The sequence below is a fragment of the Ambystoma mexicanum genome, chromosome 12 (genome assembly GCF_040938575.1).
Source record: "Ambystoma mexicanum isolate Mex_15411 chromosome 12, UKY_AmexF1_1, whole genome shotgun sequence".
Classification (NCBI taxonomy): Eukaryota; Metazoa; Chordata; class Amphibia; order Caudata; family Ambystomatidae; genus Ambystoma; species Ambystoma mexicanum.
Window position 1 is genome coordinate 955171734 of NC_090936.1, and position 72089 is coordinate 955243822.

Genomic DNA, 72089 nt, shown 5'->3' on the forward strand with positions numbered 1-72089 from the left:
AGCCACCGTCTTTGCCCTATGTCACAAACAAAACTCTCTGCCAGTTTTGACATTTTTGCCAACACCACTATCCATGTTTGTGCTTGTAGGCCTATTCATGCAGAAGCTAGCCAGTCTCTACAATATGAAAGTCCGAAAATTCACAATATTGATAGTTACATGTGTAAGACTGATTGAAGGTGATTAATTTCTAGGAAACTATAATCCACATGTCTAGATGAAGACTGTTTTTCAATCTATTTTGAAAATGTTCTTTGATCAGATTTATTAACTCACTTTTAGAAGCTGGAGATCCTTGAAAAGTCAAACATTTAGCCTTTCATAATCTTCACAGATAACCTTCAGAAACAAAGCGCTTTACCATCATGGGGAAGAACACAGTGAGGGAAGGAGAGAAAAGGGAGCCTGAGGCTAACAGGAGAGGGTGAAGGTGGGCAACTGGCAGAAAGGGATCTACAAGCAACCAGGGGAGAAGACCGTGTGGAGCAGATGACCAAGTCTCAGGTAGGGCGGGGAGTGCAAGGTCTGTTCGAGAAGCAACAGAGAGCTTTACAATCACAGGGTAACAACATGGTGAGCGGAGCACAGAAACATAAGAGTTAGGTACTAGCAACAGGGGAGGAAAAATGTAGGCAATTTGTCAGCAAGAGATCTATACACAACCATGGAAAGTAATATTGGGGATCAGAACACCAAGTCTCTGGTAGGGTGGGGAGTGCAGGGTGTGTAGACCCAGGTGTTATGGAGGAACTATTACTTGTAGAGGAAAGTCTTGAACTGTTTCCTGTACTGTAGAAATGATGGGGCAAGACTGATATTGAGGTTCTAGAGTCTTGGACCGTACACAGAAAAGGTCTGTCTTCCCTTCCTGCACCATTGAAGTTCAAGTCTGCACATTTCCTTATTTCTGATAGATTGCAGGCCTCCGGAGACGCTGAGTTTCACTGTGAGGTTGCTTGGGGACTTCAGGGTAATAGTCTTGTAGATGATGCAACAGGATTTGAAGATGGTATGTGCTTGCTGCAGGAGCCAGTGCAATTCGATGAGCGTCAGCGTGATGCAGAAATGTCTTTATGGGAGGTCAAAAGGGGCACGTGCCCCGGGCCCCACCTTGGAGGGGGCCCCAAGAAAGAGCCTTATTAAAAAAATCCAGTTTCCCTAAATCAACAAAATTAAGTATCACACATCAGGATTTGTTATGGTGTGCTGCTAAGGCTAAACCTATTCCCTGTCTGTTGTTGACAAGTACATTTTGTTCTGATCTTTTCATCCTGTAATGCTATGTTCACTGTGGTGTACATAGTTTGTATGGCACAACACCTGTAGCATTCTCACCTTTCTGTGGGGATTATATTGATCATGTGCAATAGCCAAAGTTGAAATACATACATGGTTCAGTGGTAGCTCAGTGTGTTAAGCACTCATTGCAGAGATGTGCGTTCACATGCAAGATTACAATACCAAATTCCAGCTAGGCCGACTCAGGGTTTTCAATGTATGAAGTTGTTAAGCCTGCATGTATATGGGCTTGTTCTATAGAACTCCAGGTGTTATCATCACCAATGTACCTGCACTAGATAGCGGTTGCTATAGAAATTAACATAGTGTCAGTCGATTGTTTAGATGGGGAGTTGTAAAACCTAGGCAGGCACCTCCAATGATGACAATAAAGTGTTAGAGGTGTTTATGTATCCAAATTTCAGACTGTGGAACCAAAGCGCTCATTCATGGATCCTGGCTTTGCAGCAGACGATAGAGTGATCCTGGACAAATCTTATATCACCGACAGTACTGTACTGCCTTCTATGAAACGTTTTTTTCTTCTCACATACTGGTGACATTGTTTGGCCAATTACCTAATCTTTCCTATCATGTAGGTCATTTGAGTGGAAGGAGTTCTAGACAGAAGAGAGCAGACCAGATATTGCAGGCTTTTTACCAGCATATTTTAAGGTCTGCTTTTGAGACAACAAAACGGTTTGCTTTTTTGTACAATTCAAAGGTCTTTCTGCATGTTTTTAAATACCATTGCACAAGCCTGTGTTTGGGGTGTATTTAAAGCTTTACAATACAAAAGAAAAACCTATCTGAAATCTTTTAAGATCACATCCATTAGTATGCTGTAATTTATATACTTTCCTTGATGGTGGAGACAATGAAGCTAGAATCATTCCTATTTTGAATAATACGTTTCTATAATGTTTTTTTAAAACTGTTTATATTGGGTTATGTGATTTTCATATTTTCCTAGTCAGTTCTGTAAAATGGCATTATTTTAGTTCAAGGTAAAAATTCAAAAATAAATTGGAAAAGAGCAGAAATGTTGGGTACGAATCCCAGATTCACCTCTTAATCAATGTGTGATCCTGGGTATCCATTTAATTATGTATTTCTTCACCTGTCAAAATTGCAAGTCACTAAACCTTTCAAAATTGTCAGCCCTTCAGAGAGATTTCGTTCTCAGCGTATGATCTTTAAAAAAGACTCATTCATGGTTTCACTGGCTATATATAGTGTTGCGTCCTCTATAATGATAGTGAGCATTGACATATTACACACCACAACCACCTGTTGCTTTGCTTTCGAATGGCAACACTACTTGAAAACCATGTCCCAATTCTAATCTCAGTCAGTCTGGATACAGACACCTTCCTGGTATCTTCAAATTGTAATCCACTCTATATTCTTTGGTATGTGTAGTTTTATCCTTGCTTCCCATTGGCCGTCTGTATCCATGCTTGAGCATTTTTGCTGTCTTTGAGGCAGCTAATCTCAGACTATTCTGGATTATGTGTACCTTTGCATAGAATCTATGTCCTGCAGTTATACTATGTCCAGTATACCTTCCACGTGGCTGCTATTGATGAAATGTTTGCTGTACCTATGCTTGAACACAAGTATCCTCACGTAGACTGCTCATGTTGCTCTTGAAATGCTACTTGTTTATCACTCTGATTACAACATGAATGAAGAGTTGAAGGTATCTGAAAGGAGGTTTGCCATGCTTATTTTGATCTCTGCGAGGTGCATTATCAAGCTATGGGTTGTTATCGTGACACGGTGTATGGTGCACTAGATATTCTTTATCCCTTAATTCCTTTGGTCTGTTGGAGGGGGGCCCCAGAGGTGTCCTTGCTAAGGTCCCCAAAGTGCTTCAGATGGCCCTGGCGTGATGTGCTCCAATTTGCAGAGTCCTTCCAAAACGGCATTCCTACCATCCAGGTGGGAGAGGACCAAATCTTGAAAAGTGTATCTTAAGTTGTTTTCTGGGGTGAAGGGCAGTGGCGGCTGGTGAACATTTAAAGTGGTGGGGCGTCAATGTATTTTTCATGAGGTCGGCAGTGAGCTAGAGAGTGCAGCGAGCAAGCCCAACTTACCAAAGGAAGTTCAAGGGCAGGCTTGATCCTCCCCCCGGGGACAATTCTTTTAAATGAGGACTGGAAATAGTGCCTTTTCAGCACAATTTTCAAGAAAGGTTGTAGGAAAAGACCTAAGATACAAGCAGTTCTTAGAGGAGAACCCCCACAATATTCTACTACCAGAGATGCTAGGTTACTGACAGTAACGGGGCCATTTTGCACAGGAAATCATGTATGTTCCCATATCCTACACAAGCACAAATATGCTTCCATCATTAAGGCAAGTGCTGGATAAAGTGTGCCAATGCCATCCCTTAAACATTTTCATACTTATATAATTTTCCTGCAGTAATTACACCTGTCTTAAATAATGCAGCATAAGATTTCATAATGCAATCTTCCTCGGTTTGGTAGTTAAAAATTGAATCAGAATTTGCTGCAACTCCTCAGGATACCACACAAAGTATACTCAAGTGTTGCTTAAATACTCAGTGAATTGCTAATTGGAGATGCCATGTGCCAGTTGTCTTGGGTGATGCTTAAATACACCACAGTACTCCCAAATGTGTCCACTTAATATGCCAGCTTTGCTGTAAAAGAAATGGCATGCTGCTTTTTACATTGCCAAGCCAGTTTAAGCTTTCCTAGTCCAGTTAATGACAGGTTGTTAATGCCATGCCATTGAAAACAGTGCTCTCATATGTGTCTTATCCCAGTTGAGCATTGCTATGCAATTCCAGCAATACCATTCCTAGCAATGTTGCCCCACGTACCACACTGTCATGTCGGTTTCCACCTTGAGCACAAAAAAGATGTTATCCCAGTATCAACCCCAGTAAAAACACATTGACATGCGTGTACTACCTGTGAAATATTGCTGCTTCTTTTCTGCACCAGTACTCCAACAGCAAAAACAGCAATGCAAGCCTAATGATGTACACAGATAACATAAAATAATTTGTTAGCTGCTATCTAGCAAATTGGTACTTGTGGCATCCAGCCACAATTCTTGAATAAACTCAATATTTCTTATGATATGATATGATATGATATGGCATTTATAATGCGCCTATTCACAAGTGTGTCCAGGAGCGACCAGGCAAGGGAGGGGAAACAGAGGGAAGACAAACAACGATCCTACTAGGCCAGGTGTCATTCAGATTGCTCAAGTGCATGGGAAGGGAGAAGGGGAAAAGTGCAAAAGAGAGGCGGAGAGGAGAGTGCAGTTCATGGGAATAATAGACTAATAACAAAATTAAGTACGGCCAGCTGGTAGCAAGTGCAAGGGTAAGTGCAGACATCCGGTGTCAAGTGCTGGTAGAGAAAATGTAGGGATACAGCGACAGTCCTGAGTGCAGGGCTTGCCAGGAAGGCAGTGCAGGTGTGCGACTGGCGGTGGAGGGGACCTGGGCCTGAGATCAGAGGGTAGCCGGGTAAAACCAGTGCAGTTTCAGCCAGGAGTTCAGCAAGGGAGAGGAGTAGAAAAAGCAGAAATAAAGAGAAAAGTTTTGAGGTGCTTTCGGAACCGGAGATGGTTCTCCTCAAGTTTCAGTGAGGCAGGGAGACTGTTCCAGAGGGCGGCCCCAGCCGAAGAGAGAGATCTACCACCAACTCATTGCTTGGAGAAGCAACTGATCCTGAGGGAGTTCCAACAGGCGGATGCGCAAAGAGCTTGAGAAGGAAGATATTTAGGAAGAGAGAGTTGAAGGTATTGAGGCCCCAAGCCCCAGAAGGCCTTGTGGACAATGCAGAGGGTTTTGAACGTAATCCCGGCTGTATGAAACGTGTTTACTTGTTCCATATCCCGACTAGACTATTAACAGAAAACAAATATCAAAATACAAAATGTCTTATTAAACGTTTTAGTCCAAGGTTTCATGTACTAATTGGAAACATTGATGCAGACCAACAACCAAAAATCTAAATGGAGCATAATAAACTTTCAGATGTTCAAAAGTGAAGTTTCAGTTTACAACCAGTATCAAAGTGCAAAACCTGAGCATAGATACAAAACACAAATCAACACAATTTCCTACTTTACTTTTCTAATTGTAGCAAAGTTTCAGTTTACAGAATACATGTTAAAAAGTGGACCAGTAATGCACACCAACCATCAGAAACTCAACATAGCTTAATAAACCTTTCAGTTCTTCTAAAGTACAGTTTCAGTTTATAAACTGTAACACTAGCACAAAATCTGACTGTAGGTAAAAACTGCAAATACATACTAAAAAACACATCTTATTAAACTTCTTCGTTATTTCAAAGTGCAAAGTCTTGTTTAAAAAAGATAACTGAAACTGGAACACAGACAAAAGCAAACCAAAATTAAAACCAAAAAAACATTCTTTTTAAACATGTAAGATATTTAAAAAAATGCAATATTTTCACATATTACAGGTATGTGAATACAAATGTGCCCATTACAGGGCCTGCGGTAGCGGCACTGTACGTATAGTTAAGTTGCTCCACTCAGACAAAGAGCACTTTTTTGTCAGTTTATAAATTTGCCCCCACTGGACGAATCCTCACTAAACTTTGTAAAAAAACAGTATATGGCCCCCTCTGAATGATTCCAAGAAGTTTGATGTTGGTTTGCCTACAGCCCAAACCGCTGTATGGATTTTCACTAAACTTGCGGCAGGAACAGCAGTGTGGTCCCAAAAGCGTGGTTTTGTAAATTTGGTGTAAATCCGCCCAGTAGATTTTTTTTAAAATGGCCAAAATGTAGGTCAAAATAAAATAGTGATATCTGGGTCTGGTCCACTGACTCATTTCCTGAATTGGGGTCTGTGAATACCTCTAGACCAATATAGACCAATCAGGATCTGGCATGACATCCGTGGACATCATACACATTCACTGATTGGATGTTCAAAAACATGAGCTGCGTCATATTTTTTGAAACTGTCGCCATGTTGGACCCACGGACAGCTGCTGGCGTCAGCAGAAAATGCAGTGAGCAAAAAGTGTGGTAAACACATATGGGGTTATTTGGTGGCAGAAAGAGGGTGTGGGAATGGTGAGGGAGTGTAATAAAGTTGATAAGGAGCTATTCTTATAAGTGAAAAAAAGGTTTGCAGGTGCCGTCGAGTCCGTAGACATCACCGCTCAACGCAGACATTGCAGTGAGAAAAGAGTCTGTAAAACAGATTTTGAGTTATTTGGTGACTAAAAGAGAGATTGCAAAGGGTGTTGGGGTGGAATAAAGTTGATATGGAGCTGTCTTTATAGGTGAACACAAAAAAGGTATGCAGGTGCTACAGTGTCTGCAGATCCCACGGTACTCCGCGGACCCTAACATGCCATCTGGGTCTTTTAAGGATGCCTGACATAGAAAGAGGACATTGGGGGCCTAGCCAATCATGGTTTGTGGTTGTGGAGGAGGAGTTGACGTGTACAGGTGTGCAGGATAGCAAGTCTTTCTTGTGTGTAGTGAATATGGCTAAGGCTATGGCTATGATGAAGCAGTTCTTGGATCCATTCACTGAAGGTTTATACTGAATCTCGTGGCATATCTGCTACTATTGGATTGGAAGAAGTGGAAGTTTCATGTTATGCAGATTGTGGAATAAGTGTGTAATTTTATTGCCATTCTGTAAAGAGTATGGCTAACTTTAAAAGTCCAGATGTTATTATTGTGCATTATGAAGGCAGCAGTTTGGGCTGTGTGACTGCAGGATCTTTGCAGATTTCCATGAAAGACATTTTGAAAAGCCTAATGGAACGGTTTCCAGCTGCTAAGATAATTTTTTCTGAAATCCATGAAAGTCAAATATGGAGACGTCCAAACTTGTTTTGTTCTGAAATGGAAGAAGCGAGACAGCATGTCAATAAAGGTGTATGTGCTTTTTGATTTGGTTTAGGAATGGCATCTTTTGACAATACAAATATTAAGTTGGATGGTGTAATTATTTTTCGAGGTGATGCAATGCATTTGACTGATGTCGGAAATCAGATTTTTCATTTGAATATCCAAAGTGCACTGACATTTTTTTTGTGAACACGTGAAATATGTTGTGAAGTATTTTGTTAGTAGTTGTAGTAAATAAAAAACAAAAACAGAAAAAAAGTGGAAGTCGTTTTTGTGAAAGTCAGAAAAAATTATTAAGTTCAGTAGAACATTTGTTCATACAGCATATAAAACCCTCAAACAAATTTAAAAAAGGTTCTTTTAAGAGCCACCATTTCTGTATGAAAAACAAGTTAATTGATATTTATCCCCCCATTCCACGACTGGAATTTTCCAAATGTCGGAGGACTTTCGTACTGTCCGTGGACTGCACAAGGTCCTGTGATTTTTATTTTTTGTTCTATTTTTTATCTGTGAAATGTGGGTCCTAAAGGAACCTTTTTTTTGTCTTTCTGGCTTTTATATTTTTGAGGGGTTTTGTTTTTTTGTAGTATATGTGACAAGGTAAGATGGGGAGGGAATCCAGGGAAGGAGCACCAACTACAGATACGGAGGAGCAGGTGGGCAGGGGAATATTTTGGGTGTGCCTTAATTTGAAGGTAGGTGGCAGCGTTGCTCGTGCTCCTTGACTGTGGCCTCGAAAGCACTCTGAAACTGCTCCCCCCTGCAGAGTGGTGTGTGACAGTACACACAGAGTATTGTGACTTTCGAAAGGTAAGGGTCAACAGCGTTCTGTATGGTATGAGAGGCAGCCAGTGGGATCCTCTGCCCCTCAGGAATAGGCTGTGTGATGGTAAGAGTGGTTGAGGAAGATGGGGTAGAGGACCATGACCTATCCCTCCCTGAGAAAGGAATAGCCTTTCTTAGAGTACCTGTGGTGTTGCATGGAGGTGCTGACAAAAGAGTGCTGCCCAGGTTGTCCATGACTGAGTATGACCCTGCACTCAATGCATTCAACCTTGGCAGCCCAAGCCTTTGATACACCCCCAAGGGTCTTAAAGAATCACCACACCCATGATTCCCTCTGGTTGCAGGAGGTAGGAACTTCTTCATGTTCCTTGTCATCCTCCTCTGCATAATCATACTGGTTTCCCTGTCCAGGTCCTCCACATGGTAAAGGTGGCGATGGCCTCTGGGAAGGTGGGATGCTGATGACAGATGCTGTTCTTGAACTCCTGGAAGTCTCCTGGAAGTAGCTCTCAAAAGATGCTCCCTCCTGCTGTGCCAGAATAGGAATGACTAAAAGTAATGGGTGGGTCCCTTCAGAGGAACCGTTGCAGATCTTGCAGCTGTCTGCGGAATACCTATATTAGAAGCATCTGTCTGCACAATGAAGGGTTGGTGGTAGTCAGGAGCTCTGAGAACTGGAGCTTGACAAAGGGCTTTCTTCAGGCTTTCAAAGGCCTGATTGCACTCTTCATTCCATTTGACCTTTTTAGGGAATTTTGGAGAGGAGATTACATTCAGAGGAGAAGCTATAGATCCATAGTTCTCAATGAAATTCCTGTAGTACCCAGTGAGGCCTACGAAGGCTCTCACTTGGGTTTGAGTAGAAGGGGTTGTCTAATTTTGCACAGCTTCAATCTTCCTGAGCAAAGGCCTTATTTCACCTCCTCCTACCTCATGCACAGGGCAGACCACTTTACTCTGACCAATTTGACATTTGCTTGCCTTTATGGCCAGATGGGCCTGTTCCGGAGCCTGCAAAACATATCCTAGGTGGTCAACATGTTCTTTCCAATTAGGGCTGAACACTGCAATGTGATCCAAGTATGCTATGAAGAAGTCCTCCATCCCATTCAGAACCTGATTAACCATCCTTTGGAATGTAGCAGGTGCATTCTTTAATCCAAAAGGCATAACCTTAAACTGATATAAGCCAACTGGGGTGGAGAATGCAGTTTTCTCCTTGGCATGGTCAGTCAGGGCTATTTGCCAATAGCCTGACGTGAGATCAAATGTGCTGAGGAACTTGGCTGAACCAAGTCTATCCACCAGCTCATCTGTCCTTGGCAAAGGATGGGCATTAGTCTTGGTGACTGCATTTAGAGCTCTATAGTCCACACAGAATCTGAACTCCTTGGATCCTGCCTTTGGTACTTACACAACTGGGCTAGACCATGGACTAGTAGAGGGCTCTATTACCCCAAGATCAAGCATCTTGTTGACCTCTCCTTTGATGTGGGTTCGTACATTCTCTGACATCCTGTAACCCCAGATTTTGACAGGTAAACAGTCACAAGTATTGATATCATGCTGGCCCCAATGGGTCAAGCCTGGTGCTAGAGAAAACAGAGGAGCAAATTGATTTAACAAAACTTTGCACTCCTCCTGTTGCTCAGGTGTCAGATTAGAAGAGAGATTAACTCCTTCTACTTTCTCATCTAAAGGTTTGCCTCTAAGGAGGTCATGTAGAAGTTCACTCTCCTCCTCCTCTTGAGCTGAAGCTAGAAGCAAAGCTCCCAGTACTGGTCTCGAGACATAAGCTTTTAGACGGTTGGTGTGTAAGACTCTAGGAGCCTCCTTAGGATTGCCTAAGTCCACCAGATAGTTCACCTCTCCAAGTTTTCCCACAATCTTGAAGGGTCCCATCCATTTGTTCTGCAAGGCCCTCTGCCTTGTGGAAACCATAACAAGAACTAGCTGGTCTTGAGTGAACTCAACCATTTTGGCCTTCTGGTCATGCCAATGCTTCACCAGAGCCTGACCTGCTTTCAAGTTATCACTTGCTTCAGCCATCATGTGTGACATTCTCCTCTGGAGTCCTATCACATAGTCAGTAACTCTGACTGGTGTGGGGGAAGGAACACTCTCCAACCCTTCCTGCATCAGGGCCAATGGACCTCTCACCGGATGGCCATAGAGAAGTTCAAAGGGACTGTAACCCACTCCCTCCTGAGGGACTTCTCTATATGCAAAGAGAAGGCATGGTAGTAGGAGATCCCACTTTTTCTTAAGGGGATCCTCTAAAGCTCCTATCATGCTCTTCATGGTTCTGTTAAACCTTTCTACCAATCCATTTGTCTGTGGGTGGTATGCTGTTGAGAACTTGTAGGTAACTCCACAGTTTTTCCACATGACCTTCATGTAGTGGGACATAAAATATGACCCTCTGTCGGATATTACCTCCTTAGGAAACCCAACCCTCGTAAAAATACCAAGGAGGGCCTTAGCTACAGCCTGAGCTGTAACAGTTCTCATAGGGATTGCTTCAGGGTACCTAGTAGCATGGTCTACTACAACAAGTATAAACCTGTTGCCTGAAGATGTTGGAGGATCAAGCGGACCAACAATGTTGATTCCTACCCTCTCAAATGGTACTCCCACCACAGGGAGAGGCACTAAGGGTGCCACGTTCTTGGAGCCACTTTTACTATAGGTTTGGCAAGTGTGGCAACTCTTGCAATACTTTTCTATCTCAGCCCCTATTTTAGGCGAATAAAAGTAGAGAGAGAGACTTTCCTTGGTCTTCTTGAAACTCAAGTGACCAGCCAAAGGTATCTCATGGGCTAGTTGCAAGAATTGAAGTCTGTTTTCTTGGGGCACTACAAATCTTTTGTAGTCTCCAGGGATTGACTCTATCAGTTCACTATAGAAGAGGCCATCTTCCCAGTGTAACTTATACTTCCCAGGCTCTTGCACTTCAAGCTGAGAAGCTGCCTGATGGCGAAAACCTTCCAGAGTTGGACATTCTCTTTGTCCCCTACTGAAGTCTTCCCTGTTGGGGCCACCTTCTGCCAGTAAAGACTGCAGCCCAGGAAGGTCCACAGGGTCAAGATCTCCAATGAGTTCCTGGCCTTCTACTAGATCTGAGTCCTCAGATTCTAGTTCAACCACATAGGGATGTACCTCACTCTCAGCCTCAGCTGGAGGAGGAATCACAGGTGTGATTTTTGACAACCTAGGAGATTTCCTGGTTGGAAGCACTGGAGTGCTTTCTGCTGGTTTCTTCTTTGAAGTCATGGGTTTCCCCTTTGCTTCTGGTTGCTTTGATATAGCAGTTAGTAACTCCAGTGGAGTAGGAGTGATTTCTTGTTCTATCATCTCCTCAGGAGAGCCCCTCAAGGTCCTCTCCCTTGCAGGTCTGATGAGCTCCTGCAATATTTTGCTGGGGGTTCTCAGAGTACTGGACACTACCCCCAGTTCCTTAAGGTCATTCTCTAAAGGAACCCTTCCAGGCACTTCAGATTGCACACTAACAGGTATCCTCACAGTCATTTCATTGCACTGGATGGGAGCTGGTAATTGCAGAAGCATCTGCACAGGCCCTCCAGCTAACTTGGTGAGTCGTTTGGGTGCCCTAGCAACATCCTCCACCTTGAAAAAAGATTCATCAACCACAGTTATGCTGGTCCCAGTGTCTCTAATGGCAAGGGTCTCCTGACCATTTACAAGGACAATGGCCCTCATTACGACCCTGGCGGAGTGGGTTTCCGCCAGCGTTATTCGCGGCGGACCCGTCCGCCCTACTACGAGTTCCCGTAGCGCCATGGAGCCTTTCTCCGCCTGGTTTTACCGGGCGGAGAAATCCATGGCGCTAAGGGACCTCGTTGTTAATTACGCCACCGTACTTTACGGTGGCGTAATTAACGCCTTCCCCACTCCCATTATACCCTATGGGGCAAGAATGGGAATGGGGAAGGGCAAAATGGGGATTGGGGATTTACCGCTCCGCCAGGGTCGGCATGGGATGGTAAATCCGCCAACCCCCATGGCGCTATCGGCGGCTTTCCGCCGTGCTCCGCGGTGCATTTAGCACCGCGAATTCCGCCAGGGTCGTAATGAGGGCCAATGTCTTTATAATACTCTTTAGTATTAGGAGGGATAGAATTATACACATCTAAATTCTGTTGTTCCCACAACCCTAGGGATACTAAAGATACACTAGCTGAGACTCTGATGGGGTCTTCAGCTAGTAGTTGAAAGTTTCCACTGGCCATATGTACTTCCTCCTCTGGAGTGAAGGCTAAGGAGGAGACAGTGTGGACCCCTGAAGGTTTACCCTTACACCTGTGATCCCCTTTCACATGATCAGTACAGCCACAAACATAACATTTCCCAAATGTCTTTATGAATGGTGACTTGTTCTGACCTCCTTCTGGTCTAGGACCAGAAGGTACACTAGCCTGATTAGGTTTGCCTTGGGGCTTACCCTTAGAATTTTGTTTGGGGCCTCTTTGGAATTGGAATTAGTTGAATTCTCTGTGTTGTCTTTCTTAGGCTGCTTTCCCTCATCCTTTTTCTGGGTGACCCATGAATCCTTGTGAGTAGCCCTGTTGGCAACCCACAAGTCAGCAGCCTTAGCCAGTTTCTTAGAATCTAGCTCTTTTGAATCAGCCAAGTGCTGTCTGAGCTCAGGAGAACAGGCATCATAGATAGACTCCAACATTACAAGATTTCTCATTCCTTCATAAGTGTTAACTCTGTAACCCTTAATCCATTCCTCTAAGTTCTTCAAACACTCATTCACTCAAGTAGCCCAAGGGGTACTATCATGCTTTCTGAGGGTCCTAAACCTCTTAAGATACTGGGAAGGAGTCTTCCCAAATCTAGTTATCAAAGCTAGTTTCACACATTCATAATCCATCCTATCCCCTCCCCCAACTCCATTTCCACATCAGATGCAACAGGGGGGAGCCTAGAGAATAACCAGGGGACCAACAGATTCCTGTTATATCCTGGAGCCCATGATTGTATTCAAACATAGCTAACCAACCTAATACATCCAACTTAGGTTCATACATACCCACAATATCTTTAGGCATCCGGGGTCTTTTTGGACTGGAAGATCTAGAGGATTCGGGGAGAGAAACATTTCCCAAAGATAATTTCTTCATCTCAAGCTCATGATTGAGCTCTAATTCTTTGAGCCTTAGTTCTTGATGTCTCTGTTAAGTGTGGGCACTAATTCTTTTGAATTCTTGGTCAAGTCTCATTTTTTCTAGAGTGATAAATTCCGGACTTAATGTGGGACCTGACAATGGTCCAGTAGCCACAGGTTGAGGCCTTTGAGCAGGCAGAGGGCCAGAGGGGGTGACATTGTTATCCTCCTCTTCCTCATCTGCTTCAACAATAACATTTTCAACATTATCATCCTCAATGTTTGCTACATTTGCTGGAGTAGTGGGCACTACAGCACCACTATCCAGACTTTGTTTTTCTAACAGTCTATCAATCATTTCTGATTTCTTGCCTTTGACAGGAAGACCTTTCTGTCTACACAGATCCCTTAAATAATCAGCAGTATTAGTAAGGAGGGTCTCCTGGCTGTAACTTTCAATGCTTTGACTTTGTTTAAAATACACTTTTTGTGATTGTTAGCTTTGTGGGTAATTGAACCAAGGCACTAGCAGCACACTAAAATGTAAATACAATACTTTTATCCCACCACTGCCACCAGTGTTAGGAAGAATCCTGTGCAGTTCCCTTAGGGAGCACTACAGAAGATTAAGACTACAGATATGATCAATAAATCCCCTTTGGTATCAGTCTGTACAACAAAGATTTAGTCGGTAGCTGTGGCTAAGCAGTCAGGCTTATCTCAAGAGGGAGATGAGCAGTATTCTGGTTTAACACAATAGGGCTACAGTACCATGGCACAAGGAAACACTGACCGAAGCTTTGTATTAAAAAGAATATATATATTTATTTTACACACTTCCAGTTCAACACATTAATCACAGTTAATAAAGCAAGTTAAAATCAGTCAAGAAAATAATACACAACTCCCTAGTTAAATTGTAGACAAGTTTGAGCAAGAGTGAACACTGAGCAAAACGTCACAGTGAAAACCAAACACAAATGGCACTGTAGCAATTTCTCACAAGGGAGGGAAAACACAAGTTATACAGAAATATCTTCTTACACATCCTAGCAATATTTCCCAGACGTTTGTGAACAAGTTTAGGCAAGGCAGTACTTTAGCATAGAGAATACTTAAATGAAAACCGAGCAAAATGGCACTTCACAAGTTTTAAAAGTGGGAAGGAAACGGTGGTTATAAGAAGAAGGTGCACCAACACAGTTCTAGTTGAGAAGCAATCTCGAGAAGGCAGTTCTAACAAATTTAGCCAGAGTCAATAGGCCTGTGCCACAGTCAGTGGTACAGGGCAAATGGCCCAGGAGCAAAATGTTCTTGTAGCTGCAGTCAAGTCTTTGGTTAACGATTTCGAAAAGGTGGATGCAGAAGGTGAAAGACAATGTTTAGAAAATAGGGGCAGCCAACCCAACAGGTAGGTAAAGGATTTAAAACACCTTTAGCACTACCACACGGTAAGGGCGGCCTGCCGGAACAATGTACCTTAATATGAAGAAGTGGCTCCTGCGGTGGCGGTTGTTCCTGGTAGTTCTTGAAGTTCGGGTGATCCACGGACATGCATCGTTGTTATTTTTCACATAGGCCTTCTACAGCGCCGCAGAAATGCAAGATGCCTGAAGAGCTGGTGGATATGCTTGCTGATGCTTCCTCGCTACCTATCCCTATGAAGATGCTACCATGTATATCTAATGCTGCCTATGATGCTTCGTCACCCTACGATCCCCATAATATGGATCATGTACTGCCATCTGCGAGGTAGGCCCGAGTAGGCCGCAAGCAAGAGTCCCCTGACCTGAGCCTCGCAAATGAAAACCCTCTCAGAACAAAATACAAGTGCTGAACATGCAGGACGAGCCCCAAACGAGAGCCCCTAGCCAAGGCCACGATGTTGCAACTCGCATGCTGCGTGCCCAGCGCCAAGGTTACACCTCCAGGTGCCAAGCCCTCGGAGACAGAATACAAAATCTAATGCTCATAATTCTGCTCCAGCTACGGTCTCCCCCACACCTGACCAAGCCGAACTGACAAGACGGCAAGCTTACGAGACGAGAATCTGCCAGGGTCCCACGTCTGGGACACAGGTTGCAACAACGAAGCGGCAAAGATGGACACCTACAGCGATGGGAAAGACCTGCTCACCAGCCCATAAGCAGACCTGTCCTTTTTCCGCACTAACACATAGTTGCACATTGTTGCTAATGTCAGTGACACCGTGAGCTGGGAATGGCGGTGGTCCCAAGCTTGGGGGCTCGCGGGGGAACCAATCAGAATACAGGGGGCTTATTACTGACACCATTACTCTTAGCCAATCACCAAGGGTCCCCTTGTAACAATTCCAAAGTAGCAACTGTTAGGAACAGCCCAAGTATACAAACTGACCTATCCTCCACCACTAATATCTCTCCCTACAGGGGACATATACTAACCCTACCACTCGGGGAACCAATCCGAAGTGGCAATAGGTTTTGTGATGATTTTTCCCAGGTGACGCAAGTAGCGCATCATACTGCTGTAAAAAGGGCCTGCGAGCCCCACTAACGATGAGAGCTTCTCCGGATGCATACGGACTAAGCGTATCCCTGCCATAACTCTAATAAACATCAGTAGTTGCCTTGCTCCTTGTGTGCGTGTGTCATACTCCTTCTGGGACAGGGGAGGAGTTGGGGCCTCCCCAAACCAGAGGCCCGCAGACGGCTTTGCCGGCCCCCGGGATAATCACCCCAACACAGGGATGAAACCAGCCGTGGTGCTGCCTGACGAGTAAAAGATACGCTCCTTTAAATCGCGGCCCGGTGGACGGGTGCCTGGCTATCCGGTCTCTGAGTACAGGGTACTGGCGATTCGACCAAGGCAGGTCCGGGAAGGCGATTGGCAAACTGGTTGGCCCCACCAGCTCAAGGGTTGGAAGAAGGCTCTTGCAGTTGAAGATCTTCTCTCGTCATGTGGAGAAAAGTGGTGAGATGCTGCAGCAGGGCTTCACCGGTGGTTCAGTCATTGGAGAAGTCTTTGGCTTCTCTCCTCTTTGGATTCTTAGTTCCAGTGGCAATGTCTTGCTCTTCTAGTCCTCAGGACCCTGCTTTTATGTAAAAAGATCCCCATTCATACAGCCTAGCTGTCACTCACACAGTGGAGTGGTCATCTTGGCAGGAGACCCTCCAGTTATCAGGACAGAGTGCGACATGGGTTGCTGAGGCAACCCTGTCCAGGGGTCCTACTCCCCCTTCCACACAATGGACCCACCCCAGACTCAGTGGCACCGAAAGGAGGGCTTCTGGGCAGAAGCCCGCCAAAAGGACAAACAAAGGATCCACAACCTGGGTTAGAAGTTTAGAGAAAGACACGAAAAAAAAAGTTGTATTAAAGTTCTGGCAAAAAAAGACCTACCAGAGTAAAGTTAATATTAAAATACACCGGCGGTATGTCAGAGGCTGTCAGAAAATGTGGTAGCCTCGAACAATGCGAAAATCTCATAGGGAAATATTCACGGTCGAATATTTACAGTAGTAACCACTGCCACCAGCCAGAAACTTTTGAGAGAGGGACTGTACAGTACCCTCTCGAAAATGAACACCAGGGAAAAACTATTAACCCTTCCCAGTACCTCCATAGTAAGATGGGTTGTTCTGGTTTAGTTCACAAAAATTGACTAATAAAGTCAATGGGGACTTTACATGCCCTGGGAGACAGTAGTCAGTCCCAGGGTATGGAGTCTATGTTTGGGGGTCACTATGACACCCCTGTTCCCTGTACGGAAGGTGCTGTGTAACACATGTGTATAAAGATGGTTCCTATGAGGGTGAGAAAAACCCCATAGATATTAAACACAAAAATAGCCTAGAACACACATAGTAAAAATGCCTAAGAGTGGGAAAGAGAGTCTCATTCTTAGCAGGAGAAAAAAAAACCCTTCAAATCCAGCAAAGCTGCTGGGGGACTCTATAGGTAAGGGAAATTAGCCATAAGATAAGAATTCTCCCTAACAAGCAGTGGTGCTGCTAATCTCCAACAGTTGTTGGAAGTGAGTGCAGCGCCTGCCAGAGCGAAATACCAAACCCACAGTGTAGCCATCGAGAGGACATGATCGACAAGCAGCTCTAGCCCCAGAGTGACCTTAAAAAGGGAGTCTGTCTGGAACAGTTGTTCAGGCTGCCCGATGGTCTTAATTTGAATAGACACAACATTATAAGACTTTTCCATTGCATCCCTAAATTGATAATGATTGAAACCTGGGACATCGACCTTGTGGCCTTTCCTTATGACTACTGTGTAGATATAGTGCATATACACTTGGCAAGTAGCCACACAAAATGTCTACTACTGGATGAGGTCACGGGTTGGCTTTCATTGGGGTTTGATTTAACCGATCTAGGTGTCTCTTGGGATAAACAAAAGGGAGGTGTGGGAGTAACAGGCCATGAAGATAGGGGGGGGTCGATCTCTACCAATTTAATTTATTGGAGGCCACTTAAAGGCAGTTTATCTGGTGAATATCTCTCACAAACTGCAAGACGGTAAAGACCCCATGCCCTTAGCCTTTACTGTAACGGTGGGTGAGAACCAGATTCATAAGAGGAAAGTGATCACGGAAAAAACACTAAATAGGGGTCTTGACAATACAGCCTCTTGGGCTTGGCTGCCGGAGGCACTGCTGGCCCAGAAATCCAGAAACTAGCATGAAACACATCTGCGGAGGATGGCATACAACTAATCTCATGGAACACCAGGGGTTTTAACCAGCTTTTGTCAGAGCTATACCTTATGTGAACAGGGTGAACATTATCTGTTTGCAGGAAACATGGTTACATACCCCTCCCATAATGGAAGACCTCTCAGTCATTTTGAATTCAGCCACAATGGGACCAAAAGATCATCCCTCTTCAGGGCTACTGTTGGTGGTGGACATGGGCAGTAACCTGGTGGTAGTGAGATGTGAACACCCAGACCCTTACATACAGATGGTGGTTCTGGAAGATGCTCATCACCAGAGGAGGGATTCTTACATTATCTGTAACATTTACTGGAAGCGTGTGTCAAGGACATTGAATTGTTTATGGATATGTTTGTAGACACCCTAATCAGATGCCTTGAAACCCATGAAGGTTCTAAGATAGTTGTTTGTGGTGATTTTAATTTGGCTGATTTTGAAGTGCTTTGAGGTAAGAGGGTGGGGGATAAATGTTAGTCGGAACTGTGGGCTCAAGAAACCTGTGACAGAAACCTACACAAACTTTATGGCCTTGTAAAAAGAGACATCCCATGGAAACCCACATGGAAAGATGAGGGTAAGTCCAGTATAATTGATTACGTTTTTGTAATTGAGAGGCTCCTGGGGTCTGTTAGAAGGTTCAAAGTGAGAGATTCAACCAATAGTGACCATAACGTTCTATGTGTCTGTTGGTCCAGTAAGCAGGCCTTACCCAAAAAAAGGTTTGCCCCTGGTGTGGAAGTCAATCAGAGGTGTAACCGACTCAAAATTACATCTAGAGAAATTGAGATTCTTCATAACGGACTATGGCAACGTGAGAAAGAAACAAACAACTTGTTCGAGGAGGAGGACATCAACTACCCCAGATTCCTGCTGGATATTTTCTCAGTGGGGATTTGTTCAACTAAAATAGATTTTCTCCCAAATCATACCTTTACTAGGGTCATTAAAAACAAAAAGAGGCTCCTGAGAGCCGACATCAGACTCATTCGGGCTTTGGAGGCCCTGGTATCAGTTAGGATCTGAGGAAATGCCGGCAGAAATATCGCAACTGGCTGAAAAGATTTAAATGGAGGTTAGATCTAGCCAATTCCGAATCCATGCTAGCTCAAATGAAAAACAAAAATGTGGCCGAGATGTGAAAACTGATTAACCTAGGGGCATCGGATCCTAGAGCAATGCAAGTTAACCCAGTCTATGAGCAGCAATGCGTGAGACACTATTTCAATCTGTTTGAGGGTCAGAAAGGATGGGGGATTCTACCCAAACCTCTAAAATGAACCATTGGTCTTGGATTTTGATAAAGATTACATTTACCAGTTAATAATCAAGGCGAGCAACTAAAGAGCTCTAGTTGGTGTGGACTGGTTTCCTTTGGGCATTGTTTGGCAGGATCGAGAGGCAGGGGCAGGGAGTCCGGGACAAACCTGCCAACTACTGGCCCCTCGCATTGCACAATATCATTGGCAATATTTACGCAGCATTGGTCTCAAAGAGCTTGAAACAGTGGATTTTGGCCTCGCCAAGTTTTGACCTCTATCAAGCAGGCTTTGTAAAACAAGTTGGGACTGCCTTTAATGTATTCTTACTGAACATCTTGAAAAGTAAGGCCCTTTCAAGCAAAAAAAAACATATACCTGGAGTCTGTCGATCTCCAACAAGCATTCGACTGAGTTGATCGCCAGTTGCTCTGGGGCGAACTAAGGGCAGATGGCTGTCTTGGGGGTCTTTCTCTCAGTAATACAATCCTTCTCTTCCGGCACTAGTGTGAGAGTTAGGCTTGATAATAGAGGATATCTCTCTTAGAGCATTGAGCCAAAGCTTGGCTTTTAACAGCGTTGCCCCTTAGTGGCAGTGTTATTAATTTTGTTTTATCTCGGATGTAGGAACCTCATTGGCCAAAACAAGATCTTTCCCGACAAGGCTTAATGGATGGCGAGTAGGACATCTGCTTTATGCAGATGACTAAAGTCTTAATTGACCAAACCCCCATCTGATTAGAATGAGAGTTAAATAAAGTGAAGGACTATGTTAAAATAAACAAACTCAGGATCAACGTTCCTAAAATGAAAATCCAAATCCTGGAGTCCGCTGCTGGGAGAAAAAAATCTTAACCAGAATGGCATCTAAATGGGGAACGAATAGAGGTGGTCATCTCCTTCGTGTACCTGGTGATGGTGATGAACACTAGTTTGAAAGATGCCCCAAGGATTGCTCAATTGAAAACAAGGATGACACAGGCAAGAATTTTGCTAAAAAGATTTGACAGTTTTGCTCCGGTGATTCAATTCTATAAGGCCATAGTGATGGCTATTGTCACCTATGGAGCAGAGGTTTTCCTAGCTTCGGACTGCGTTTGGTGGATGGCACTGGAGGGTAGGTTTTAGAGAACAGTGTTAGACATACCGAGTAGCACACCAATGCCTGCCATCAGGTACAAACTAGGACTAACCTCTTTATGTGCAATGATAGAGTGGAGAACTCTGTCCTTGTATAGGAAGTATCGAGCTGATCCTCCAATTCGAGGGTTCAAGATAGTGAAGGCACCTTAGAGAGCAAAACTGAACCTATTCTAAACACATAGGCCCTCATTACGAGTTCGGCCGGTAGCCATGCCGCTATTGGCGGCATGGCTGCCGCCGAAATCGCATCCGTGTCCGGGTCCTCGGAATGAGGACTTACCGGGCCATTCCGAGTTCGGATAGCCCGGTAATTCCTCCCTCAAGGACCCGGACACGGTCCTTCCCCATTCCCATTTCAGCCCCCATAGGGCTGAATGGGAATGGGAGAGGGAGCAAACAACGGGCCATAACGAGATGGCCCGTTGTTTGCTCCCTCTTCCTCTCGCGGGACCCAGTAAACACGCCTGGTTTTCCCAGGCGTGCTTAACGTGTCCCGCGAGGGGACCTTGTAATGTGGCAGAACGGGTTGAACGGCGCCGTCACCTTTTTCGGCGCCGTTTAACCCGTTCCGCCAGTGTCGTAATGAGGCCCCTAGTCTCAAGTGTGCATCAAAATGTTGAAGGCGCTGGGATCTTCTGAATTAGACCTGTTAAGTAACACCGAGGCTATCAAAATCAGGCTATGGAGGAAAGATTGGGTTGATACTATTACGGCAAGGGAGCAAAATAAATCTTACTACAATTTTAAGGTGAAATGTAGACTGTAGGAATTGCCCCCCGAGTTATCATAGAAAATGTCCTTGCTGCTCAATGTGAGCGAAAGTTCTAAGATTCAGGCTAAATTTACTTCCAACAAAGGAAGTCTTGCTAAATAGGAAACATTATCTTGAACTGGACGTCAATTGTAGATTTTGTAAAAAAACAGATACCACGGAATCACTCTATCATCTAATTCTGTGCTGCCAGGGGTTGAATGTGAAAAGAACACTGTATCCTGACGAATGGTGGTATAAGTTTACAAGCTGTGAAAGTTTGAACAAAATCACTGCTTTGCTTAGATTTATGGATGATATCCTCCTGGAGCCAGTCTAGCTGTTGACCTCAATTAATCATAAGGGACCTTTAGGATAGAACAAAGGGCATGTCAACAGAGTCATACCTCAGGGAACGACCTTAATAAGGGTGAGTTAAGAAAGGAAGTGGTTGTCATGGTTATGTAATGTGAGACAATTATTAAGATTGGAACTGTCATGGGAAGCCAGGGGCTCTACGAATTTCTTTTTTTCCTTGTATGTTAGATGCTGTTCATTTGTAGATCACTGATTTGCTTTAACCTGGTTTCCTATCTGTACTTGCGAGAAAGTTGAAACTGTGGAATAATGATCATGTTTTAACTTGTTTTTATTTATTTGTTATTTGTATTTAAGTGAAAGATTTCTTATGAACCAAACACCAATAATAAATAAAATAAAAAATAAAACAATGCATATTGCTTGGTTGCAAATGCTTTGGGTTTTCCCATACTCCCCCTTCCCACCCATTTACGTTTCCAAACCCTCTTTCCAGTGTTCCCAACTTCCCCTACCCATCCACAACTTCTCCCTAATACTCTTCCCCCGCTGGCTGCCACGTTGTAACTTGTTACTTACAACCAGGAACCTGTGCTGACCTATGGAGGAGGGTCGACTTCCAATTGGCTTCCATGGTCAGGGTGAAGTTGTCTTAGTTCTTCATTTGATCTGACACGGCACTGGAGTGGCTGGCCTGTTTTCCTCTCTAACTGCCCTTCCCAGCGGCAAGTGGGACATTTCTACTCCACCACTTCACTCTCTACCTGCAGCGGACCCCAGGGTTCTATCCTATCGTAGTGGCTCATCAATATTTAGCTGTGATTGTCTGACCACCATACAGGCATTGTGTGCGGCTAACAATCCCTGTCACAATGCCAGTAAAATGGAGATCCTTTTGGTTGGGACACCTGTGTCCTGTTTTCCTCCTACCCTCTGGTTGCCCTATTTGGCCTTCTACTCGCACCATCTTGTGAGGCCATGAACCTTGGGGTCATCTTTGAATACTCTCTCTCCTATACTCCTTACATTTTGGAACTTGTAAAGAAGGCCCACTTTCAGCTTCACCTCCTTACAGGCATTCTATCGTTCCCCACCTTCCCCCAGAAGCTCAATATCTCTAAAGGCCAGGTCCGATCTAGGCTGGACTAGTGCAACAGCCTCTTCCTCAACCTCCACTTTTATTGTCTACACCCCCTTCGGCAAACTCAGAATAGGGCTGCAAGACTTATCCTTGGCCTCAAGCCCAGGGATCGTATCGCAGCAGCCCTAAAATGTGTACATTGGCTCCCGATGGCTGCAAGGATGAAAATTAAGATCCTCTGGATCCAACTTTGTCTCGCTAAATTATCCCCTGCTAGAACCCTGTGCTCCGCTAACTCCAATTCTCTGCTTTTCAAATGCTTTGCGAAATAGAGAGCAGGAGGCATGTCTCTCTCTTCAACCAGTGCCTCTCTTTGGAACAGCCTTCCTGCTCCTCTTAGACTTGAGCTGGACTTCCTTAAATTCTATAAACATATCAAAAGTCTGTTTTTCTCTTCCTGTTTCCTTCAATGCCATCCCTGCTAATTTATATCACTGCCACTGAGACTGGTGACCTGGGCCTGCATGAACCTCATAGGTTCCAGGCCCCACATCTAGTCAACAGCAGTATACTCCACACCCCTTCAGCACTGCCCTTGCGGGTCTTCCACCTGGCAACTGTATACCCCACCCCTGGGAATCCTCTGCCCCAGCAGTTGGCCAGTGGCCTGACCTGCCGTTAGATCTGGCACTTGCTGGCAACTAAGTACCAGAATCACTGGCACCAGTGCTACCGGTGCCGGTAATTCTAGCAATCCCATCCCATCGAGTCCAACAGGACACCATGAAATGGGAATGTACTGCCGCCTCCTCCGCCCGTAATATCCCAGTAATATGGGGATATAAAGTGGTGGAGATGGTAGGGGCAGTTTCATGGAATCCCACCAGAATTGCTGACAAGATACTGGGAAGCTTGTAATGAGCCGCTAAGTAGTTGAAGTGGGCCACGCTCCCCTTGGCACACAACGTAATCAACCTCGGGATAAGTCAGGGCTGTGGATTTCTCTTCACATTCTGATGGAAGTGTAATCGGCCCCTTGGGCCACCTCCCCTGAAAGAATTATATTGCTACGTTTGCCTTTGCGTGATGTTGCTTCATTAAACAGAGAATATACATTATGTTGCAATGTCTATCTGTGAGAAGGGTATGCTGTTTTCAGAATTTGGGGTCGAGGCGTTGGGCCACAATGTTGGTCTCATTTACAGCTGCACACTGTGGGCCTGATTTACAAAAGGCTTTTACAATGGGAACATCGCATTGAAAAACCCTTTGCAAATCAGACCTTGTGTGTTCAATTAACATTGCATTGGGTGAACAATTCGATAAATATAGGCCATATGTCATAAAAAAGAGAAAGCATGAAGGTATGTTACATTAAAAAATGTACTGTGTGCCACATTATTTCAAAATTGAGATTTTTAAACATTTTCTTTTTAAACTAACATTTTTTAATGATTGATTTTTGCTACCGTTTATGACTGACAGGATTCTCCTGCAATTTAAATTGAAATTGACATCCATCACATACCTGTTGAGCTCCTACTTCCTTTGTTTTCTCTCATCCCCAGCTTGGTTCATTTGGCTGCTGATGCTCTCATTGTCAGAGTTACAGAAAAAAAGAAAGAACTCCTAAATTCCTTAGACAATGGTGGCCAATATGGATTGGGATCTTAGTTGAATATAGTTTGACACAATGAACAGCGGAGCAATACTAAGTAGCTATGTCACAAGACCAGTCTGATGCAGCACTGAAGTTGAAAACACATTAATATACCAAGCAGCAAAGAAGTAAAACATGCTTCTTAAATCATGATTCTCAAAACTCTCCTTTATCTGGACAGCTCCACCAAAAGAAGGCCACTACTAGAACTGAACGTTCAGCAGGATGCACTTTTCATTCTTCAGGGAGCAGTTTTTATCCCTCTAAAATGTTTCTGCAAAAGTCCCAGCAGAGAGGAAAATCTCTCTTTCTCAGACCTAAAAAAAGGTTGATATTTCACTCACACATGCACAATAATGCTCTGAATGAATCCGTGGAGTGGCAAAGGCTGCCAGTATTATATGAGAAACATCTCTACACTCTACATCCTCAACACTTGCCCACACTCCATCTTAGAGTGCCTTTGAATCATAAGGCAGTAGAGACCGTATTGTGCCTGCTAGAAACACAGGTGGTGTGCTATTAACATGCCAATACATCGATCATAAAAAGTCATATGGTAAGTAAGTAATAGCTGACAGGAACCCCAAAAGCCAACATATTATGCATTGATAGGCAAGAGACCCAATTGATGGCAAGTGAGTTACCACTACATGTGCTGCACCAGGACCCCCTGTCAGATTAGGTTTGGCCTTTTAGCAAAACTAGTGAATTGAAGATTAAGGGGGACGTCTTGCAACAGAGTCAACATAGCATCATCCAGTTGGTTATTTGGACCATTCAGTCACTTGCATGATTTTTTCCGCAACATTCAGATTCAATGTAATTGGAGTAATGGACTGCCATACTGATCCCAGCACCACCGAGATAGCAAGCACATGTCATTAATGACATGTGCCCTGAACAGCCTAGGGATCAGGTTCATAATATGCCAGACATGATATCTAAAAGCTGTAATCTCTTGGGAATAATTGTCCATCTCATTTTGGCTTTCATATAAAAGCAAATGTGTGTTAAACTGTTGTCTTAACGGTTGACAGCCATGTGCACACTGGCACAACATATGGAGGTTTTGCAAGTTTTGGAATGGGTTGCAAGCTCTGCATGAGTTAAACCAATACGGGAGCATGCAGACAAAATGCAAGAGACATTATATGATATCTGTGGGATAGGCGATTTGGGGCACCTGAGCTATAACCTCTTAGGGATGAAAGACTAAATTGGCCATCCTGGAATTCAAACCTGTGCTCCAAAATCGTCACACAAATGCCTGTTGCTGCTGCATTAAGCCACGGAAGCATTTTACCTGGATGCAAACCTCCATCCATCAGTCTACAAACACATCTCTGTAGCTTGTAAAGTAACACATTGAGCTAGGTCACTAATTGGAACCTGTGACCCTCAGTTTGCACAAACATATTCCGACAGCATACATATAGCACACCATGCCTGATTGGAAGCAAGATGAAGACCTGAGCAGTGGTTGCACTGAATCATTTATCTTACTGATATGGGAACCTTTAACCCCTCTCACATCACTCCCCTCCCTCCTCCCCCCTCCAGGAGTTATCCAAAGAGGAATAGGTCCAGGAATGCACAGACTAACCACATATTTCTAGGTGAGGTATTTTCCCACTGTGACTTATACTAGATTTAGATGTGTGACCTGTGTTCAGTTACCATCTGTGTTATTTTACCCTGGTGGACACAAGTGAACTACACAGCACTCGCCTAACTCTGCAGCAGGTGTATACAGTAGTTGACTTACTGAAAAAGTGTAAACGGGCACCTAGCTAACTCTCTCTTGGCTTCGATCTTGCTGACTTATTTACATGTAATGTATTCCTAACGCTCATTCCCCATGCACTTAGACACTCTTCATTCCAAAATTACTCCTTTTAAACTTGATACATGCTACTTTCTTGGCTTCACAATTTAGACGAGAACAGCTAAAATAAACGTACTGATAACATAAAATAATGTTCATAGCAGAACTGTAATTATGCTGTCTCATTTGATAACATTGTTGGGTAAAATATAGCCCCTGATTGTCAGAAATTAAAAGACCAGGCCAGTATTTAAGAGTGAATCTGACTGGAGCTACCCATTGGAAAAAGCAGGCCAGTCCCAAAACACTTCTGTTTCTGACTTAAGTCCTAGGACATGAACAGAAATTGGCCTTCTTCAACTTTACCAGAATGAACAGGCGCTGAAGTGAAGGAAAATGTGCCTGAAAATTTAAAAGTGATGGATGTGCCCAGTGCATGGCAAAATACATATGTGGCTGAAAATGCTGTTTTCCTAAATACATGGAAAGCTACACTTTCTACTTAAAGAGGCAGATAGTAGTGTATTTATTATCTGTATACAACATGAGACTGTGATCCAGAAATCTAAAGTGAAGCCAAACACTTTGTATTTGTCACAAATAAAAACACCTACTTTCCAACATTAAAATGACATCATTTAGAAGGAGAGGCCTACTTGTGGTAAAAGTGAACACTGGTTTCTTATGTTAACTATGGCCTATGGGTGGACAATACCAAAGGGATACTCATGTCATTTCAACTATAATATTAAAGAAATACATAACACATGGAAAGGTTTAAAAACTTTAGCAATGCACATGGGGAAACTAAAAAGGAAAAAAAATGCATTTTTTTAAATCCAGAAATAAACTGAAGGACAACTTACATTTATCAGCAGGGAAGAGACCTGGTTTCATCATATATAATGACAACATGGAAAAAGAAAATCCTATTTCGTGGTGTAGATTTGAATACTGATCCCTGATGTAACAATGGCCTGTCTGTGGGGATAGAGTGAACTCATTTCTGTTAATATTATATAAAGAAACGATTGGATGCATGAACAGCAGGCCTAAATGTCATCTGAAATGCAACATGGGAAACATACAGTGCCAAGGGGAAATGTTATTCCTTTAGGTTATGCAAGTAACCGCCTGCTGTTTGTTTTCCTCCACTGAGCTGCTGGGTATCTGGAATTGTGACCCCAAACTTTGGGGCTGGGTTCACCAAGGCCACTGGCCTGTACGTTCAGTAAAATAAAGAGAAACACACAGCTAGAGATTGAATTTGTGGTGGATTGTTAATAACACAGCCAACAGACATGACCTTTGAGGTCAAGATCCCCATAAAAAGAGCAATCAGTTCTGAACAAAGACCCTTTGAAATCTGAACTCCAGGCTTTTTGGAGCTGGGCCTACCAAGAAGAATATCTGGTTGTCAGTTAGTTGCTGATAACAGGTCCTGCAGAAGTAACCTTGAGATCAAGCATTCCATAAAACTATACATTAAGCAATGAACAAGGCCTTTGAAGGAGAGCAGAAGAAAATGTTAAGATAAGCACAGATACACCAGATGGCTAGTCACATGGTTTTAGGGAAATTGAAACCTACCTACTGAGGCCATGTTATGCCCTGCCAGTGGTTAAACATTGCATACAGTTTTTCCTTAATAAGAGGGGCAGCGGATTCCCGATAGAGTCAACCCCGGGTTCAAATGAAAAAGGAGAATAAGCACATTGTGACCCTGTAAAAATGAAATTTGTGTGAGGTAGATAGTTTAAGTTATGTGGAAAAATATTATTTTTGCCATTTACATACACCGGAGCAATGGGAGAGTTGGCACATTGATAGACCGTGAAAATAAGGTTTAAATGGCAAACTGTCCCAATTTTAGCTATTTCGGCCCAGCAGAAAACCGTGAAAAATTGAAGCTCTGCTGAGGAAGCGCGTGCCGAAGTAAAATTAGTATGGTCTGATTCGCTGTAAAATATAGAACTCATATATATATATATATATATATATATATATATATATATATATATATATAAATATATATATATTATCATGGGTTATTTAGAAGACCTAGGGAGTTATTACCGTATGCAATTGTTTAGAACTAAACTTGAAATAATGTATCTATTCTCCTCCCTCAGCCTACATCATACATATCTCTCAACTCCTGGTCCTATCAGGAGGCAGGAATTTTGATGGGGGGAAGTGAATGGAGCAAACTAACCAATCCTGACCGCAGGAATTTTTCCATATTGCATTGTCGTCTACGCTACAAAAGGGCACGTTTGCATCAGAACTGGGTTTTTTGTTTGAATTATTTTAGGCAGGAGCTGCTGCTGGACTCTTGCAAGGAACAACTAGCAGAGAGGCCTCAATTCTTGCATTAGCGGCAGTGGCTGGGACATAGAGAAGCTAGCGGAGATCTAAACCAGAGAAGCAGAAGGAGTCTGGGTGCAGGAGGAAATCCTTGACTGAAAGCCATTGACCAGACCTGTGCTGTCCTCAGAAGATCCCTGCTGTTTTCTCTGACCAAAGCCTCCCATGTAAGTAGATATCCCAAATCCATCAATTGTGTGGGGAGTCACCTGCCTTTATCCTTTTCCAATGGTTGGTCAAGGAGGTGGTGAAACTGGATAGGCTCTTTGCACAATTTATTAAATCTCATTCAAACGTACCCCCTCATAGAAAAACTCCCTCTCTGTTGAAATTGCATTGTGTTGGGAGCAGCCATCCTTAAACCTTTCCATTAAAGTGTGGGGAGGGGGAAGTTGGGTAGATCCTTAGCACATTTGATTAAAGGAAATCATCTAATTCCCATATGGAACATCACGGGTTGAGTGTTGTTAGAACTCAGAACTAATAAATTTCCTACCTAGTGTGTTATAGCTGGTATAGTCCATAAAGATTTGGTTGACAGTTTCTGAAATCTTTCACTTCTATACGAAAGGGGGCTGAGGGTGTCCATAATCCCAAAAAGACGTAATCCATAAACATAAAACACCACCTTTCAAGTCAATATGGAGGGTGTAAAACGAAATTCCCCATTCATTTTAAATCAAAATTGTGAAGTATTTAATCTCATCTGCATGTGTGTTGCAAAACAAAATGTTTCTTTTGTTTTCATTTTTCTCTGACCTCAAACTATAAAGTCGTGCCTTTTATTTTCATGCATGTGTGTTAAAAACATGATTTTCATTTGAGTTCCTTTTTCCCTCCTTGCCTTTTAAATCAGTAGCTTGCCTTTCAATCAAAGGGTCATATTTAATTGAGGCCTGGAGGGTGGGGGTTGCTGAGAGAAAAGTATGTTTCAAATTAAGTTATTTCTGTCGATCTTATATGGTATTGCTAATGTTTTCGATTGATTACATTGAAAATAAATCTGTGTAAGCTATTATTGCACGTTTCAAAATGTCACCTGTGTTGTTTTATAGTTATTGTGTGATTTTGGGTGTTGCCACAGCACTGGGGGCTGATGTTAGTCTGTTGTCAAATCTTGATTAAATTAATAAATATATATTCTTACTACACACCGGCCTGGTTCCTAGTCCATTGGTGGCACATGGTATTTGTTGGGGTTGGGTGTGAGACGGTTTGGAGGCCTCACCAAAGTAAACTTGAATAAACAGTGCTTTATTGTGTGCCACCTTGCTTGGGGGAAAGGAACTCCCTGGGTTGAGTGTGACCGCATAATAAACTGTGACAAAACGCACATGCATATTTTACAATATTCCATTTCTCTCTTCTGCTGAAGCTTCAGCCCAATGCCCTTCCCTCCCTTCAGCCATTTACCTCTTCGGAGTCATGTATTTTGGAGAGTGATTCATGAATTTCTGCCCAGAACCTTTGCACTTCCTCAGAGAATGTGTTTCCTATAATCTCTTGCAGCCACTGAGACTGTTGTGGGTTCCATGCTGGTGCTTTTGATGACACTGTTACCGCTTGGGCAATTAGAGAGCCTCTGAGCTAACTTAGTATTTTTCTATGATGTTTGGACCTAAAGAGGATTTGCCTTATGTTTTTAATGCAGTTTTGGTCTGATAATTGCAGTATTACCTCATGTACAAGGTGTGTATGGTGCATAGTCTTAAATTGTCTGTTGTTGAAGTGGTTACTAGAATTTCTTTTTATTCTTATTATTTTTCAATCTGTTTAATGTTTTCATCACGAATGCTCCTGTTATTTTATCATTTATCAATCAAATAGGTAATAATGGTCAAGTGTAAAACAGCCCACTCGCCAATTTCAGCACACATTTGAAGAAATCGCACTAGATCTTTAAAACTATAAAAGGGATTAAGATTGTAATTTGTATAATGGCATAATTGTTAACTGACTTACATGAGGAGTCATTCGTGCCAAATTGGTCACTATCCATTTCAGAGAAACGAGGTCCAGAGACAGAAGGCTAGTAACATGGGAACACAGATCAGAATCTCGTCTAGTATAAACTCCTGCAATTTGAATTCTAAAACTAGAAGTGGTAAGGACACTAGGAATATGCAATTTGCAAGAGCAAACGTGCTGATAATATTTCACATTGTATTATGCCAAGAATTCCATCACCTTCTACTAATACAATTCAGTCAGCTCTACTACAGATCAACAAAATCAATTCCTATTCAAATTCATGGTTACTGTGATTTGCTACCAGACTTGGCATGTGATCCTAAGAAAAGTAGATCCTTTTCTATTACCACTATCAAGGGTAATTTACTGTAGCTCTAAATTTATTTCTAGTTTTCTGTAATGCAGTTTCTGGGTTCAAAACCCACTGAGTCACCTTCAACATCTAGAATCTTATGCAAGTAGTCAAAATCAGTACTTTCACCTAATCCTTCCATAGATCAGAAAGGCATAATGGGTCCTGTAGAAGGTTCTACATTTGAAAACTCTAGTTTATATATAAATGGGGGGGCCTCCACTCGCCGGTTGCAGCTTTGCAGACTTCTGCGTCCGTCTTGGGATACCTATTCTCAATGTAGCAGCTCCTGTGATCCTGGGACACCCAGTCGGTTGATTCGGCAATGAGCCACGTAGTCATCATGTCCTGGACTATGCGCGGTCCTTCCCCCACCTCAGTGAGCAGCATTCTCATCTCCCGTTCTGTGGTAGTCGCACCAGCGTACCTGCCAGTTCCTTTCAGGAAGGTTGATCCCTCTCACCTGGTTTCCCTCCTCTATTTTGTGTTGCTTTGGTCCAATCAGATACAGCAGAACACTAGACAGCTCCCAACAGTTTTCTGAAGTCATCTTCATACTCCTAGCCATCTTCCTCTTACCAGTATTTGCATTAACAATGTGTGTAAGGCAAGTTTGATCATCTTGAGCGTTAGTCGTGTTTATTGTATTTGGTTGGCTGACTTTACAATAAAATATATTGGCAATGGTTGGAATGAGGGAAGGCGAATGTAACAAATTGGAGGTATACTGCATTCTGAGGGTATGGTCATCCATAATCCCATAAGGGGCTTCCCTTCCCATGTGATCCTCCTTCTGTACACCACATCCAGGGACACTATTGTACTGTGGATACACAATCCTGGTTCCATGGGAAACAGTGTCCCCCTAGGGGATAGGAGAAAAGGGACAACATTCACAGATTTGTCACACTATAAAATGTACAAAATACCCATATACGTAATTTATCCTTTAAGATACTGTTTTGAAACATTGCAGGATATGAAAACACAATTCCGGACTGTAAGAGCTTATTTTTAAAAAAAGGAGACATACAGGTACCAAATACACTGTATTATGCATGGATTTGTCAACCCTACAATGAAAGTTCGACAAAGCTAAAGGGAAGTAAATGTTAATGCAAACAGTCTTCTTTTGTACAGTCATGTTACACAAATTACCCAAAACCTGTATTGTAATATACACTGTGCATTAGGAAAATTAAATTCAATCTGTTGACAAGGCCTATTTGCATGTCATGTGAAAAATGTTCAAATGCAGTTGAAACCTGGCTTGTATACCTTGAAGATCTATGCCCAGGGGTGTTGCTAGGTATGGAAAAGACCCGGGGCTACGCTGGTATCGGAACTGTCAGGACTCGGGGCTAGCTAGCATTTTGGTTGTAGCTCCTGAGATTCTATCTAGGGCTACAACCAAAAGACCAGGGGCTACAGCCCCCTTATCCCCCCAGCAACACCTCTGTCTATGCCCAAAGATCAGAGGTGCAGAGGTCAGTTCTTTGGTACAAAAATCCCAACATAAATCCACAACAAATCCATTAGCTGAGCTGAATATACAGATGTGGGTATTCAAAGCATCTGGTGCATTTGAAAATACTTCAAATTGAGCCTTTTTCATTCTGCCAGCCTCACTTTTGCGATAACACACTGTTAATGGGCAAAGACATATCAAGAGGTCATGAATCTGTTTCTTTGCCAGACAACTCATCAAAAGACCAATTTCTCAGGCAGACCTCAACCTTTTTGACCTGTGGCATACAAAATGAATACAGTTTGTTCTGTGTCTGTATTATGACCAGCTATAATGTTAATAATGAACTATCATAGAAAAATGCACCTATTGAAAAAACAAGTTATAATATACATGGATAGATTTAACAAAAAATCAAATTACATTGTCAGTCATAAAGTTTGAATGCTTTCCTTGATTTACAAAAAAGAAAACATATTTGAATTCTGCAAATATTTCCTGTCACAAGACCAATATAACCGTTTCTTTGTTCTTGTTGTTTTCCTTTGATGTTCCCATGTTCCCCCCTAGCCCTCCTTCTTGCCTTGTGGCACCTGGAAACATTTGTGTATAGGCGCCATACAGATGTCCAATACATAATTAAATTCCTCTGTATGTTAATATGTGCACATTATTAATACAATTACACATTTCAATAATGTTTTTATATTACAAGCTATTGGAATATTTAGGATATCTGTGGATGCACATTTTCTGTGTGATTTCAATAAAGGAATAGGTTCATTTAAGAAGTTATGAGGTAAAAATAGATTCATGTCCACATTTACCATAACTCCAGATGGAAGTTGGCTAAACCATATAATGCTGTATGCCAAAATACATTAAACCAGTCAAAATAAAGGGGAGGATGGGTTATCAGCATCTGGCGGAACCTATGAGATTCTCGTCCAATCTGAAAATGTGACATCAAATGATGTGTGGTGTGGCTGCCCCGAGCTGTTGATGTCCCTATTGGTACTGTGCCTTTGAAATACAAACCAAAAGTGAGTGTAACAGACCCTGCACATTCAGATATATTTCCCAAGATTATGTTAAAACTCCTGATAATGATTGCACATTAGTAGAGGAGTCCATTACCAGCTAGGCCACTGATTGGGGCTCGGCTGTAAGGGAAACTTTGTGGAGGTCAATTTAAAATGGCATGCTGTGAATATATGATGGCTTCGGGCACATTATATTCTCTGGCAGCCAAATACATGAACTCCAGAGTTTTCACCATGATAAATTGAGCCCACACTTGTGAGATAGTTTACTAAGTTCCACAAATGTGCAGGAATTTCCTGGCCCATGGAAATCACAGTTTGAATAAAAAGAGAAATCCTGAGTAGTCATGTCCACTTAAAGTGGAACATGAATGCGTTTAGTTTGTCCACTTTATTCCCCCAAAAATTAACCCATGTTAAATACCCAATGTCAGATTTCCAAATAACATTGCTCAGCAAAGAATCAATTTCACAGTAAGTAGACTTCTAATGTCAAGTAGAAATAAAGTACTGATTATAGTTCTTTTTCAAAAGTTATATTTTCATGCTTGTGTGACATTTTTAGATTAACTTAGATTTTGTGTTCTACCCTAAACCCAGGCCTCTAGAATAGCCAAACATATCCCATTCTGTTGCTTACATACATACCTAAACTAGTACCCAGTATAGAAGCACCCCATAGAAACCCAAAGTTATTTTTCTCTGATGCCAACACTTGTCAATTGCATTAGAGAAAATTAAGTGAAATCTATATTGTAAATGTTGATGAGATTTTTCAAATGTGAAGCCAACAAGCTGTACATTTTGAATGTTCCTACGGCGCACCGAAGGAGTCCCGGTGAGTCCCGCTTTGCCCGCCTTGCTCGACTGCTGTGGACCGCTACAAGCAAGTTTATTCATTTTGCTCTGAGTGAACTGTATCTCCCATAAGGTGAACAAAGATCAACTTATAGTTGAACTATTACTGCTCAATTACTGAACGGGAAGATTATTTACTTTTGTATCTTTTTTTTGTTCAGGCACTCTGCTGCCTAAAGTGGACGTCTGCATAAAATAGTGCACGCGCGCGCACCGAAGGGCGTCCCGGTGAGTCCCGCTTTGCCGAGTCGCCACGGCGTCGCTCGGGGCTCGCCTTGAGACTCTGTGTTTGTTTCCAGTTTCTCCTATTCATTTTTTATTTTTTTTTGGTGGGCTTTCGGCTCAAAGATGAATCAACCCCTCTACACATTACGCACTGGCATGCCAGTGCAGTTTGACACGGGCATAGATGGATGATTGGAGCCCAAACAACGAACCATGTCTTTGAAAAAAATGTTTTCTCGGAATTGCTCCACGCCGAAACAAGCCCAATCAGCACCGTTCTTGTTCCCAACAAAGCCACTGAAGGACTCGGCAACTGTAGACATAGAAACCTTTTACCCAGGAGTATCAACAGGAGTATTGAACAAGTTTCCTCTTCAGAGCCAAGTGGGGAAATGCCCTGTTGAAAAAGTGGCAGAAGGTGAGCATGCAGTGGTGCGAGTAAGTGCCTCCACACATAATATTTCTTGTGATGTGTTGCCCTCAACTAGCACAACTAAGAAAACTGAGATGCTAGCGAGTGACCAGGACTTGGGGGTTAGAAACTCCAACACGAATATGACAGACATAGCAGTGATTGATTTAGATTCTATACATACAAGCTATTCTGCACAAATGATCTCCGAAAGACTATCTTTTTCACCGAAAATGTTTTCTGAAGTAGAACCTGAAATTTCTAATACATGTTCATCGTTCCTGGAACCTACACCCAGACACACATTAAATAGAGATACTCAAATTAGACAATCTTCTGTTAGAGAATCTCAGTCCATGCAAAGTGGCGGCAGAGTTGTGGGACTGGCCTTAGAAGCCATGAACACAACCATGAACACTCTGGTTAAATTGTTTGACTCACTTAATGAAAAGTTAAACACTCAAAGTGCTCAGATTGCAGCCATCATAGCCTGGCAAGCCACTGTCCAATCAGTAAAAACAAATGACCCTTGTTTGACTGAACCCAAGACTTTGGCTCCTTTGAAAATTAAATATAATGATCAAGCTTCTTCCCCCTTTATTCACAGCCACTCTAGAGAGGAACCCTGTTCTAACCTGGAACCAAATGCCGTTGCTTTTACTGTACCTCTATTCCAAAAAATCATCCTTGACCCAACGGTAACTGAAATTGTGGACTCCAACCGTCCGCTTTCTCCTTCAGAATTAATAGCCAAGCCTATTTACACAATTTTTACTAAATCTAACAATGGTGAAACCATAGCCTCTAATCCACTAAGTAAAGATCTAAGCAATCCACAAAAGAAAATGTTAGTAACACAAGAAAAAAAGAAGTCCAAGAACATAACAACTAAGAAAGATGATGTTTCAAATTCCGCAAAACAATGTATTAATGCTCTTACTACCCCAAAAAGCACCATGGCATCTGCTGCTATCACGAAAAAATATGTGCTTTTGAATCAGAAGCGGAAAGCCAGAGCAGGAAACTCAAAGCCTTCACTAAATCCTATACCACATGCCCCTTTGGACAAACTGGTAGAGGCCATTGAGAGTCATGAGTCATCGTCAGTAGTTGAACGGTCGAATACTTCATTGGTATCTATTGACACCCCAGAGAGCAGGGCAATTCTAATGTCCTCACTGGTCAGACCTCCAGGCAAGATGAAATTCGAAGGGCTGTTGAAGCATCCATGGTTAACTTTGTTCACCTGCCATTATTAAGTGCACAGAAAACAATTTCTTCTACACATTTGGCCCCCAAAAGAAACTCACGGGAACAAAGTCATCCTTTACCAAATGTTTGCTCTAAATCTGGTACTAAAGCCCAACAAGTAGTTCACTTCGCTAATGACAAAAGAGAAGGTGCGAATTCAATTGAAAAAACTAAAACAGAGGCGAAAACTCTGGAGGGTCAAGGACTAGAAATAGCTATGATGTTACAGGCTTTATTGCCTAAAGCTCAATCTAGAAACACACCACAGCCGGTGGCTGAGTTGCAGCATCAACCTGCCACCGGAAAAAAACAACTAGCAGGTCCCTTGCGGGACAATAATTTGAATTCCCTAATCATTGGTTGCCGCCCGGCCCCTCCTCCACAATGTCTTTTAAATAGAAAAAGCATTCTTGAGATATTTTCTGACATAAATCAACTAGAGGATGTGGGGTCTGCTGACATTGAAAAAGTTGAATTTATTGATAAAAATACACTGACTGTTTGAAGCTGCGCTCCCGTTTGGTTCGCAATATTATATGGTCTGCTAAAAACCAACTCTTTGATATAGGTTTCCTCCTGACCATTGGTCCCTCAACAGCTAATGACCTAATCAAAGCTTCAGTGCAAGATGTTGAAGCAGCAGCTTATGCAGGTGGTGAGGAATACTTTGAGCGTGATTTGCAATCTAAATGTGAATGTCACTGTGTAGTACCCAGTTAACTAAGCCCACAAATTAAAAACAGGCTGCTATCATTTCCCTCCTGGAACTCTTGTGGTCATTCTCACTTGTTTAATAACTACAAAGTAAACTTAAATCAGTTTGACATAATCATGTTCCAGGAAACAATGGTTACCAAACACCCCATCTGGCAAGATCACACTATGCACTTTACTCCTGCTTTGCAGGGCGAAAAAGGACACCCAATGTCAGGACTTCTAACTGCCTTTAAAATCAGTTCTACCATCAAATTAATGTCATCTTATTCTCCAAATGCCTTTGTACAGTTAACTATAATTTCAATCTGTTCAACTTTGTATGCTTTAATTAATGTTTATTGGAACCATAATGGTATCAACGATGAAAGTTTCTTTAAGGATATGACCTGCATGTTGGATTTTATTGTGATGTCACCGGAAATCTGTCACACTGTAATTGCTGGCGATCTCAACTTGCACCTTTTTTCAGCTAAGAAACTTTTGGAAAACTCCAGACTAATGCAATGGGAACATATGATGTCCTCTCGAGATGTGTGCATGTTGAATGGATCGTGTGCAGGGGATGTTCCTGCAAAATACACCTGGCAATGTGGAATACACAAATCCATCATTGACTAGATATATGTCGATTTAAAGTTATTCATGAATGGGGTCTCATTTAATGTAATGTCTGTTAGTGACAGTGATCACCAAATTTTAACAAGCCAATGGTTGACACCCTCGACAACACCTCAAAAGCCAGCACCAATTTATCTGGGTGTCCTTAGTGCAAATGCCAAACTAAATCGAATCAAGTGGTGTGAGGAAACAATATCTCAATATGCTAACTCACTAACAACGGCCTTTACTCACTCATGACTAAGTAACGAACACCCTATTGTCTGCTATTACGATCTTATGCAAGAATTTGTTCCAATGGGTCACAACACTAAACGGCCATTAGCAGTGAGAAATCACGTATTTGACACACTTGTTAAAAGGAAGAAAACTGAATACCGTGCTCAGCTACGCAATGTCGCTCTTCTTCCTTCAAAATATAGGGCAACTATCCTGACTAGAATTAAAACAAGACATAAAAATTGGATGCAATCACATCGGGCTTCTCTTTACCAAAGGGATGGCGAGGCCATGTTGTCTATGACTCGTAATCAAAACACGGCCCAAATGTGGACCTTTCTAAATGCAGTTACATCTACTTCCCAAATTATGATACAATCACACAATGTCTCAGAGAAGAGCTGGATTGAACACTTCACTAAGATCTATGCGAGACCCTCAACGGAATTGGTGGAGCTACAATGTGAAAATATCGCACCATTCCATCTTAATTTCACAAAATGTGATATACTGCATATTATTTCCACACTAAGTGATTCCAAAGCCCCAGGCATGGACGGGCTTTCGAACAAACTATTCAAACTCAATCCGACCCTATGGGCTGAAGTTTTATTTCAAATCTTCAAAAACATCATTGTTACTCAATCTATACCAGCCTCTTGGAGACATGCCATCATTGTATGAGAAAGGTGATTGTCAGTTGCCTCAAAGCTACCGACCGATTGCCATATAAGACGCCCCTGGCAAACTGTTTAGTCGTATCATCTTACAGGAGTTAAATGATTGGACGAAACGTGAACGCAAAAGAGACCCGTTTCAGTCTGGTTTTGTCAGCGAAATTGACACTGTCCCTAACATGCTTGTGCTCAATTTGATCAAACACAAATATGTTAATGAAAATCACAACCTTTATGTAGCCTTTGTTGATTTTAGCATTGCATTCGACTCGATCGATCGCCAACTTCTATTTAAGAAACTTCTCCAACACGGCTGTCCTTCTTCGATTCTCACATTAATCAAACTCTTGCACTCGCACACCTCCCTGCAAGTGAGACTATCTTTACAAGGGTTATTATCAGTCGTAATCCCTACTGAAAGAGGTTTAAAACAGGGATGTACTTTAGCGTCTACCCTATTTAATTTCTTTTTACTAGATATTGGCCTCAAATTTGAGAATGTAATAGCTGACTCAACCAAATTAGGTAAACAGAAGGTTTCTTGGCTGTTAGACGCTGATGACCTGGTGTTACTGTCTTGCACACCTAATGGTCTTCAAAGTCTTCTATACAAACTCCAGGAATATGTTACTGAGAACAATTTGATTATCAATCTTGAAAAAACCCAAGTAGTAGTTTGCCACAAAACTGCTATAAAAAGAATGAGTAAATTTACTTGGTCTCTTTACAATCAAGACCTAACCGCAGTTCAGCAATACAAATACTTGGGTCTTCCCTTCGTGGAAGTTATGAATGACAACATTTATCGCGTAACCCTTAACGTGAAAAATCGCTCACTAACTTCACAAGCTAAAATTTTACTATTTAGATATGGCAAATTCACATTAGTTCATATTATCAGTTTTTTTCTACAAAAAGTAACGCCCATAATCACCTACGTGGCAGAGACAGTCGCACCAAAGCCAAGAGCCTTCTGGGATCATCTTGAATCTTACTTTTGGAAGGGTGTTCTGGGTTTGCCCCAGTGCACCCCTACATCATTGATTCGTTACGAACTAAGCTTAATTTCTGGGTGCACTCAAGTATTGTGGAAATTCTGTTTGCTCTATCGGAAATGTCTAATTGGAGCTTCATCCTCCAATATTTTGGGAGTGCTAGCCAATTATTTGTTAATTTCTGGCAAGAAATTTCCCAAGAAATGGGAGGACTGTGTTCTGGACACTTTAGATAAAGCTGATATCTCCCTTGAATTATTGTTGATGAATCCAACTATGGCTAAACTGAAATTATTTTGCTTTGACTGGATAAACACACGTAACCAATGTTTGGAACATGTGGATTGTGAAGTGGTAAAGTCAGCCCACAAAAAAATGTGTTGCCCTGAACCTTACTTAAATAAATGTGCTTCTAGTTTCGTAAGGGTTCAGATGATGCGCATCCACTTGAATTTGTGCTTAACGAAACAGATTTTGGGAAGAAGACAATTGGTGCCCCAAGACCAAACCTTCTGCAGATATTGTTGCAACCCCCAATTAATTGAAACAATATGTCATTTAGTGGTTGATTGTCCAGCTTTAAGCTGTTTGCGACTTAAGTATTTTCACGCAAAATGTAACTCCCAAATATTCCATTCCAAAGAAGAAATATGGAACTACTTGTTAACTAGTACGAAGTCTTCTGTTCAGATTGCACTGGCTCAATTTGTTAAGAATGTGACTCCTTATCAGGAATTGAGTCGGTAAAGCATTGTAAAATTTGAAATTTAACATAAGTTTATCTGTTAATTTGGTCTTAACTTTTAGGTTTAAAATAGTGTAAAATTGAATATTGAATGTTCTTTTTGTTTTCTTATGGTATATGTTCTTTTTGAAAGGTTGATTTACTCAGCCATATCAACAACAAAAAAGAAAAGAATGTTCTAGGTGCATCATTAACATCTATCATAATGGCTCTGTCATGGCCTAGGGTCCTTAACACAATCTTTTTCTCTTTGACCGGCATCTGCCGGCCCTCATCCACTTACTACCTTCTACCACTACTCATTCTTCCTCTCTCTCTGCACCTCCTTCACCACCTCCGATGGGTGTGACACCCCCTACACCACTCCTCAGAAAACATTCAAAGGTGGTGACCAGCTCAATCTGTTGTCAAACATTCCTCCTACATCTGCCTCCTTCTTGAAGACTTTGATCTTGACATCCTCACTCTCACCAAGATGTGGCTCAATGTCAGCTCAGTCACTGCTTTTGACTCCCTTCTCTGTGATGGCTACTAGATCCTCTCAAAGCTCCGGTCCAACCAACTTGGTGGTGGAGTAGCCCTCATCTTCCCTGAGTGGGTCCCTATCTCCCTTGTACCCACCTAGCCCTACTCCTGATTTGAAAGTCTTGTCTGCAAGCTTGGGATCTCTCCAACTCTCTCACCCATGCCACTGTCTACAGACCCCTTGGCCCAGTGTCTGTCTTCCTCTCAGAATGGGATGTCTTCACCTCTTCTCTTCTGACCTCTACCTCTAAACTCCTTCTCCTTGGAGAATACACCATCCACCTTGACTCCACTGTTCTTGCCTCCTCACTCTTCTGTGATCTCTGTACCTCTCTCTCCCCCACTATTCTCCCCTCCAGCCCTACCCACTCCACCAGACATACTCCTGATGCCTTTATAATGGCTAATCTCCCACTCTCCAACCCTCTCACTACCACTCTCCCCTGTTCTGACCACTCTTTCCTCTCTTCTCATTTGGGACCTCTCAGCCTCTGAACGAGCCTCCTCCAGCCCTGCCAGCATCCTTTGTGGTCATCTGTCTCTGAAATGCATGTGCAGAGTTGCTGAATGGAAGGGGCAGACCTCAGATACATCCCCTGACAAACTGGCCTGTTGCCTAATCCAAAGGCAATATTGTCTCTCTATCTGATCCAGGTAGAGGGCTCACACCCAGGCCTGTATCTCTGTAGCCTCTAACAACATGACTGAACTCTTCAAAATCTGCAAGGAACTAGCCAAACCATCTTCAGCCCCCCCCCAACCCCCTTCCTTCTCAGGCCCTCTGCACTGCACTGGCCACCCATTTCTCCTTCAAAGCTCAGGACATTCTAACAGCTCTAACTACCCATGTCCTCCTGCCTCCCTTGGCTTCTTCTCCACCCAACCCACTCTCTCCTCCATCTCACATATCACAATGGATGGGATCTATAGAGTAGTCCACTCTATGAAGGTCTCATCCAAGCAGGTGTCCTCTTGTTCTTCCAGAACCATTAAAGACAACATCTCCTCCCTCGCTCCATCTTTTGCTGACTTCTGTAACCACTCTTCAGCATCTGGCTCTTTCCCTTCTTCTGTCAAGCACTCCCTTGTGCACCCTCTCCGACAAAGCCTTCTGCTGACCCCTTGTATCCGGCCAACTACCACCCTATCTCTACCACACCCTCCATTGGGAAACTCCTGGAGAAGTTGGTTATCCCCCAACTGACCCAGCACACTGAGCTTGCTGGTTGTTTACATGACCATCAATCTGGATTCTGAGCATCCAGAGGCACGGGAACTGCTATCCTGAACACCCGTGAAGAACTGCTCCTAAATCTTGACTTTAACTCTCCTGCTGTTCTCATTCTCCTTGACCTCTCTTCCGCCTTTGACACGTCAACCATTCTATCCTCATAAAGCAACTCCAAGTTAGATTTGGCATCTCAGACCGGGCACAGGATTGGTTGACCTCCTTCCTTACTGACCGCCCCTTCCAGGTGCTCCTGGCCTCCTTCTCCCCCTCCACCATTCTCTCTAGCTGTGGTGTTCCCAGGACTCTATCCTATCGCCTTGTCTTTTCAACATCTACGTAGCACTTCTTGCTCACCTGAACTCTGCCTTCTCTCCTCACTTTCCCTGTTATGCTGATGACAGCCACCTCCTCTTCAAGCTCTCCTCCTCTTCATCCTCTATCATCCCTTACTGTCTGTCTGTTATTCAGTCTTGGTGCACATCCAATGATCTCTGTCTTAATGTCAGCAAGACTGAGATCCAAACTATTGGGACACCTGCTCCCCATTTCCCTCCTGCACTATGGCCGCCCTCTATGGGTTCAACTCCCTCTCCTTCCACTGATGCCAGAAATCTCTCTGTCATATTTGACTCCTCTCTCTCCTTTACTACTTACATCTTGGACTTTGCCAAGAAGGCCCACTTTCAACTTCACCTCCTTAGAGGCATTTTCCCTTTCCTCACGTCCCCCAGAACCTCAATGTCTCCAGTCTAGATTACTGCACCAGCCCCTTCCTCAACATGCCTTTCTTCACTCCATCCTCTTCAACTAAACGAGAATAGAGCTGTGAGATTTATCGCTGGCCTCAAGCCCTGGGACTGTATCTCTCCAGCCTTAACATATCTCTACTAGCTCCCGGTTGTTGCAAGGATCAGATTCAAGACCCTCTGCATCATCCACAAGGCTGTCTGGGCCCTGGGACCATTCTACCTGCAACTCTCTCTTACTAAAGACTCTCCCTCCAGGACCCTCCGATCTTCTGGCTCCAACTCTCTGCCGATCAAACGCTTCTCCAAGCAGAGAGCTGGGGGCACATCTCTCTCCTCAATTGACTCCTTCCAATGGAACAGTCTCCCTTTCTCTCTCTGTCTTGAACCAGACCACCTCAAGTTCCACAAACATCTCAATACCTTTCTCTTCTCCTCCTCCTTCTCTCTCCCTCTCCCGTGATAACCATCCTCTCTGTCACTAAGATTGGAGACCTCATCCCTCAAGAGTCCAATAGGGTACTGGCCCTCTGCCCAATAGCCCCCAGCATGCCCTTGCACTGCTCACTGGCCCACACCTTCCTTTCGGGTGGCTTGAACTCCACGCAGCAGTGACTTATTGGGCAGACCTCCCTCTTCCCCTGGGTTGTCTCTACGCATGCACTTACCTGTTGCCCCCTCTATGGGCACTTCTGGTACATCCTCCCCTTGAGGACCCTAATAGCATTTACCCCACCCCCTTTTCTCCTTTCATTCACTGCACTTGCACACTCCAAATATCACAAGGATAGTAGGACCACTGTTCCTTTCTATTTATTCATTGTCATTTCCATCGTTTATTTTTCTCCCTTGTTCTCTTCCCTTGTGCCTTGTGGCACTTTGAAATGCTGTCTTGCTGTCTAAGCACCTTATAAATGACCAATAAAATATATACATGAAAAATAAGAAAAAGATTGCATATTTTGTCTAGACTAGTTATTCAAATTTCACAAGAAGACAAAGACCAAGTGGGATGCAAGGTCACACAGCCGCTCTCTTAGAAGACCCAATCAGGGTATATAAGTAATGTAAACTCTCTAGAGCTTGATAAATTCCAAAGTAAAATGTTTACATATTCAAAAATGATGATACTCATAGAAGTTCAGTGATTTTTCAAAAAGCCTTTTATCAACAAATGATTTTGTAAAAGAATAATGCGTCTCTTGATATGAGGCATCACTAATATCTTCTTAGTGAGGAGGAAAAAAGCCACTAGCATTTTACATCAGACCAGAACATTTTTGCCAATGCATTTCGGATTTACAAATCCTTCATCGGGGCAAGTCTGCAATTAACATGTACGATTTCATAACATCCAAAAGACAGAGGGCCTCATTACGAGTTGCCCGGTAAAACCGGGTTCATTACCGGCATGCCGGAATGAGCGTGTCCGTGCACGTATGAACCCGCTAATTGCGGGTCATCATGAGTGCGTGAGCACGCGCGTTCCCCCATGCCGGTAGTGGCAATACCGCCATGCCGGTAAAGGGCCTCCAAGCCCCCTATACCGGCATTGTGGGGCCCGCCCATTGCGCTACCGCCTCACACTAACCCGTAAATACTGGCACGGTAATACCGTCATGTTATTACCGTGTTCGCAAAAAACGGACCTGAAATTACGTCATCGCGCAGGAACGGGAAATGGGCCGGCGGCCATCTTTAAAAACACAATCCATTGCCATCCTCCATTACTACCACTACACCCGTGTTGTTGAGTGCCAAAACACAACCAGGATGTCAAAGGCCACTGGAAAAAGCTCACAAAGGAAGAGGAAGCAGCGCTTTTCAGATGCAGAATTGACAATGCTAGCGGAAACCCTACAACAGCATGCTGACATAATCCGAAGCACGGACCTGAAGCATGCGGCCCAAACGTGTAAAAAACAGGTGTGGCAGGAGGTTGCGCAGAGGGTAACAGCATTGGGGTGCACCCCAAGGAGTGTCCGGGATTGCAGAAAGCGCTGGGACGACCTTCGCCTCCGTGTCCGGAAGATCCTTGCGGAGAACTGGAGGGCCGCAATGGCGACAGGTGGTGGCACACACTCCCCTGTTAAGCTCACCACATGGGAGGAGATTGCAAGTGGATTTATCAATCCAGAATCCATAGAGGGGATCGGAGAGCAGGAGTTCGGGGCAGCTACCACAACAGAGGAAGGTGAGTGAACCATCACATCCACCAATAACAAAACATGATGTGACACAAGTGAGGTGGGAGTCCGATTAGGCAAGGCAATTCCTTTACCCAAGGCAACATCAACTCACCAACAGAATACTGATTGCCACCTCCTGCACCACATGCATGCTGCGTGAAATATGTAAACCCAACAGAGGTGCAACATGACCCATCCATGCCCATGTCCCCCCCCACCTAGACAATCCATTGCCACCAGCCATGCAATCATTGCCAACATGTCCCCTCAGTACACCAAATGCCACACAACAGAAATGAAATCATGCCTGAATGTATCAAGATATTACACTGCAACAAATCACAGCTGCCATTTGGCAATCTCACTGATGACCTGCATCTCTTCTATCCCCCAGGCACCGATGAGGAAGGTGAAACCCAGGACAGGGGGTCAAGCACATCCAGTGCACGCAAGGGGACCAGGGCCACCGCAACCCCCTCCTCTGAAAATTTGCCTGCGACCACTCCCAGTGTGCCACGCAAGGCATCATCTCTGCAGGGATGCACCTGCTGCGATAGTGCCAGCTGTACCACCGGCCACCACGGACGTGGTGTCCACAGAGGTGGCCGAAGAGGCCAAAGAATCTTTGGGATTGCCCAGCCCAACACCCATTGGAACCCCCTCCCCCCCTGTGGAGACAGAGAGCCTGGATGAGCCATGTCTCCATGACTCTTACCTAGGAGATTCGGACATCGGCATTTTCGCGGACGACAGTGCCCAGGACGAGGGCCCCACGCAGGTGCCTGCCACCACCCAGCCTTCCACCACCCTGCCTTCCACCACCCAGCCTTCCACCACCCTGCCTTCCACCACCCTGCCTTCCATCACCCTGCCTTCCACCACCCCACCAGCCACCGGTACACCTGCGACAGAAACCACCTTTGAGGTCCGTCTTGCAAGGGTGGAGGCCCACCAAGACGAGATGCTGCAGATTATGCAGCAACAGGTCGTTGCCGGTAATGAGGCCATGAAGGCCATAGCCATGACCATTGCTGCAAATACAGCTGCCGTGGAGGCGTCCACGTCTGCATTCAGGCAGCGCATGGGGTCACTGACCGAGGCCCTACTAGCCAACATCAGGCAAGTGCAGCAGCCACACTATGGGTCTGCAAGGGGATTGACAATTGACACATCCACCACGTCAACACCTTCCACCTCTGTTCAATCTAGCCCTGTGCGCTTAACTCGCAGGAGCGCACGGCGCATGGCCATGGAACCCCCAGACCCTAAAGTCGCCAAAAAGTGACTTTCTGAACATTGGAAAAAATGTGAGGAGTAACATTGGTGAAGGCAACACTGTTTGTTGCGCACATGGGGACATTTGGGATCTGTGGGGTGGGTGAGGGAGTTTGTTTTGGGATTGTGGGAGGGGGAGTGGGCACAGTTTTGCACTTTCATATAATACACAAGTTTTCTGGAGAACAATCCCTGGCTGGACATTGTCATTTTTGGTGTGCATCCATTTAATGTGTTACGGTGTTCAGTGTCCAAACTACAACATTCCCTTTGTGCATGTTCACATTGGCCCAGTGTCTGACTGACAAAAGTCATTCATGGTCCCTGTGTCTTAAAAGTATTGGTCAATTAGTGCTTGGCGTACAGCATGGCCGTCCCGTGCATCACGTACTGGCAGGGGGGCTCCTTCGCCTCCATCTCCATCCACTTCATCCTCACCCGGGCCATGCATGTCAATGTCAGGTGGCAGTGGTACATTCCTTCAGACGCACATGTTGTGCAGCATGACACAGGCCATGGTGATCTTTGCCACCTTCTCAGGCCTATACAGGAGTGCCCCACCAGACCTGCTTAGGCAGCGGAACCGCGCCTTCAACAGGCCAAAGGTCTGCTCAATCACAACACGGGTTTGAGCGTGCACATGATTATACTCCTCTTCATGGCTGTTCTGCGGTTTCCTCACAGGGGTAAGTAGCCACGGCCTCAAGGGATATCCTCCATCACCTGCAATCAGATACAAATAGGTGTGTGTCACTCTGAACTGACACCTTCAGGGAGCACGGTCATGGCAGCAGCTATTAGGTGTGAGCATGCACATGTCCCTGTACGTGTACCAAATAGTCACCTATATGGAATGTATACTGTAAAGAGGTGTGGAACACTGGATGGGGTTGAATAGATGATGCAGGGTGTAAGCATGCATGCTGAGGCAGATGTGCTGTGGCAGTGCGACAATGTTTAGCCTCCAAATCATGCAGTATACTGTTTGCTATGCATGGTCACACTGGCCGCATTGGCACAGTTGCCATCCTATTCAGTCATGCATTGCTTGCCATCACCATGGTGGCCTGGTTGTGCCTCTTACTTGTTGTCATCCATTTGCATCATTTGTGATATGTGGCCCAGTGATGTGTCATTTGCAGTTTGGCTGTGTCAGGTGAGGAGTGTTTAGCTCTGCATTCATTCTACACTCACTGGCTATTGCCACCCAGGTGTACTATCCCCCCCTTTCCCACCCAGGTGTACTACCACCCCCCTTTCCCACCCAGCTGTACTATCCCCCCCTTCTGCATCCGCACACATGAGTACCCCACAGCATGGCCATGGGCCTGTTGTGCAACTCACCGAGCAGCCAGGCACGTGGTCCAGCATGTCGCTCCATGTGACGGGGTAGCCTGGAGTTGCGCAGTACCATGGCATCATGTGTGGATCCAGGAAATCGGGCGCAGCAATGACTGATGATCTTGCTGGAGTCACATACCATTTGCACATTGATGGAGTAGTATTGCTTGCGATTGCGGTACACCGCCTCTGTGGCATGGGGGACTACCAATTCCACATGGGTGCAGTCGATGGCACTGACACATTTGGGCATGCCTGCCAGTGCATGGAAGCCTACTTTGGTTTCAGCTATCTCCTGGGCAGTCCGTGGTAGTGATATGTGGGTGCTTGCGTGCTTCAGGAGGGCATCCAGCACTTGGTTCAGCATGCGTGAGAATAGTGGTTGTGAAATGCCATGCAGCTGGCCCACTGTGTGTTGGTAGGTGTCTGTGGCCAGGAAGTGTAGCACAGACACCACCTTCAGTAGTGGGGGGATGGCAGTGCGTATTTGTATGTGGCTGGCAATGTCGTTCTGTATCATGTCCACTATGGTGGTGATGGTGTCACAGTCCAACTGGTACAGGGTGTGGATCTGCTCAGGGGTTAGGTTGAATGGGCTGGGTCTGGTGCGAGGGATTGGTGGCTGCCTACGAGGCGCTGGTGGCTGCGCTGGTGGTAGTTGCTGGGCCTGTCTCACCCTCCTTCTCCTCCTGCGTCTCCTCTGTGCTGCCTGTTCTTGCTGCTGTTGTTGTTGTTGCTGTAGTTGTAGCAGTATAGGCATGTTCTCCTGCGCCATGATTGCAAATGCTAGTGGTAGCATTTTGGTGTAGGAAGGGGTGTGGTGTGTGGGTGTGCTCCTTTTGTACTGGCCCACTCTGCATTGCCTACACCTGGGGGGGGGGTTGTGGTGTGTGGGTGTACTCCTTTTGTACTGGCCCACTCTGCATTGCCTACACCTGGGGGGGGTTGTGCTGTGTGGGTGTGCTCAGTTCATACTGGCGCAGCCTCCTTTGACTCCACCTGTGGGGATTGTGTGCACCTGTGGCAGCTGACTTGTATCTTGGTTGCTGTTTGCGGGTGGTCCGCGATGCCTGTTTTTCCGTCATCATGCAGCCCGTTGTTACCGTGTTCGCAATGCCGGTATTTGCATGTTTGCGTGGGTTGTGATTACCCCCTATTACCGGCATGCCGGTATTTACTACCTGAAAAGGCGCGTGTACGCGCCTATGCCGCTATTAGCGGCACCGTAAATAACGGTGCCGTTCATACCGGGTTTGCGGGTCAGAATGCTACCAAACGTTAAATGATGCCGGTATTTACATACCGCCATCATTTTTTCCCTTACCGGCATGACTTGTAATGAGGCCCAGTGTATCAAAATGCACATTCGCATAAAAAATGTAAGTAACATACCAATCATTGTAGTGGTAGAAGAAGTCGAGATTGATTGATACATAGAATATAAAACAGAAAGAGAAAGAGCAATGAGAGGTCTGTTTATAATGAGGTTGACGGTGACAAGAGATGCAGAAAGCATTAACTGAGAAATTGGTGGAATGCTTGCATAGAAAGTGGCTTGGTAAATGAGAACCATGAGGTAGGCAGAAAACTGCCCAGAGAATGTCAGCGCGGAGGCGCAGCCTTCAGTAGATAGGCTGAAATGTAAGAAAAGCATTGTAAGATTAATCAGTGACACATCGATTGGCACACATGGAACTTCACTTAAGGATCCTGCGAAACAGATCAGACAGCTAGAATACCTAATACGCAAAGAGATCAACAGAAAATTACATGCGATTACATCGACCAACCCTGTGTAAAGAAAGTAAGGAGTTTGTCCGCAAGTGGGAGGCAATCTTGAACAAATGTTCATTAGATCTTATTCTGTTAACCATCCAAGAACTCTCCAAGAACTTGACGACGCTTAAGACAGAGATTGAAGATATTGAGTAAGAACTAGTTGGTTCACTAGGAAAGGAGGAATATGATACCATCTTGCTAGACATTAACACCAAGCTTGAAGACTACAAAACAGAACTCGAACAGAAAAAGGTCAAAAAGTTTAAACGTGATACCTACGACTACATTAATGATGAAGTCTACACATGGATGGAACGGTATGGTCCTCTAGCACCCAAGAAACTTTTTAAATACACATCAGATTACACCATTAGTTCTGATTCAGAAGCCCAGAGAGATCCCGAAACATCCATGGAACAGACAATAGAGGAGCTCAACACAGCAACCGGTCTGCAGCTCAAGCACCTTCCTCTTCGGCTTTTGTAGGCGCCCGCCCAAAAGGACCCGCAGGGGGAGGAGGAAACCCAAAGAACAAACAACAAACCAGACTCAAGTTAAGGAAAACCTAGTTATTAATATATCCAGCCGACCATTGAGCAGGTCAGAGGAGGACACGTTACAAAAAGTGCTGAGTTTTGTACCCACTTATGGTACCACTCTGTTCGACACAAAAATTGAGCTCTACAAATTCATTAGGAAATTGAAACTGAAGGTCTTTTTTGAAGAATTAGAAGTCCAAGAGAAACCATCTGATGGTCCAGATTTCCAAGAATTTAGAAGGAAGAGCGGTTTTGTGCCATCCATCACTGTTCCATCCATCGACATCTTCCAGAAATTGGTTACCCGTGACTTGGAGAGAATTAGCTACAAGAATCCTCCACACAAAATCTGAAACCCCACGAGATGAGACTCATCAAAGACGTGTATAGTGACAAGAACATAACCATCCGTCCAGTGGACAAAGGTGGGGCGTTGGTTATACAGAACACGGCTGACTATGATGCAGAATGTAACAGGCAACTTCAAGATAGGATGATTTATGCCACCTTAGATCATGATCCTACTGTCACGATCAGGCAGAACCTGAAGACTCTACTAGACAAAGCTCTCGAACTTGAATGGATAAACGAACACACCCTTAAATTTTTGCTCAACGACCACCCAAGGATTCCTAATTTCTACACTTTACCAAAGATTCATAAACACACCACTAATCCACCAGGAAGACCCATTGTTGCAGGCATGGAAAGCATCAACCAACCACTGGGCATCTACATTGATTTTTTTCTACACCCTCTGATTCAAAAAACCTTCACATATACTCGTGATACCACCCATTTCCTACAGAAACTTAACTCTATAACTCCCGAACAGGATGATTTGATGTTCACTATAGACGTTAAAAGCCTTTATACATCTATACCACATGACCTCGGGATAGAATCTGTAGAATGGCTACTGTTACAAGCATCTGAAATCCGAGCACAGAAAGAGTTCATACTAGCCCTCTTACAATTCATTTCAGAAAATTCTTACTTTCAATACCGCAATCAGTTTTACCTCCAAACCTCAGGAACATCCATGGGGGCAACTATGGCACCCTCATATGCCAATAGCTTTATGCATAAGTTTGAGACTGATAATGTACTTAATAATCAGCTTTGGAAGAATGACATTCATCTATGGACTCGTTACATTGACGATATTTTTGGAGTGTAGAGGGGCACCAGTATAGCCTTCGACACTTTCTTTGAATATCTCAACAACATAGACCAATGGATCCAATTCACGAGAGAAATTTCGCATGACACAATTACCTTCTTGGATGTTTCCATCATAAAGGGGACCACATGCTACAGCACCTCGATCTTCCGTAAACCAACTGATCGTAACAACCTTCTACATCGTCTGAGTTTTCACCAGCCCAGTCTACTCAAGAATCTCCCATATAGTCAACTCCTAAGGGTTAAGAAGATTGTTAGCGACCCCGATGACTGTTTAGCCCAACAACAGGTCATGAAAGAGAAATGTTTAGCCCGGGGCTACAAACAAGCAGAACTTGATACAGCAAGTAATTGGTTGAACTAGAACATATTTCTGTACGAAAAATTAGGCATTTGTCGATGTTTTATCCTTTGCTTTGATCCATTAAATTCATGTTGTCTGTCACGTGAAGGGACAATGACAAACGCTTTAATTCCACAGAGGACGTTTCTTGTTGATAGAAATCGTTTTGCATTAATTGCTTACATTGATGTTTTGGAATGCAGAACAGTGCTTTCTGTTGTTTTCTTTTCGGCTTATGATGTCAGCATGTTTGGAATTCAGTCGATAGCAGTAGTTATTGGCAGCATTTGCAGCATTCTGATTGGCTGAAAGGAGTTCAATAATAAACAACTATTGCAGCAAATTTGTGCTTTAAGAATTTGGAGGTTTTAAAGGAGTTTTCATGTACTTTTCCAAATTGTCTGAGAAATATTTGCTTAGGAAACACATACCAACATAAACTTAAATATTGTTTGAAATTTCAAAGACTTAAATGCAATTTGGAGATGAATCACTTCGGAAACCTACTGAAATGTTGCATAATGCTTCATGGTTGATTTGTCCATCTGAAGCAAAATAATATATAACAGAATATTTTACAGCAACATGAGATTGTAGAAGAGGTAGCTTCCAGGTGTTAAGCACAGCCTTTGCTTATGGCATGGTTTCCTAATCATGTACGTTTCGGTAAAGGCTGTGTAGGATGTAATAGCAATGGTGGCCACACATAACTGACACATCCAAAATCAATACATCTAAGAAAACTATTGACGAAAACTGTAAATGTAGAGTATTTTTTCCATTTGCGAGAAGATGGAAACATTAGTGATCCCGACACAGCACTGTATGGATCATGGAGACAGGTATCTAACCTGAATGCCTGCAGCAGATGGAAAAGCAAGGGGTGACCTCTGTAAACCCTGCCAAATCCATTTTGCCCAAGCTGTCTGCAGAAGTAAACAACAGTTTCTGATTTTGGAGAAGCTGCCTGATCCTCTCTTCCAAAGATTAATATAAAAAAATAATGATTTTGGAAAAGCAGAGAGAAGTGATACTCTGCACCACTGCTAAGTGAGGAGTTTTTGTGTGCTGCACAGCTTTTACTCAGAAGTTGGAGCCCCTACATGTTGCATTTGGTCCCAGATGTTTGTGCCATACAATCTATAACACGGCTGGTGCAAAGCCAATTAAACAATGGCAGACATTGCTGCATCACAGCGATCAATCTAGCATAGAGCTGCTGACCCCTTCTGATTTTATGCTACTGCAGTGAAAACTCAATCAGGGTCACTGACAGGTGGTAGGATGGCCCCTCCTCCCCAAGCCCCATTACCAAGGCCCCTGTCTGAGCCGGTCTGAACATGGGAGAGCGAGGAACGGCACATTGGTCAGTCTGCCATGGACACATGACCCAGTAAATTATCTACTGCTCACTGTCCCTACACCATTCACTTGCACGCACCATCCAGCAGCCCCTTCTGCACCAAGGTCCTCAAAGGACATGCAACGCACCTTCCAAAAGGCTTCATGATCACCTCACCTTAGCTTAAAGTGACATTGCAGGCATCTACAACCACCGAGCTCTGAGGGGCTCACACATGCCTTACACCTAATAGACTTCATATGAGTATTTTAGGTGGCACCACCAAATTGAGTTATGCTATGTATTTTAGCCTGCTGCACCACCAAATTGACTTATGCTTTGTATTGTAGCCTGCTGCACCACCAAATTGATCTATGCTGTGTAGCCTGCCCTATCAAATTGATTCTAGGTGTGTATTTTAGCCTGCTGCCCCACTACATTGATTTATGCTGTGTATTTTAGCCTGCTGTACCACCAATAGGATCTATGCTGTGTAGCTCGCTATATCAAATTGATTCTAGGTGTGTATATTAACCTGCTGTCCCACCAAATTGATTCATGTTGTGTATTTTAGCCTGGTTCACCACCAAATTGAACTATGCTATGTAACCCAGCCTATCAAATTGATTCTAGGTGTGTATTTTAGCTTGCTCCCCCATCAAATTGATTTATGCCTTGTAGCCCACCCTATCAAATTTATTCTAGGTGTGTATTGTAGCCTGCTGCCCCACCAAATTGATTCATGCCTTGTAGCCCACCCTATCAAATTGATTCTAGGTGTGCATCTTAGCCTGATCCACCAAATCGAATTCAGATGTGCATCTAGCCTGTCATACCCATTCAAATCCAGATGTGCTCTTAACCTGCGTCACTGGCACAACCAAACCTAAACCTATATACATATTTGGCCCACACCACCAACCTGAATCTAAATGTGCTCTTAGCCTGCCACACCAAACCACTTCTACCTTACACACTGTAGAGGAGGAGCTAAGTACTCTCACCTCAACCATCCCGCCGCGTTTACCTGTATGTTGGAAACAAGAGTATGTGACATATACAGAACAGCTGAACCAACAAAGAGCAGAGTATGGACTTTGTGCGGTACCAATGCAATGAAAATACTGACAACACAGAGACTCCTGGAGGCAAGGTTTCCATTAAGAAAACCATACCTGAATACAAGAAAATATGATGGCCCTTTCTATGAAATCCCTGGAGAAGCAGAGCCAATAAATGGCAAGGAAGAATGGTATTGTCACTAACCATTGCTCGTAACGTCACATAGAGACATACATAGAAGAGATGCAGAGACCAGAGAATTCCTTCAGGCCGCGCTCTTCGGTCGCGCACAGCAGGGCCAATCCGGAAAGCAAAGTATGTGGAAAGCCCCAGAGTGCCAGGAGATGCTGTCGCAATGCCATTGAGAAAAGTGCCTGAGCTCTACGAAGTAATCCAGAATGGCACCATCTGGACCCAAGAATCTGAAGGGTATTAACCTGATTGAACTTCAACCGTCGATATTCAGCAATGATCAGTTTCGGGATAATCATTTATATAGCGGGGGCATGTAGAGTTTTTGTCCAACTGACTATTTGCACTGTATGTTGACTATGTATAGGTCCTCATTGATTGCTAACGTGCTAGTATCCGCCCCACTTTGACTTGGTCATATTACATGTCAGCCTATGCCTGCCTTGCTGCTGCATATCTGAAACTGCCCTTTCTGCACTTTATCAGCTATTTCGATATTAGCCTATGCCTGCCTTGCTGCTGCATATCTGAAACTGCCCTTTTTGTACCTTATCAGCTATTTCGATTCTAGCCTATGCCTGCATTGCTGCTGCATTTCTGAAGCTGCCCTTTTTGCACATTATCAGCTATTTCGATTCTAGCCTATGCCTGCCTTGCTGCTGCATATCTGAAACTGCCCGTTTTGCACCTTATCAGCTATTTCGATATTAGCCTATGCCTGCCTTGCTGCTGCATATCTGAAACTGCCCGTTTTGCACCTTATCAGCTATTTCGATATTAGCCTATGCCTGCCTTGCTGCTGCATATCTGAAACTGCCCGTTTTGCACCTTATCAGCTATTTCGATATTAGCCTATGCCTGCATTGCTGCTGCTTATCTGAAACTGCCCGTTTTGCACATTATCAGCTATTTCGTTACTAGCCTATGCCTGCCTTGCTGCTGCATATCTGAAACTGCCCGTTTTGCACCTATCAGCTTTGCCTGTGCTCGCTCTGCCTAGCTAACTAAGTGCCTGCAACTCTAACTTGTGACCGCCCTACTAACGTTGTGCCCCTCCCCTCTTTAATCTCGGTAACATGTTACCACACCTGGCCTCCCTACAGTCACTGCTTCCCTTACTACAAGTACCACTCTTAGTGTGGGCAATTACCTGGACGTTATACCTACCACCCAACTTAGCTGCACTCAGCGCCGTGCACACCACACCCATGGACTCCACACTTAGACTCGTTGATTCCTACCTAAGTATTGCACCGCAAAACAGCAACATCTACAATAACGATCCGGCCTTATGGCTTGCCCATTTCGCCAAAAATCCTTCTCCTAACCTACCGTGCTCCATCGCTCTCAGGAACGAACGACTAGGCTCCAGACTCATGGGCAAGAAGGGTCACCCTATGTACCCGAACGTACATTCGAAAACAATGACGCTTAGCCCGCCCCTACAAACACCCACTTCACCTATGCCCTCTCACCCTCAGACCAACACAGCGTCTAAGAGCAACGCTGGTTTAATCAAAGCTGCCTTGATCAAGGCAAGGTCCTTAGCTGCCCATGCTCTGGACATCGCTGATCTCATCAAGACTCAGGAACTTGACTTCATCGCCATTTCTGAGACTTGGTTACACGCGGCATCTGGCCCTGCACTCTCTCTAGCCATCCCCACAGATTACTCTATTATCAGATGTGATCGCACCTCGAGAGGTGGAGGAATTGCATTTATCTCTAGAAACTCATTAGGACTCAGAACCATCCCAAGCACTAAGGTGGAATCCGCAGAGGTACTCTCTGTCAAACTCGGACTGTCAGCCAACCAAACGGTCACCATCCACCTCATATGCAGACCCCCTGGTCCACCCACATCCTTTGTGGATGACATCGCTGCGTTAGCACTCGACAATGCAAAGTCTAACTCGCAAACCATCATTCTTGGCGACCTCAACCTAGGACACCAAGACCCTAATGATACTGCGGCCCTCGACCTTGCTAATACCTTATCAGATTTAGGATTTTCACACCACATACAGGAACCTACCCACATTAAAGGGCGGTCCCTTGACTGGCTCAGTGACACCAATTGCAATATTAGCGTACGTTCCAACGCCCCTTGCATCTGGTCTGACCACCACGTCATCACCTTCAGTATTGAAGCAGCCTTACTACCTATGCCTCCGGTCGGCCCAGCCACCCTCACTAGAAATAAAAAGAACATTACTTCGGTAAAATTACTCCCACTCATCCTTCCCACCCTAAACAATGCTCCTGACACTTGTACAGACCCTACCATCTTAGCCGACATGTACAACCAGTCTGTGCTTGCAGCCATCAACTCTATTGCCCCACTCAAACTGAGGAAACCCAAACAACGAGCTCACCTCAACTCGTGGTTCACTCCCCAACTCAGAGTGCTACGCAAAGAGAAACGGACGGCAGAGTCACATTGGAGAAGTCACCATTCCGACGCCCATAAAGACGGTCTCCTGATAGCTACCCTTAACTACAAAGTAGCTCTACTTCAGGCAAAAAAAGATTCCTACAACAACCGCATTATGTCTGCCCAGTCTAACACCAAGGAACTCTTTAATATTCTCAAGGAACTTGAGACACCTGCAGCCCCCCCCCGACTCCTGTACTAAAGATAGCTCTTGGTGCACAAACATTCAGTCAGCTCTCCTGGGTAAAATTGCCACCCTCCAATCTAAAAATAGAGACAAACAGAATGCCTTACAGTCGGACCAACCACTGACCACACCCACACTCAATACTCACCAAGTTAATCCTTCTCATAAACCTTTCTCTTTCTCCCCACTCACCACCGTTGAAGTAGAGGGAATCATAAACAACTTAAAAACATCCAATTGCCAAGGTGACCCTTGCCCAGCACCCATTATCAAGGATACATCTCATGAATTAGCACCTTTCATTACAGCCTTCATAAATGCTTCTTTCAAGACCGGTATTGTCCCGGATAACCTAAAGGATGCCTGGGTTATCCCACTCCTCAAAAAACCTACCCTTGACCCTAACATCCCAACTAACTTCAGACCAATCACAACAGTCCCATTCCTGCTGAAGATCTTGGACCGTGCAGCTTACCTGCAGATTCAGGATTACCTCGAACTAAACAATCTTCTAGGCTTGAGACAATCAGGATTCCGCCCTAAACACGGCACAGAATCAGCCTTGATTGATTTAAAAACGCAGATGGATTCACTAAAGGACAATGGGAACTCAGCCCTTCTCCTTCTCCTCGATCTTTCTGAGGCTTTTGATTTGGTCAACCACCAAATACTATGCCAACATCTTAAATCCGCAGCCCATTTCTCTGACTCTGCCAATGCCTGGATCCACTCATTCCTGAGCAATAGATTTATGAGGGTCTTCTCTCCTACGGCATCAGCTGACTCCTCCCCCATTCACTGTGGCGTTCCTCAAGGATCATGTGTATCCCCTACGTTGTATAACGTATTCACTAAGCCCCTCTTCGACGTGCTTGACTATCTGGGTGTCTCCTATACCAACTACGCGGACGACACCAAGATACTCATCCCTATCATGGGAGACTACACAGCTGACACCAAAGCCCTCAATGATATCTACTCGGTCATTCAGGCTTGGATGGCACATCACGAACTCTGCCTTAACGATGATAAGACCGAGCTCCTACTTCTAGGTTCCAACCATCGGCTTAACAAATTAGACCAGACCTACAAGTCATTCACCATCGACAGCAACGATATTAAGGTTTCCAAAGACACCAAGACCCTAGGCGTCTATCTTAACTCCACGCTTTCCTTGAAAAGACAAACAAATGCAGTTAGGTCAGCATCTGCCTATACCTGCAAACTCATCACCGCTTGTAGACCCTTCCTTAACTCGACCAACTGCATCACCCTCCACAGAACTCTCGTCATGGCCAAAATTGACTACTGCAGTGCTCTTTACCTAGGGACCAGCCAGTCTAACCTCAATAAACTGCAAATTGTACAAAATATTGCCTTAAGGGCAGCCTTAAACATCCCGAGATGTTCCCATATCTCCTCTGTCAGATCGGACTTACGGTGGCTCCCGGTAAAACAAAGAATTGCCCTGAAAACGCTAGCCTTGACTCACAAATGTCTTAACAACAATGCCCCACCTTACCTGTCTGCCCGCCTCACACTACACACATCATCTCGCCCAATTAGAGCAGCCCAAACTCACAGCCTCACGTTGTCTAGATTTAAACTCCAAAAAGCGGGCGGGGTGAGCTTCCCTGTCCTAGCCTCCAAACTTTGGAACACTCTTCCCACTCCCATCAGAACTGAACCATCGTTCCAATCCTTCAAGAACAACGCCAAAACTTGGCTGTTCTCCCATGATCTATGAGACCCTCACTCTATCTAGTACTCTTGTGTGTTTTAGGTCATGCTTATGCACCTCACTGTACTTACACTACAATCTGCTATGGTACTCTTTCTGTATATTTCTGTATATTACTGTATATTGTGTGTAATTTCCTTGTAATTAATTAATTCTGTAATTAATGTACTTAATGTAATGTAATTATTTGCTGTAACATGTTTTCAAGAGTATGCACCCGGTTGCCCCTGGGCCTGGTTCTTTGTGCTTTATAAAGAAATAAAATACAAATACAAATTAAGAAATTCTATAAGGCATCAAGAAAGTATACATATATATATATTCACTAAAAAAAACTTTGTTAAGGGGACGTTATGGTTAAGTTGTGCTACTAAAAACCTGTAAAATTCACTAAAAAAACTTTATAAACGTGACATTATGGTTCAAAGTAAAACCGAAAAATCCCTGAAATTTGCCAGTTATAGTAGACTAAGCAACCATAACTGCCCGCACCACTGTGCACTGCTAACACTACCACCCGGGACATGAAAGGTGGCATCACAAATGTCACTGATGACATCACTGATGACATCACATGTGTAGCCCCTTCACTTTTGTTCTGTACTGCTCACAAACAAGATAAAAAAATTTCTTAGAACACACCAGATGTCTGGGATGTCTGTAAATGTCATCCCGGATGTCTGTAAATGAACAAAATGGGAGTGTCCTAAGGACACTATACCTGTCCGTACCGTCCTTAGACAAGATGGAACTGTCTGTAGAACAGGCGCGGTGGCCGGCATGTCCATAGGCAAACAAAATGGAGGTGTCCTAAGGACACTGTATCTGGCCGTACAGTCAGCAGATCATGTACGCACATGCGCACTACACCCATAAGTACTGCGAACAGCATGCCTGTCCGTAACTGTCCATGTCACTTGTGTCACACTTTTAATTACTTTCAGGACCCAAACACTGTCCGCAGAACACCCGCGTGCATGCGCACGTCCCTTACTCTACATTTGCTGTCCAGCGGGCACGCATTTCCTTCACGGATGTGTTTAGGACATCATCATGTGACTGCACCCACGCTGAGCGTGTGGACTAATTTGCGCAGTTTGTCTGCTTCCGCAACATTTCAAAAGAACTTATGTAAACATGGTAAATTATTTTACAGTATAAAATCACCATTTCACACGTCCCATACAATGGCCCTACCTTTGAATGTATGTTTGGAATTTTTGCAACGCTTTTGAGTGATCAATAAGGTCACAAGCCGCAGCCCTCCACCCCTATAAATGGCCACACCCCCGAGCTCATCTTCTTGGTGATTCTGGCTATAGCAGATTCACTTGTGCTGCCTTTACAGCTGTAGCAAACTTTAGCTGACTAATCCTTATGGCATCCATGGCTACTGTTGCTTTATTAGCCTCAGTACCACCCCCAAACCCTCCACCGCCACCACCTCCACAAGGGCCTGCAGAGGGAAATACAGGTGAGGATGTAGAGAGCGGGGAAGAAGAAGAAGAAGAGAATGAGGTGGAGGAACTCTGCCTCACAAGCCATTCATGATGCTGTTGACCCTTACCTTTCGAAGGTCACAATTTTGAGTATGTACTGCAACTCAGTACTCTGCAGGGGGGAGAGTTTTCGAATGGTGCTTTTGAGGCTACAGTAAAGGAGCACCAGAAGAACTGCACCCTACCTAAGTAAAGGCCACCCTACATCTTTCTCTCTCCACCTGCCCTTTCTCATCCCTCTGTTTGGTGTCCCTTCCTTACCCTCCTTTGCCCTCCTCTCCTAGTGTGTTGTGTGCTGAAAAGCAATAAACTGGAAAAGAACAAAAATTACAAAAAAGGCTCTTTTCAGAGCCACCTTTCTCAGTTTAACAGTAGAACTATCAAGTGATGTTTGTAGTCCCCCGCGCATTTCTCAAAATGTCAGCGGACAGTCGTGGGATGCACAAAAATGGAGGGTGCAAGTGGAGCAAAACCAAAGCACTTTTCGCTGGGAGTAATTGGTGGCTCTGAAAAGAGCCTTTCGGTGGTGTTTTGGGTGTTTTGAAAACTATGGATTTTAAACAAACGGATTGTCAAATAGGTGACTATGAATCCAAAAAAGGTTGCAATGCATTTTGTACATTTCAAAGAAAAATCTGATTGCCAGAATATGTGAGATGGACTCCATCTCTGCGAAAAATAAAAGTGCTGCGAAAGAAAAGGTTTTCATTGTGGAATGAGGGCATGCCAACATCTCTTAGAAAGGCACAAACAGCTTTATTAACATTGCGCCTCGCTTTCTCCATTTGTGGACCAAATGCAGAAGAACGCAGCCATCTTTGTCATTGTGCAATACGGGAAAAAAGTATTTGGCAATTTGGAAACATGTCCATGACCTTTGCAAGTCCTTCCTTCATTGCAAATTGCAAAGAAATTCCAGAGACATGGCCTAAACTGTTTCCTCCGTAATGAATGATAATTATATCATGATGAAGCTCTGTCTGTAAAGTAGCACAGAGAGGTACCAAGTCCAGCCACCTCATTCCACGCACACGACATGCCAGTGCACTTCCACATGAGGAAATCCAAGATCTGCAGATAGACCGCAACTTTCTGCATGCACCATCAACCTTTGTATCCATGAGTCTCCCAAAATCCAGATAATCTGTTTTCGAGCACACAGAGCCATTGCTGTCTGGTGTCCTGTCAGGGAGAAGATGTTCACAGTAAATTTCTCCATTCAGAACACACCCACTGACCATTAGAGACCAATCCCTACCTTCGCACATTCTCATTTGCATGCGTCTCCACCCCAGAATCCCCATTGGTAATACGCGCTGTCTGCAGACTACCACCATGCCCGCGGACACGTAGAGCATCAGAGCTTGACGACTGTACATTTAAATATTATTCCCCTTTTCCCCTTTAAGGTGGGCTCTGAAAAGAGCCGTTTTTTTTTGTTTTTTGGCAGATGCCTTACAGACACCTGTTATTTTGTATTTTTTTTAAAATATTTGTTCTTCTTACTTTACTCCTACAAGCATTACAGAACCTTCTCCAAAGCAAGCCTTACACTCCAAAAGAACATGGCATTTCCCAAAGAAGATAAAGCAACACCATCTGCTTCAAAATAAGCTGCATTACTTGGAACAATGTTCCTGTGGCTGCAGAAAAACATACCAGCTCGTAACATGAAAGCACACATGCCGCGATTGATGTTACACCTCCCAATTGTTTGATCAGGACAGAAAACAGAACTGTTGTCCCATTTTCCTGTAGGGAGTAACCCAGAAAAAATTACTTTCGCAGTTGGAAAGATGTTAATGACTTCTTGCACCAACTGTTCCAAATCTTCCATCAAATTACGTGAACTCACGTAGCCCAAATTGCAAGCACCTTAGTGCAAAAGTACCACATGGGGAGTGGTCATCCTACGCATGTCTCTGCAAACTTGGAGAATTGCCGCAACATTGTGATCACTCTCAGCGCGCCACACCACCTCCACTCCTCTCACATCGAAATTGTGTGCCACATGCCTACTTTTGGAATAGTGCTGTAAATCATGCACAAAAATATCTCCAAGGACCAAAACCCTGACTCTCTCCACCTCTGCCATCTTCACTATACGCACCGTCTTTCGACACAAAAGAACAATGTGAACATCTGATTGTCTGATAGCTGCAGTCCCCTTTCCATGCTGGATTTGCTGTAGAACTCCGTATGTGACACGCCCTACCCACTGACAAGCGCTGTCTATGTGCGGCATGTAACTCTTAGCCAGTCCTTCTACCCTTTCGACATCACTCGCGAATCCATTCCCTCATTGGGCACAGCTAAGCAGTCCCACAACCATCCGCCAATGACATGCAACATCTCTACATTTAACTCTGTCATCAAAAATTCGCACTTCAAATGTACTATTGATCACTCTGAATACAAGTCGCATAGCATTACAAAGCACCTACTTCCAAAAACTACTGTGCAAGTGTCGCGGATTTCTACATACAGCTCCATGCATGTGCACATGCATGAGTATAAAGTACAGGTATGTATATTTTAATCAGAGAACATGTGCAACCCTTATGATTTAATGTAAAAAAATTAATGCCACTAAATCTGCATAGCCAATACATACCAACGCTCCCCCTTTAAGTGCAAGACTTCCGATTTTTCATTCACAAACCGCACTACTTCTTACTGTCTCCCCCATAACCTATACATACGTAACAACACTCCCTATTTAGCGCGAAACTCGATTTTCCATTAGAAAATGTCCAATTTTTTTACTGTGTACCACCTACATTAATGCTGCTTCCAATCCGATCGTATGAGAAAAATAAATGCTCCCAATTAGTGTGGTCACATCTCCCTCTGAGGGTCTCCCGATTTTTCGAATTCGTACTTATAACATGAAAGTAGTAAATTTTTTCCCATCTACTACAATGGCCTATCACTTACAAACCTCTCTGCTATGGACAACACAGCTTAAAAAAAAAACAAGGCATTTTCATAAACTAAAAATTGTACTAATTTGCGAATCGCGTTCAACTAACATACTGCAAATAACATACAAAGGCAGTATATAGTGTAGTGAAATGCACACATACACTCTGTTGAGAAGTCAAAGGAGAATACACCAACGAAAGTTGCAAAATTAACGTTCACAGTAACATCCCTGCTTTAAACACACAAAGTTACTAACTTCTTTTTACAATCACAGTGAAGACTACTCTCATAAAAATGAACAGCATCTACACTGCAAACGACATATCAGAAAAAACCTGGTCAATCCACAAAAAAAAGTAAGTACAGTACTACCTTTATATTCTTACTGCTCCTCAAAGAGACTGTGTGGGTTATTTATTTAATTTGCGCACCAAAACAAACATTGATTTCTGAACCATTCTACCCACAAATCCCCATTTATTGAACACAGAATAACATGCAGAGTGGCTCACAAATCCCTTTGTTTTTGGAATTGAAATAACATACAGAAGCCTTAGAATGTTAGAACTAGAAAAGAAATAGCTGTTTCAATGTTATACCATTACATTTAGTATTAATGCTTCTCCTCCGTTACAAATGCCATATCATATCATCATATCATATCATACCACTAGCTCACTTTGCAGTCTCACCTGAAGCACAGTGTAGTAGTATACAAACAGAAAATTAGGCTCCCCAACTCATTATAACAGGCCAAAGCGAATTCACACACCACCACAAACAGCTTCCCCATCAAACTCATGCACTTATCCACACAGCACACATACATTGTACAACAGACCAAACCATACCTTCTATTTTTTTAACAGACCCCAAAGAATGCCTACCAAAAAGCAACTCTGTAGAAAGGAACACAGAAATAAAGCAAATGAAAATAAAAGTGTCCAAAGTAAGCATCAATCTGTAGCAGAGTTTGTAGAGAACGTTGGAACAAAACACCTATTTCAGTCGTTTAGCGAAACAAAGGAAGCTTCAACTACCGAAACTGTACCTCATCTATCAAAATGTGGCACGAAACACAAAATGCTTCACAAAAAATCAGCTACCAGTACTGCTAACAATGCTCCTATTAATCCTGACATAGTAACAAGAACCCACAGTAAAATAAGTATTTTAGCACAAATGTTTCACCACAGAGTCCTTCAGAATCTAATAAGAAGAGGACCGAAATAATCCTCAACCCTTAAAACCTACCGTTGAAAATTAATCCTACAAGCTCTTGTAGACAGTGCAATCCTTCTCAAAAGGAAGCTGTTTATATTAGTGTTAAATAGGATGAAACCACTAACAAAACTAAGTACTAAACTACAAAAGAAACTTGTCAATAAACAGAATGTGAACAAAAAAACCTTCCTAAATATTTTTGGAGGTGAATGGAGTCACACAACAACCACAGAACCATATTTTAATGAAGAAGCATACAAACATAATCAAACAAACACAATTGCCACCCATAGCAGTGGACAAGGGTATGAAAAAATCTATAATACTATCATGGAACAAGAAACACTGCGTACAAAGGTATCCCCTGAAAACTCAGAATTATCTCTCGATTCAAATGAACTAGACCGTCCAGTATACAAATGGCCATGCACGTCAATGTGTGACATTCCTAACAAATCTTTCAAATCTTTACATCAGTTCCTCAATCAGTATGTGAAAGGTAAAGACAAAATTAAAATGAAAGTGCTCCACAATATGGATATCTGTCCAGTGTGCAAATACACAGGACTACAGGACATTCATTAGCCTGCATTTCAGGACCTATTTGCAAAAGCACCTTCCATGATATCAAAAGGATATCAATACACCATTCAAATGTTAGAAATCTAGTGTACAGAATATGTACTATGCTAAAAGTCCAGCTTTAGAATTAGCCAATTTAAATAAAATTTTTCTGCATGGTACACCCAAATACCTACAACAAGAAATCGACCGTATCCAGAGAAAATATTGTGGAAGTGAAAGCCACTTACAAAATGCAATAGTTTGAGAAAAGACTAGCAACAATTCTGCACATAGCAATCTTCTATTACACACATACAAAAATAAATACTAAAATTTAAAAGTGCATCAGCTGAAGTACCAAACCATGTGTGTGTGTGTGTTGCCACAGAACGTTTTACAAAATAAAAACAAACAATATAGACATATCATACAGAATAGAAGACAATGAAGATTCCAAATGGTTTGAATTAGCTCTCTACCTTGCAGCAGACAACAAATACCACATAAGTGAACCCCAAATATGTTGCAGTTTTTGCACCACAAAACTGGACAACAATCAAACTCCTTCATGTGCTATCACAAATAATTTGGAATTGTTCCCACTACCAAAACCCCTGCAACAACTCAATTTATATGAGAGCATCATAATTCAAACAGTTCACCCATTTCAAGCAATTATACGCCTTCAACCAAAAACAGCAAAATTACCTCCCTCTGAATTGGTGAAAGGCATTCATGGCAAAGTAGTTTACTTGCCATTAGATCTAACAGAAAATGTACACACTCTAGGAGTGCAATGTCCAATACAGCATTCTTTAATTGTCTTGGTTAATGGTGTACCAACAAAAGACAAAAACATTTGGCAACAACTGTTGGATTTACATAAAGTTAGGCAAGCCCTGCAATATCTGAAAGACAATAACGAATACTACAAAGAAATAAATATTCAAGAAAGCTTAAGGGAAACAACTGAAATAATTCAAGAGTCATCAGAAACTGGTCAATTTGAACTTATGGATCCTGCTGCAGTATCCACTCTTTTGGACCAGTACACAATTCATCCATTGCATTCCAATGAAAGCATAGATGATGCACTAGAAACTTACCAATTGCGACAAACCAAAGGGTCACCAATGAGCATATGGAAAAATAGAAGCACGTCTTTTTCCTCTGCTATTTCCTACTGGCAAAGGCAGAAGATATGATGGTAGACCCACTCAGATTATGGCATCAGAATACCGCTCATTACAAATCTATTCGCAAGATCCCAGATCTAGACAAAATGCACCTACTCTTTGAAAGTGAACTAGCAACCCTATGTTACGGAGTTGCACACATATTGAAATCTGGAACCCACTTTCAAAATATGTCAGCTACGCAATTAATACAAAAAGTACAAGAAAAAGATGAGGTTTTACAATCAAGTATAACAAATCTGTTTGCAAACATGCATGGTACAAAAGAATACTTGTTCCGACAGCACAGAGACGTACGCTGTATGATCAGAAACCTTGGACCACCGACTTGGTTTGTTACACTAAGTTGTGCAGAATATGCATGGGAAGATTTACATGAGTTCCTACGCATATCAAACAACAACAAAACCAACATAGATATATTAACACCTGGAGAACTTTACTCTCTAGATCCAGTTAATGTGTCAAGATATTTCCATAATCGTTTCATTGCAATGCTACACTTTATTTGTAATAAAACTGTTCCTACCCTCGGAGAAGCGCAACACTTATTTTGGAGAAAAGAATACCAAGCGAGAGGAGCACCACATATTCACATGCTTTTATGGTGCACTTAAATTTGGTCACGACAGTGATGCCACTGTTTTGCAGTTCATCCAAAAATATGTCACTTGTGAAATCCCTTCACAACGGACACATAGTGACCTTCATGGACAGATTTTACAAGTTCAAAGACACAAATGTGGCAAATATTGTCGTCGCAAATACAAAAGCAAAGGGAAATACTATACCAAATGCCGCTTTGGTTTCCCTTGACCAGTTACAGAAACAGGTGAAGTGAAAAACTTCATGTCTTCAGTTCGACATAGTGTTAAAGGTAAATCACCTAAGAACATGTATTACATAAGAAGAACAGAAGAATCAAAATATATCAATGATTACAATACAATCATTGCCCTTTTATGGAATGCAAACATAGATGTGCAAAACATTGCAGACAATTCCACTGCAGGTGCACAATATGTTACAGCCTACTTAACAAAAGCAGAAAAAACAGAGCTTCAAGACCTCTGGAATGACCTATCATCAGACAAAACACTATCTCAGATATTGTACAACCTAGGCATAAAAATGCTCTCTCAAAGAGAATGTGGCACCTATGAAGCGGCAGATCGGTTAACCTTTACTGCTTGGTATGGAAAATCAGACAACATAGTATGGCTAAGTCTTTGTCCTGCTAAATCTAGAAAAAGAGTTCTAAAATCATATGAGGACATAGAAACAATTGCCAGAAATGATCCCAACAGCCAAGACATTTTAAAAAACAATTTACTAGACACATACAATCGAACAGGAGTAGCACTTTGGAAAGCATGTGTCTATACCACATAGGTCAACACTTTGCATACAAAAAAAATATAAAACCCAATGAAAGCAAAGGTAGACATAGAGTGACAGATTGTGAAGGCAGCTTAGTGAAACTTAACAAACGAAGCGTAATTAATAATGTCAAATTGTCATTAAAAACTCCTCAAAAGAAAGAACTATATTACATGTCTCTGCTACAACTTGTTAAAACATGGAGAAAAGAGGAAGAAATACTAGATAACTATGACTGCTATGAAGATACTTTCAAAGCAAATGAAAGCACTATCACCGATGTGAACTTTATGCATTACAAAACAATATTGCACAAGGAACAGCAACACAAAGAAGACCTTCACGCCCAACTAGCTAAGGACACTTCCGACAGTAGTCAATCTTCCGTAACAGGAAGCCAAGAACCACTAGGACAGCCACTAATAGAAAACGAGGCAGAATTAGCTATGACAGAATTGGAAAACACCATGTGTGACTATGAGCAAGATTTAGAAGACTTAACTGTACTACAAGCAAAACTTAACAAAGGTCAGCGCACCATTTTTGAAGAAGTAACAAAACAAATTGCACATGGTCTACAACATGAAAATAAAGAATGTACCTGCCAAAATTACAAACCTATACTGCTGTATGTCAGCTGGGTCAGGAAAAACATTCTTAATCAAAATCATCAGCAAATTCCTTCAACAAACTGTCAGCTGTTGTAACTGCCCCCACAAGTTTAGCTGCCTACAAAATAGGCGGTGTCACTTTACACTGATTACTACTCCTTCCAGTATAACACCAAAACAAATTAGACTATTACAAACTTTCTGCAGAAACTGCAATGGAAGTACGCAGAATATTAAAACAAATGAAAATGCTACTAATAGATGAAGTGAGCATGGTCTCCAACCTAATGTTGGCTTTGATTCACCTCAGATTGCAAGAGGTACTGAAAACAAAGTACGAAGAACTCTTTGCAGGGAAACACACTATAGTTTTTGGAGATCTTCTACAATTGACACCAGTAAAAGGTGAACCTATTTTTAAAACCTTAGGACACAAACTCTGCCGTAAAACTGTTGGCAGCATAGGAAATGTCAACCTTTGGCAACATTTCCAATACAGAGAATTAACTGAAAACATGCAGCAATCTGCAGATCTCACTTATGCCAACATTTTAAAAAGTATTAGAGTTGGTGTACTATCTCAGGAAGCACAAGCAATATTGCAAATCCAGCACATTCATGCACTTTACGGCGATAATGCATGTGCTACTGATGTTATGGAACAATTAGCGCTCACAAATGTCAATTGTATAGCCTTAATGCCAACTCTTGCAAGCTGTTTCAAATTCAATGAAACAATGTTAAAAAAAGAAATGCAACTAATAATGGAAATTTGCACCACAGACAAACTAGACCTACATGGTATGACACTACCCATGTGTGAGCAAGCCACAACAAGACTAAATACCTTAGAAAATTAAATCTCCAACACAGCTGGGTTGGAAAAAATATTAAAATTATCCTTAAATTGTAGAGTAATGCTTAAACGTAACCTTGACGTGGAGCAAGGGCTAGTTAATGGGGCACTGGGTACAGTTGTTGGCTTTCAAACATACCCACATGACAACAACATTCAGTTTGTCAATATTCGCTTTGACAAACTTTCAGAAGTGAAAAGGATAGGGTGCTCAACTGCTCGATTCCTTCTCTACAAAGACATGTATGTACGTAGAGAACACTTTTCTCTAACGCTTGCATATGCAGTCACCATTCATAAATCCCAAGGTCTTAACCTAGACAAAACATTGATAGATATAGGAAACACAGTCTTTAAAGAAGGTATGAGCTACGTAGCACTATCACGCTTACGTACACTTGACAGTCTATTTCTAATAAACTTTGATGCAAGTAAACTGAACGCTGTTATTGCTTGCATTTTAGAATACAATAGACTGCGTTCACTGTACACACCCCATCTGAAACAATATCCTGTTCCAGAAAAAGTAAAACGTGGTAAAAGAAAACAAATTCAAACAGAAATACAACAAAATCTGATGGCAAATCCTTCAAAGAAAACAAAAGAAGCTAAATCGTCATCATTTACCACAAGCAAAGAAGAACCTATCAGGGAAAGTAAATTAGGTACTTCTACAAAGAATGAACAAAAACACAGAAAAAAGCTCTCAGAGACAGAACTAGGTTGTCCATTCAAATTTTCAAATGAAACTGGTGTAAATTGCTATGCAAATGTAGCAATGAATATTCTATTTCAGTTGCCACCAATTGTTAACAATATTTACTTACACAGTAAAGACCATTTGTGTTTGCAAATGTTAGTCCTTCATAGAAATGCAACAAATAATCCTGACAACACGTACAGTGTTCACGGAATAAGACAAGAATTGGACTACTGTGCTGGAATGGTGAGATTCACTATAAAATCACAAGAAGATCCCCAAGAATTTCTAATGTACTTACTACAAGTACGGGAAAACAAAAACATACCTATAAATGAAATCTTCCAGATTTCATACATATGGATACATACATGCACTCTCTGTAACAATGTGATACAGGAACAAATCCCAAATGAGCGATTTGTGTATGTATCCATACCTAATTGTGAATCCATTCCATTTCAGCAACTTGTACAGAATTCAAACCATGGCAGATTATGTGCTATGTGCAATTCAGATAATCGCTCCACCTTACTGATACAAACACATAGTAACTACATAATAGTTATGCTTCTACGTTACAATTCAGATGGTACCAAAAACAACTGCAAGCTGACTGGATTCACACACGGTCAAGTGTCACTTGGAAAGAAAACCTTTACAACAATAGGTATAATCTACCACGCAGGAGCTACCACCAATGCAGGTCACTACACTGCATACATTAAAAAGAAAAGTGGATGGTTTGAATGTAATGATAGCACCATTACTCTAAAGCAGAGATTGCCAGCTAATCTTACAAATGCACATTTAATCTTCTTAAAGCCATAATTTAGTAACTAATGTGTACTACAACAGTAACAAAAATTCAAGTAAACGACTATAAACAGTTAGAATACACCAACAGGTATCTAACTGCCCAAGAGTGTATAACAACCACACAGATAAATGAATACCACAGATCGGTAAGAAAAAATGCACAGTTAAAATACGCCAACAGGTATCTAACTGTTTTTAAAAATCTGCAACAAGCCAACAGACATAACATTAATCAGAAACAACAAGGACACATTCAAAGAAAACAAAGAAATTGTTTGTAGCATAGCAAAGAAAGGTTTTTTTTTTTAATCCAACAAGGATTTCTTTCCCCCAGACCCAAGGATTAGAAAAACAAACACAGAAACTGAGCAAAATGCACAGTACACTGGTTTGTAAATTAAATATGAGGGTCCAAAAAAAAGGTAAAATGTCTATTGTACAATGTACTAAGTCTTCATGAAATACAAACACTAACATGCTCTTTTCTTTTATCACAGAAATTAAAAAAGGATATTTTCGCCAAGTACTTAAGTCATGTAAGAAATATATGGATTCTCAGCAAAGTAAACAGTAAATATAATTGCACACATGGCATACATATTCCAATCTGTACGTCTAATCTATGGCAGTAATATGGTGCAGTGGCTGTAGGCTGGGCCTACCATCTTGGATGTATAACCTACCACCTACACCCTGCGGCCAAGCAACCTTGACTATAGGTCATACCCACAACCAGCGTAGCATATCAAAACCATGGTGCTTATAATTTCCCTACTTATAATTTTACTCTTGGGTGCATGGCCAGAGCCATGCACCTAAGACTGTAGGTCGTGCACACAACCACCGCACCACAGCACACCCATGCTGACTTATAACCTCACTGCTTATTACTTCAGTTCAGGCTGGCCAGAACCACCACAGCATATCGCACCCATTCTGGCTTCCAACTTCACTATGTATAAATTTGGGTTTGGCCCTTCCCACAACCACCCAAGTGATGTGCGATACTACGGGTGTATCTATAGCTTTGACATGCTGCAGTGGTTGTGGCCAGGGCCTAGAGTCTTAGGTGTATGTCAATAGATATTTCAATGCATGGGTGTGCAGTGGCTTATAACTCCAGTGCTTATAACTTTGTTCTTGGGTCCATGGCCTTTGGCCATGGACCCAAGACTGTGCACACTCCCCACAACCATCTGATCAATAAGCAGTACTACAAGTGTATCAATAGCTGTGACATGCTAGGGTGGCTGTGGCCAGGGCCTAGAGTCTTGGAAGAATGGCCTACGGCCTACGGCCATGCACCCAAGACTGCAGGCCCTCCCCACAACCACCCAAGTGATGTGCGATACTACGGGTGTATCTATAGCTTTGACATGCTGCAGTGGTTGTGGCCAGGGCCTAGAGTCTTAGGTGTATGTCCATAGATATTTCAATGCATGGGTGTGCAGTGGCTTATAACTCCAGTGCTTATAACTTTGTTCTTGGGTCCATGGCCTTTGGCCATGGACCCAAGACTGTGCACACTCCCCACAACCATCTGATCAATAAGCAGTACTACAAGTGTATCAATAGCTGTGACATGCTAGGGTGGCTGTGGCCAGGGCCTAGAGTCTTGGAAGAATGGCCTACGGCCTACGGCCTACGGCCATGCACCCAAGACTCTTGGCCCTGGCCACAACCACTGCAGCACATTACACCCATGGTCGCTTATAAATCATTAGAACACCCATAGAATGAAACATTATAACTGTAGCAAATGCTATCCATAGAAAAAAAACATTTAACTACTCCATGTACGCAATTTCAATGTTCGCTAACACCAGTTTCAAGTTCCCTGCGCCCAGCACGGACTGAAGTACTATCCATTTGAGACCCCTCATTTTATGTACTTACAAACATCCTGAACAAGGCGGCCATAAGGAATACATTATTAACACCTACCACCTGAACAAATACAGTATTTCGCCCATCTCTTAATGTCTGCACCTCCCCAAGCACTCTGACACAGCAAAACAGTTTCCAAAATAGCACTTTGCCGCTGGTCGCTGCCGCGCTGTAGGCAGATCCAAGATGTCGGGCTCATCCAAACAATCTGACGCAGAAAACGCCTCACTGCAGCCAATCAGCAGAGACGTTGCGTGTCTGCGTTCATGACGCCAGCCCCTTAGCCAATCGGTATCTTGTCCACGGAGCGAACAGGGAAGTGTGACCGCGGAGCGGGCATAGAAATCACTCATTTTTTTAGACCTACTTTTTGGTCATTTTAAAGAAAACTACTGCATGGATTGTCACCAAATTTACAAAAGCGCGCTTTCAGGACCAAGCCCCTGCCCCTGCCGCAAATTTGGTGAAAATCCATCCAGCGGTTTGGCCTGTAGGAGTGCGCAAAGTTTTTCCCTCATTCAGGCTATGGGAAAAAAAGATGTTTTGGGACCACCCCTATAACTG